Consider the following 60,948-nt stretch of genomic DNA (forward strand, 5'->3'; position numbering starts at 1 on the left):
CTTCGGCCTCCCAAAGTGCTGGGATTACAGGCATGAGCCACTGCACCCGGTCGTGCTACTGTCTTAACTGCTCTTTATCTTCTCTCCATCTCTTGGCTCATCTTCTTACATCTGTGCCTCCCACCACAAATGTGGATTTTCACCTGTCTCTACTTTCGACCTTTTCCTCTCTTGTTCCACAATTTCACAGGTTGATCTGAACCATCTCATGATTTCAGCCATCTTATAAACCAACATGGTCAAAATTCTACTCCAGCCCAAAGTTCTGTCCTGAGTATCAGGCCCAAATTTCCATGTTCCACATGAGACATTTTCACTTAAATATCCCCTAGGCTGCTTACATTCAGCATATCTAGAATAAAAGTATTATCTTCATCCCCAGATTTGCTGTTCTGTATTATTTCCTTCCTAGTGTCGTGTCACCACCATCCATTTGTTCAACAAATATTTATGGGGCTCTTACTATGCGCCAGGCACTGTTCTAGGTGCTGGAGCTGCATCAACATACAAAACAAGTCCCCTGCCCTGATGGAGCTGGCATTCTAGTGGAACCACCCAAGTAACACAAGCCAGAGGCCTTGGAATCTGCCCCGCTCTCCCTCTCCACTCCAAGGCCCCAGTGAAGGTTATTTCTCTCTCTCTACCTCACGTCTTTCAATAGGCCCATGACTGTTTCCTGACTCCCATCTCTTCCTACTTCGATCCATCCTCCACCAGAGTGGTCTTTTCCGATTGCCAAGTGGCTTCTCATTGCCCATAGGATAAATTCGTAGTTAAGGCTTCTGCAGCCTGGCTTCCTTTTCCTCCTTGTGTACGCACTAGTCACTTAGCAACCTGTGTACTCGTCCCCAAACACATCAAGTCCTTCCCTACCTGTCTGTCTCCTTCAAACAGGGACAATGTCCCCACCATCATTTTCTTTCTTAGCACAGAAATGAATAATCACAGCAATAGTTACTGTGTATTAAGTGCTCACTGAATCGTCAGAGACTGTTAAGCCCCTTCAACATATATTATTTAAACCCATAACACAAGTCTGCGAGGTAGGTTCTACAATTATGAACTCCGTTTTACAGAAGAAGAATTGAAGCTCAAAGATTAACTGTCTCAAGTTACGCAGCTAAAAGGTATTCCAAAGCTCCTGCTCTCTGCACAAAGCTGAACTCCATGCAACCCAGTACTTTGTACATATTAGATTCACACTTAATTCTTATTAAATTATTTAATTTTCTTATACCTGCATCTTTTGTTGGAAGCTGCTAATTAACATCGTAAGAAGTGGATACATAAATAAATTCCAGTCAAAATAAGTTTAATTACTAGGGATGTCTTAACACTCTCTCTTCAGATCCCAGAATGACAGTTCTTTTATGGATGTAGTTTTTTCTTTACTTATCTCCTTCCCTTGTTTCCCTTGTTTTCTTAACTTTAGAGCATGCTTGTGTAGGTTGTAAAGGTCAGAAGCCAGAGAGAATGGAGATAGAGATGCAGAGGGCATCCCAGAGACAGGACACGAAGAAGGCCCCATCCTATGCCCCAGGAATGATAAACTCCTGCCTCATGGCCCACACTAATTTTCTCTCTTTGTCTTGCCTTCTCTCCTCATTCTAGTCTGTCTGGGTGACAATAACTCTGGGGAAAAATGACAAGGACAAAATATGAGTTTCTCCCCACCCATTTTCGGAAGCCCAGGTCCCACTGATGACACCCAGAAAGACCCTCTGGGAAAGTAGTCAGATAAGATACATCAGCTCCAGGACATAGATTTTCTTCAGTAATACCAAACCCCAATATTTTGTTCTGTTTCCACTCAGCCTAACCCAAGCATGATGGAGTTGCTTATGGCCCTTTAGGCAAGTCACAAGGCAGAAACTTACTGTTTGTCATTTCCCCAACAGAGGCTGGGTGGCAGCACTTGACAGACATACTTGGAGGATAAAGACCATTTGGGGGATTCAAAACTAATAAAATTAAAAACTAAAAAAAAGACATACTTGGAGGGGAGGGTCTGCCAGTGCATGACCAAGAGGATATGGCCTGAGACAGCTGGGACAGGGGAGAGGCATGCCCAGGCCAATGTTGGGCACTGTGGGTAGTGGTTTCCCATGCCAAGGTAAGGATAGGGATGAAGTGACCAATCTGTTTCTCCTCCTGGATCTGAGTTATCGTCACAAACTAAGATAGACCTCAAGAGAGGGGTCTCCCACCTTGTCCCCTGGGACTTAGGGTATGTGAACATTTCTCATTACTGAAAGACCTCCCTGCTCCTGCAGGCTGGAGATGAGGCTGTCACCAGTGTGGAGGCACCAGCCCTCAGGGAGTGTCCCTGCTGCTGGTCAGGAAGGAGGGGGAGGCTGTCCTGGCCTTGCAAACCAGAGGTCAAGGGTCAGTCAGGAGGTGGTGGCAATTGTGTGAGCTTTGATCTGTGGCACACATGAGCCACTCCAGAAACCCCACCTCATTTATAGAAACCAAAGTTTCTATAAATCACCTTACCCGTGGCTCTGAGGCACAGGCCTCCTCTTCATAGAGTCAGCCCCTAACATTGATGGAATAAACCTGTCATCCTCCCTCCACTGCTCTCAGTCTCCACTGACTCAGAACCTCATTCTTATCCTTGCCAGGCTACTTCCCCTGCTTGAGGAAGAAAGATGGAGGGCTTCTGGTTTTAAGGGAGAGTGTAAAACAAAGAAGGGTGGTGGGGAGGGGAACGCTGAGGAGGCCTTCTCCTCCAGGTGAGCCCTGAGAGGGTGTCCAGGCACGGCCATGCCTCCTTCCTCCCCTGCATGCCATCCTCTTTGAGCAGGTAGCCCAGCGCTCCCATGATTATAGAGAGGCCCTGGCAGGGGCCAGAGGGTTCAGTCTAGTCTCATTGGCCACCAGAACAGTGAGTCTCCACCCAAACTCTGCCACATGGACATCTTCCTCATTGCAGCTTCTTGGAGGAGAAGTGAGAGGAGGTGCAGGAGAGGTGGTGAGCAGCACTGAAAGACTCAGGAGAGGAGAGGATGGGACTGGGATAGAAATGTGTCTTCAGCACTGCTCAGAGAGGCAGGCAGGGCTAGGCAACAATTGAACGTGGAAAGAAGTCCATAGCTTTCCAGGTTATCTCATTTCATCCTTATTTTGTTGCCCCCCTTTAATAGATTACAGAATGAAGCCTTTAAGAAGTTGAGCTTTGATATTTGACAGATCATTGTAAGTCTTTAGGCCCCAGTGTCTTCACCTGCCATGAAATATCACCTTCTGGCTCATGTGCCACAAGGAGTATTCCATAAGGCTGAGGCTTTTGCTCAGGCCCCATGGTGTCACCATTTCTACCATGCTTGTTTGCATTAGCCTGGAAACCATATCTCATGAGGCCACTCCTGCCAGTGACAGACAGGGTGCGCCACAGCTTTCCCAGCAGCTCTTCTTAAGGTCGGCATGTTGAGGCCATTAAGGTAGCTTTCATGTCTTTCATGTTCAGTGTCAATTTACCAGTGTACAAGACCTCTCCCAGGTCTGGGGAAGGAAATTCAAACTCTTTGGCTTTAAGGAAGGGAACAAACAGAGAAAGCAAGAGGGAAAACCAGCTGATTGTGGCAATAAGAAATGTCCAAGACAGCTAATGTCTTATTTTGAAAAAATAACTCAAGCCTGTGTGGATAAAATAAATATTTAGGCTAGTAAGACTTTAATCCTGTAAGACCTGTTTGGGGTTGGGGTGGACCAAAATTAAGACAGTATTAACAGAATAGTAAAACTTTCACCTATGTTTTCTGATCATTCTTCAGCTTCCAAAGAGTTAAACATATATGCAAGTATGTGGTTTCAGCTACTCCTCAGTTTTATTAAATAACTAATTGATGGAGACCCTTACTTATGCTGACATTCATGGAAGCTCTGCCTTGAAGACAGGGTTGCCTTAGGCCCTGGGAGAATCAATATTGCATTTTTTTTTCTTCAATCTTTTATGGACATCATCATGTGATTTTTAATATAGATCTTTTTACGATTAATTTGAGGATAGCAGAATGACTTTTATGAGGACAAACCTGGTTACTCTGTATGTAATTCATTGGGGCTTTTAAGATGTAGAAATTTGATTGCCTGCCTAGTGTGGGGGCTTCTTTTTATTGCCCATTCAAGTTTGTTTATGAAATTCTCTGGCATCAGATAATATTGCTGTATGATAAGAACAGGGAGTGTTTTTGTGACCTTGTGGTGATGATGGTGGTTGTGGTTTGAGGGTCTCCTCTCTCAAATTCTCACTTTGAGAGAGGAGTGAGAACATTCAGTTACTCCCCATGAAGACAGTGTAATTTGATGATACATACAAGTTTTAACAGCTCCGTAATCACAGTGGACTGAAATGAAGGGTGCTGGTGTCTTCCTCTTTCTGGAAGCCCAAAAATCCCATGCCCATTGCACCATGAGGCAGACCAGACTCCTCCCCTGACTGTGGAGGTGAAGGTGCCAAAAGTCAAGTGCACTGTTCAAATGGGCAAGCCCAAGATCCATCGGATAATTGTATAATGAAAGTTGTAGGCAGCATTTCCAGGGTTCACCAGGCAACACCTGCCGAGCCAAGGAAGATAACCATGGAAAAGGCACATTCCTGGGCTCTGCCCTCTCTCTCCAATAAAATGTATAGTCCCACTAATCTAGCACTCTTCCTGTTTCTCAAACTCTATGTTCAATACTGTGCATGCATTACCTCAAGTAATCCTTACACAGATCCCTATGGAAGGGGAAATTGAGGTTTGTGGCAGTTAGGTAGCTTGCCTAAGCACAGTGCCTGTGCTTCTAACTATTAACACTTCACTAATCTGCTTTCCTACTGCCAAATAACAACCTGGCTATCTGTCTTCTTCAAACTAACTGTGTCTACAATCAAAGGCACCATCTTTCCTCCCAATTTGGCAATTTCTTGTTACTTCCCTATTGTTCATGGTCATACTCATTTCCTGCATCATCATCTCAATTCAAGTCCTTATGTGACTTTGCTTTTCATTTGCCTTCTGCCATGATTGTGAGGCTTCTCCAGGCATGTGGAAACTGTAAGTCAGTTAAACCCCTTTCCTTTATAAATTACCCAGTCTCAATAAGCAAAAAGAATAAATCTGGAGGCATCACACTACCTGATTTCAAACTGTACTATAAAACCATAATCACCAAAACAGCATGGTACTGGTACAAACATAGGCACATAGAACAATGGAACAGAATAGAAAACCTAGAAATAAATCCAATTACTTACAGCCAACTGATCTTTGACAAAGTAAACAAAAACATGAAGTGGGAAAAGGACACCATTTTCAACAAATGGAGCTGGGATAATTGGCTAGCCACATGTAGAAGAATGAAACTGGATCCTCATCCCTCACCTTATATAAAAATCAACTCGAGATGGCTTAAGGACTTTAAGACCTGAAATTATAAAAATTCTAGAAGCTAACACTGGAAAACCCCTTCTAGACATTAGCTGAGGCAAGGATTTCATGACCAAGAACCCGAAAGCAAATGCAATAAAAACAAAGATAAATAGCTGGGACTTAATTAAACTAAAGAGCTTTTGCACAGCAAAAGGAACAGTCAGCAGAGTAAACAGACAACCCTCAGACTGGGAGAAAATCTTCACAATCTATATATCTGACAAAGGACTAATATCCAGAATCTACGAGGAACTCAAATAAATCAGCAAGAAAAAAACAAATAATCCCATCAAAAAGTGGGCTAAGAACATGAATACAGAATTCTCAAAAGAAGATATGCAAATGGCCAATAAACATGAAAAAATGCTCAACATCACTAATGACAAGGGAAATGCAAATCAAAACCACAATTCAATCCCACCTTACTCCTGCAAAAATGGCTGTAATCAAAAAATGAAAAAATAGTAGATGCTGGCACTGATGTGGTGAACAGGAAACACTTCTACACTGCTGGTGGGAATGTAAACTAGTACAATCACTATGGAAAACAGTGTGGAGATGCCTTAAAGAACTAAAAGTAGAACTACCATTTGATCTAGCAATCCCACTACTAGGTATCTACCTGGAAGAAAAGAAGTCATTATACAAAAAAGGTACTTGCACACACATGTTTATAGCAGCACAACTTGCAACTGCAAGAACGTGGAGCCAAACCAAATGCCCATCAGTCAACAAGTGGATAAAGAAACTGTGAGATAGATAGATATATATATATATATATGTGTGTGTGTGTGTGTGTGTGTGTGTGTGTGTATGCACATATATATACCATCATATATATTCTGTCACATATATATTTCATCATATATATATGTATATATATGATGGAATATTACTCAACCATAAAAAGAAATGAATGAATGGCATTCACAGTGACTATTCTAAGTGAAGTAACTCAGGAATGGAAAACCAAACATCATATGTTCTCACTTGTAAGTGGGAGCTAAGCTATGAGGATCCAAAGACATAAGAATAACACAATGGACTTTGGGGATTTGGGGAAAGGGTAGGAAGGGGGTGAGGGATAAAACAGTATAAATAGGGTGCAATGAATTCTGCTTGGGTGATGGGTGCACCAAAATCTCACAAATCACCACTAACTTTTTCATGTAACCAAACGCCACCTGTTCCCCAATAACCTATGGAAATAAAATAAAATAAATAAATAAATAAATAACCCAGTCTCAGGTATGTCTTTATTAGCAATGTGAAAACAGACTAATACACTATATAAGCCTATTCTAAATCTTGTCAGAACATACCCTTGGGTCTTATCAATCACTTATGGATTTGATATTACATCTCTTCTTTAACATTACATTCCATTCAGCCCAGCAAATGCTCATTCAGCCTCTACTATGTGCCAGGACTTCGATGAATATGGTCGGATATCAAGACTGGGACTCAGAGTCTAGCAAAGGAGAGAAGTGTGGGCAAATAGTAGCAATACTGTCTAATGGTGTTATAATAGAGGAATTGATAAAGACTTTTGTAACATGCATAGGCAAGCATGAGTTCTCCTGCAGTGGTTTCTCCTAGAGGGGGCTGGATGTGAAGAATGGGTCAGAGGAGGCCAGGCGCAGAATGCATGGAACAGCATTCCAACAGAGGAACAGCATAAGTGAAGACATGTGGTATTACAATACATGAGAGTCCCAAGTGGTCAAATATAATTCACACACAAGTGAGCAGCTGATAAGAAGCCCAGGAAAGTATGATGAGATGTTAGGTAAAGGATTTGCATGCTAAAAAATTTGTGTTTTTCTTTCTGTGAACACTGAGAGCCATCAGAGGTTTTTAAGGAATGAGGTGGCAGAATGAGATCTGACATGTTCAGAGGAGATATACTTGGAAATAAAGATATTTGCAATGACTATTTCTATTCAGCTTCTTTTCAAAAAATCTCCTTGGGAGACCAGAAGGCACTGATAAGCACTGTCAGCAGGTCTGCATGGGATAGGCCCAGGCAGATTACAGGACTTCTGGTCATTTCTGATAGTTTCTTAATCTTACAGGAAATCACAACAGCCTTTGTCTTTGTCATTCACCACACTTTCTATTCCCTGCTTTGGTGCCTGATTCTGTGCCTCCCTTTAATCTTTTGAAAGATTTATGGCAACAGCACTTTTGCATGTGATGTGCTCATCTGATGTCAGTTACCGTAGACGGAGGCTGGCAGAGAGATAGTCAGTTACAGTTGAGGACGTGTGACACTATGTGAGGGAAACATTTCTCTGGGGAAATAACTTGGCATTTCAGCTTCATACGAGGGCCCATTGGGGAGAAGAGAGGATGAGATGCCAATTTGCTAATGGGAATCTACAACCTTGAGCCCCCCTCTCCACAGAGAACTCAAACACTCATTGGCGGGGATCGTTTGCATTTACTCACATCTCAGAGGCTCTGGTGGAAATACAATCTGTAAATATTGAAGACAGAGCTGGAGACACAAAAATCGCTTTGCTTTTATTTGCCCCAAACCACATACACTCAAACAGATGAAATATGTATGAAGTGAGAACTATCTGTGGCACGTACAGAGTGTGTCCCATGGACGCATCCAGGGCCTCATTCTGAGGCTCGGATACCTGTCTCACAGAGACAGAGAGCCAGTGGCACCTGCATCTTTGATTTGGGCTTTTATTGTCTTTCATGCAATTTCTCCCCATGCAGTCTTGATAATGCCCTTTAAAAAATGTGTTTTAATCTTGGATCTCTCTGTCCACAGGATGCTCCTCTGACAGGGTCTCTTTTGGACAGAGGACTTGCAAAGTAAGGCTAACACAGTTGGGGAGCATTGGGGATAGGCAAATGTGGTGATGCAGGTTGTTTGCAGCAGTTGGCTACAAAGTGGCTCAAGGCAGGGGTGTCTATCTGGTTTGCACAGGCACCCGATAGCCTAGCAGTGGGGCTGGAGTTTTTCACACCACATGGATTCCTTATGGTGGGCAGCCTCCTATTACTGCTTCTGCCAGTCTGGCATCAGAAGGTGAAGTGGGGAGCTGGTTATAGGATCATGCCTGGTGTATTGGAGGGTTGGGGGGTGTCTATGGCACAGAGACATGGAGGTAAGATTACACATCCAATGAATGTGATGAGTCTTTGGGGTATCGCTCTCCTTCAGAACAGCCTCCTGGCCTCCCACCATCCTCGTTGTCCAACACACAAAAGCCCATCTTCTGTGTTGCTCTTTGCTGGAGGTGTGTGGAGCTCATAAACCTCTCATGATCCCCAAACATTCTCAGGGCAGCTTCAGATGCCATTCTTCAGCATCCTCCACCGGCTCCAGGGAGACAGGCATCCCAGCTCCTCCTCCAGGCTGTGCTCTACACAACCTCCCTTCACCTTGCCTCAGGCCCACCTCAGAGTTTGTACAGTTTCCTACCCAGCAAACCCCAAATTGGTGCATGCCACTCAGAGAGGAGCTGCATGGTTTCAGAAAGTGAGCAGCAGGGATTCTGGGTGTGTGGGAGAATGACAGAATTAAAAAGGAAAGAGAAGATGGCCTGTCCCTCTATGGCTCTGCCTGAGGACAAGGTAGTGGGGAGGGTTAGAAAACTCACCCAGGTGTATCTCCATGTCTGGCAGTGACCCCAGGCTTCTGAGGCCAGACACCTCCCTGCGAAGTTACATAATAGATAAAGAGAACTATGTTGGATGGAAATGGAGGAATCACGGCTAAGATCTGAAGACCTGTTTACCACTCTGATTCTGCCACCTGCCAGCAAACCTGCGATGCCATTGCCCATGCAGCAGAGTCTGGACTTCCAAGCGCAGTATACAGGCCCTGCATGATCCCACCCCTGTTTATCTCTCCAACCTCACCTCCTTTGTGCTCCACTTCCCTCTACTCCGGCCATCCTCTCGCCCCTCCTCACTACCCCACCCCGCTCCCATGCCCCACAAATACACCAACAATATCAGACAATTTAGAATCTTTCAAATATCTCGCACTGCTTCTGGCCCCAGGATGTTTGTATATACTATTTCCTCTGACCTCTATGCTCCTCTATCCATACACTCCACAAAGCACCACAGGGAAGTTTCTGCCTGGGGAAGAGCCTCTTGCCATCTCTGAAGCCCCTGTAATGTTGCCCTTCTCATAGAACAAAGAAGTTCTCTGACTCTCAGAAGCCTGTAGACCCTTCAGCACACAGCACAGTGCAAAAATCCTCTTTCGGTCTCTGTGCATAAAACTTGGCTCAAATTTTATTTGGGGCCAGTATTTATGCCTCTCCAAGCATTACATGCACATAAATGTACATTTGGACATGCTCCCATACTTCAAATGCTTCTTATGAGGATCTGTTGATTTTTTGGTAGGCGTTAGATGGTAGCATGTTTTTGTTTTTTAATCACAAAAGGAACATGAAATGTAATAAAATTGAACAACGTGCAGCATACATTTCTCTTCTCTGTGGCGTCTTTTCAGAAAAAAACTGTGGCCATGGAATTTAACCATCTCTCTTAGTCTGTTGGGCTGCTTTTTAAAAAGGCCTTAGACTCTGCAGCTTAAAAATCAGACATTTATTTCTCACAGTTCTAGAGGCTGGGAAGTTCAAGATCAGGGTGCTGGCTAATTGGGTTTCTACCGAGGGCCTGCTTTCAGGTTCATGGATGGTGCCTCCTCATGCATCCTCACATGGTGGGGAGAAAGAGAACGAGCTCTCTGGTGTATCTTATAAAGACACTAACCCTATCGCATCACAGCTCCACCTTTATGACTTTATTTATCTGTAATTACTTCCTTACTCCAAATATAGCCACATTGGGGGTTAGGGCATCAACACATGAATTTGGGGAAGACATAATTTGGTCTATAGCACACCTGTGTTTTTTATTCTTTTGAAGCCCCTGCCTTACAGTAACCTGATCCCATACTATTCAATTCCCAAATAAAAAGGGCATGCATGCCTGGTGCCTTGAAGGTAATTCTGACACTCAGTTATATTTTTAGGGAGTTCTTAAAACAATTACATCCAGAAAACTTGAAAAATATAAAATATACCAAAAAAGAAAATCAAAAGTCACCAACAAATCCCTTAATCAGGAGACAACATTTTGATATGCATCCTTCCAGCTAATGTACATAACTATCTAGTTGTCTATCCATATTTTTAATAAATATTGTATCATCCTTTACAATGTGTGGCTAGAGATGGCCTATATACTAATTACAATTCAGCTCTGGTTCTCTGTGGATGGATTGTGAACCAAATAACATACCCAAGGATCTGATAAACCAAAACTGTCTTTAACATTAGACTCTCAAAGAACTATACAGATTCACTTTTTTCTTTCTTCTTCTTTTTTTTCTTTTTTTTTTTTTTAGACGGGTCTCACTCTGTTGCCCAAGCTGGAGTGCGGTGGTATGATCTCTGCTCACTGCAGCCTTGACATTCTGGGCTCAAGCAATCCTCCCACCTCAGCCTCCTGAGTACCTGGAACAACAGACACATGTCACCACTCCCAGCTAATTGTTGTATTATTTGCAGAGGCAGGGTTTCATCATGTTGCCAGGCTGGTCTGAAACTCCTGGGCTCAAGAGATCCTCTTGCCTCAGCTTCCCAACATGTTGGGATTAGAGGCATGAGCCACAGTGCCTGGCCGAGACTCACTTTTTATCATGACATCTGTCACCAGGGACTCTATGTGGATAAACAATCACACCCCTGCCCTCCCACACACACACTTAAAACATGCTCCCCAGTCACTGCTTTGGAATAAAGACCAAACATTTACCATGGTCTGGAAGGCTCTGAGTGGGCACATGCTGGCCCTGTCTACCTTACAGCCCATCACACGCCACTCTGCACCCCATCTTTCAGTCTTTAAGACGACAGCATGAAGGGTCCTTCCTTAGAGAAGTCTTCCCTGAATACCTAACTAGCCCAAATTCCCGTTGTATGCACTCCTAACCTCCCTTTCTTAGCATTTATCTAGGTTGTGATTTCACATTTTTGCTTGTCTTCCCAGCTGAGCTATAAACTCAAATATAGTAGGCACTCAATATTTGATAAAGGAACAACTGAAGAAAACAATGCATACTTGATTTTTTACCTTAGTGTTTTCTGATGAGGTAAAGCAAAACTGAAGCCCTTCGTTTATTTCCTCTCTGAGGTCACACAGCCAATTAGACATGTAAGGGGTTTGAGATCAGGACCTCAGGCACCTCCAGCTGTTTATTTGTTGCAGAATGAAGCTTCCTCCCATAAACCAATGACTGGGGATGAACAAAGGAGCTGGTTTCCCAAACTGAACTTTTTAAGCAAGGTCAGGAAATTGGGGGTTATTTTCCCAGGGAAATGTGGAAACTGCAAAATTATTGTGAACAGGGTAAAAAGTTATGGCTTATGTTTGAAGGAAATTGCTTTTCACTATAGAAAATTACTGCATGTTCTCTATCTCTGAACACAATTTCTTCTATGATTATGAAATCATATTCTTTTCTATGTATTTTTTCCCTTTGCTTCTGTCTGCAGTATACATCAAATAAAAGACTTTTAAAAAAAGGGGGGGGGAAAGAAGGAGAGAAATAAAAAGAAGATACAATGACCAGGCAAGTAATTTATGAGAGTTACCCATCTGTTTCTTTCACAAATGCAATAGGCTTCTTTAATATAACATTTATTAATATCGATACTGGTCATATTGAACAAAAAGAACTTTAAGAGGGGAGAAAAATCAAGCAGCCAGTGATAAACATGTGCTAGGAAGCAACTGCTGGCATGATCAGTATTTGGCTTGTTGAGAGTGGGAGCAAAAAAAGAGGTACAGACACTAATGACAGGCGTAGTGGCGGGGGCACTGGTCAGAGGTGCTGTTGCAGAAATCTTGCTGCACATGCTTGAGTATACAAGAAACATACCTTTTTAATTATCTCTCAGAACTTTCAACAGTAAACCTCACTTCTTTGTGAGGTAAGCACCCCCTATGTGCCATGTTTGTGCCACTGTCCTAAATCTCCAGGGTGTCAGGACATCTAGGGGTTGGGGTTGTGGTGCACAGAAAAAGCATCACAGGTTGGGCCTCAGTGATCTATTGATATGGCTGCTCAGATCCTGCACAGCCTGTGGTCTTTCAAACTGGGTGCCACATCATCAAGGCCTTTCTTTCTTGGGTCTCACTGCCATCTTTCCAAAATACCAGGAAGCCAGTCAGTCCAGGAAGGAGGAGTCCCCTGCTATGAGTTGAATTGTGACCTCCAAAAAAGATACGTGGAAGTCCTAACCCCCAGTACCACAGATGCAGTGGCTCACACCTGTGATCCCAGCACTTCAGGAGAGGTGGAAAGATAGCTTGAAGCCAAGAGTTCAAGATCAACCTGGTCAACAGAACCAGATCCCATCTCTACCAAAAAAAAAAAAAAAAAAAAAAAAAAAACCAGCCAGGTGCAGTAGTGTGTGCCTGTAGTCCCAGCTACCCAAGAGGCTAAGGCAGAAGGATCACTTGAGTCCAAGAGTTCGTGACCAGCCTGGGCAACATGAGATCCTATCGTGCGCGCACATATGCACACGTGGGTGTGAGAGAGACAGCAAGAGAGAAACAGAGAACGGAAAGAGGGAGGGAGGGAAGGAGAGAAGGGAGGGAAGGAGAGAGGGAAGGGAAGGAAGGAAAGAAGAAAGGAGGAGCTAGGGCCTGCCACAGTGACTCATGCCTGTAATCCCAGCACTTTGGGAGGTCGAGGCAGGTGGATTGCCTGAGCTCAGGAGTTCTAGACCACCCTGGGCAACATGGTGAAACCCCATCTCTATTAAAATACAAAAGCTTAGCTGGGTGTGGTGGTTCACACCTGTAGTCCCAGCTACTCGGGAGGCTGAGGCATGAAAAATCACTTGAGCCCCAGTGGTGGAGGTTGCAGTGAGCTGAGATCACACCTCTGCACTCCAGCTTGGGCTACAGAGTGAGACCCTGTCTCAAAAAAAAAAAAAAAAGAAAGAAAAGAAAAGAAAGAAAAAAAAGAAAAGAAGGAAGAGCCAGGAAGCCTTTACAGAGGTAATCAAGCCAAAATAAGTCATTAGGGTAGGTCCTTATGCAATATGATGGGTGTCCTTATATAAATAGGAAACTGGATACAGAGACACAAATGTAAAAGGGAATATGATATGAAGATACACTGGAAGAAGACAGCCATGTAATTGAAGTGATGCATCATCAAATCGCTTGGAGGAAACAGGAATCTATCATGGGGATAGTGAGCTGTCTCATGGACTCCAAGAACAGGAATGTGCTTAGGCTTCAGAAGGTCTTAGATCAAGGCTCATACTAGTTTGCTAGGGCTGCCATCGCAAAATACCACAGACCAGTAAATAACACAAACTTATTTTCTCACAGTTCCGGAGGCAAGGCTCAAAGTCCCATATAAAGGTGTTGGCAGCGCTGGTTTCTCCTGAGGCCTCTCTCCTTCGTTTGTAAGTGGCCATCTTCTCTATGTCTTCATATGGTCTCTGTGTGTGTGTCCCAATCTCCTCTTCTTATATGACACCAGTCAGTTGCATGAGGGTCCACCCTGATGACCTTGTTTAACTTCGATTAACACTTTGGAGACACTATCTCCAAATATAGTCACATTCTGAAGTCCTGGGCGTTAGGACTTAAACATATAACTTTTATAGGTGTGGTGGGAGGCAGGGGCAAGGCATAATTCAGACCGTTCTGAACCTCCATCTCTAAACCCTTCTTCTCCACTCAATCCATCTGTCGGAAGTCTTGCAGACATGGCAGCCAACAGCCCAAACTTTTTCATCTTATGGCTTCAGCCACTAGAAACACTCTCCCAGCTTTCTCATCCCAAGCCCAGAAATTCCTGGGGAAGACACCCACTGGCCCAGGTGAGATCACAGCTGTAGAGCACTATTTCCAAACTCTGAGTTTCTAGGGAAACATGATGGAAGGGATCCCCTGCCCACCCCCAATTTTGTGCAAATTACATGTAGGCAAACTCCAATTCCTCATTTTCTAATTGTCTCACCAAATCCAGCTTTTTATGCCAATCTCAATTCTTCCTTTTAGCAAAATTGATTAAGAAAACATTCATTTCTTGTGTAGGCTGTCTTGCAGAATGCTTGTTCCCTCAGGCTAGGTTATTTTAATTTTGACTAAGCTGAGAAGATGGAATCTGGGAGGGAGGAAGATATGCCTCCAGGTGCCCACTCCAAATAATTGTTCTCCACTTGTAAAACTAGTAGAAAGTATATTCTCTTCCCTACCACAGATACATGCTGCCCAGCCAACTCCCAACTCACATCTTAGAGCCCATGGGACTTTCCAGTTAGGTTCTGTGAGGTGTCCCTTGTCACACGTGCCAGTCCGCACACTGTTTCTGTTCTGCTCTGAGACAGGGTGACTGCTCTGAAGAAGACAAGCTTTTCTGGACCCAGAGCATATAGAGAACTGACCGTCCTTGGGTTGTTACTATAGACTGAATTTTGTCTCTCTAAAATTGAAACCCCAACCCCCAAGGCAATGGTATTTGGAAATGAGGCCTTTGGAAATGACTAGGTTTAAATAAGTAATGAGGGTGGGGTCCTCATGATGGGATTAGTGTCCTTAGGAGGAGAGATACCGGAGCTTTCTCTCTCTCTTGCTCTTTCTCTCTCTGCCACGTGAGGACACAGAAGGCGGTCATCTATACGCCAGAAAGTGAGCCCTCTTCAGAAACCAGCCATGCCAGCACCCTGATCTCAGATTTCAGCCTCCAGAACAGTGAGAAAATACATTTCTATTGTTTGAGCCATTCAGTCTGTGGTGTTTTGTTATGGGAGCCAGGGCAGGCTAATACAGTTGTTTTTTCCAATTCCTTCTTTTTAGTTTGAAGGATTAAAGAGTTCTTTGGGGATAGAAGAAAATAAATGTAATATTAAATTGATTTCAAGTTTGTGTGTGAGAATTTTTTGTTTTAACTGGTTTGGTTCTAGATTGTAAAAAAAGAAGAAGAAATGAAAAAGAACTCAGGTCTAGAGGAAAGGTAACACCCTTCCACAGGGCTCAATATAATTTTTGTTTTCTTTTTTTTTTTGAGACAGAGTCTAGCTTTGTCATCCAGGCTGGAGTGCAATGGCGTGATCTTGGCTCACCGCAACCTCCGTCTCCCAGTGATCAAGTGATTTTCCCACCTCAGCCTCCCGAGTAGCTGGGACTTCAGGCACCTGCCATCATGCCTGGCTAACTTTTGTATTTTAGTTGAAATGGGGTTTCACCACGTTGACCAGGCTGATCTCAAACTCCTGACCTCAGGTGATCCACCCACCTTGGCCTCCCAAAGTGCTGGGATTACAGGCATGAACCACCATGCTCGGCCTTTTGTTTTCTTTGAAGCTGGGGTCAACCCTTGAATGAGTCATCCGTGGTCAGAGCATTATAGTTGAAAGGCAGAAAAGCACAGTATTGGGCTCTGGATCTGGACTACTTGGGTTCAAATCCTAGCCTGGTGAGAAACTGTCACTCTGTGCCTCAGTTTCCTCATCTATATAGGAGATAACATTAGCGATACTTTAGAAAGGGACAGTTCCTGTAGGCACTCCATGAATGACACAGGGAACATGGTAAGTCTTGAGAGAAGGAAGGGGTGCTCAATTTGTCATCCTTGGTCATTCCCTATAAAGGCTGAGAGCACCTAAAAGCTATTTCGGGAAGGCTTCTGGCATTCAGAAGGGAGTCCCAATGATCAGAACATAAAGCCCCACAGGGCAGTTATCCAAGGAAACAGGAAAATTGTATATACACATCCTATTAGTTTACACATGCTTCGACTATTGCTACCCAAAGTGTGGTCTAAGGACCAGCAGCATCAGCATCTCTGGAAAGCTTGTTAGAAGTGCAGAATCTCAGACTTACTGGAATCAGAACCTGCCTTTGACAAATCCTCAAGTCATTCGTTTGCATGTTAAAGCATGAGAAGCACTGGTTTCAATGTTACCCACTATGTTGATAACAACCATTTGCACCACCACTCCTAGAGGAAAGTGGAAGGAGTTTCTCTAGTCTTTGCAGCAGATGAGGTTCCTCACACCTGCAGTCACTGGCCACTGTGTGTCTGTGGAAAGAAAACCAAAGGACACCAGGGGAGCTGCTTCAGAAACATCTCTTTCCTGTAGGCTTTTGTTATGTTCTCAGCAAATCCAATAGCAAGATATTGGGTTCTGAATACTGCAGTAAGTATAAAATCATGACATACGTGAAATGTGAAAATCGAATATGCAGTGAAACTTGATCATTTGCATGTAATTCAACCCGTTAGACCACGTAGGGTGCACTATGTCTTCCCTAAGCTTGATGCCCTCTCCCTTAGCCTCTATACACAAATCACAACCCATTTACACCTCCATTCTTTCACGTATTGTACTGTTCTCTAATCCTTTTTTACTTACTCTTTGCCCTCAAGAGAGTGAAATCATTGACAACTGGGCTTGTGACTTTTATTTCATTATCTCTCACACCTAACACAATGCCAGAGACACTGAGATGTATGGAGTAAGCAGTCACCTAAATTTTCGTTGAAATGAAAACTGTCAACATAGAGTATAAAAAGACTAGACCACACCTTGTAAAAGATGTCATAGGAACCCTAGAATTTGTATTTTTATGCAGAAAATTAATCCAGATGTTGTCTATGTTTAATTAGTCGATTTATTAGGAATCTAAGGATATTGAAAGAAAATGCATCATGGGGGGGCGGAAATAAGAATATACAACGTGGCAGGGTCAACCAAAGAAGAATTTCTGGATGGAAAGTTTGGGGAAGGGAATGCAATGGAGAACAGAAGGGATGGGTGTGGTCTCTCTCTAGCCTTAGTAAGTGTCATGAGGCAGAGTGGCGTATACCCATGCTGGGATCATCCAAATTATCCCAGAGTCTACAGCTTCTTGCCCACGTAGGCAGGGAGCAAAAGTCGACCACGGAAGCACTTCAGCAATTCACAGCCTTCCTATGATGCATGTCCTGAGCTTACAGGTTCTGGATGAGTGTTGAGGATTTCCTGTAATCATTGGGATTGTCTCTACTGCTGCAAGGACTGTGCTTAGAATGACACTGCCTGCAACCTTGGAAATGTCTCCTTCATCTGTGAGTAATAGCCAAACCCAAAAGGGTCATTCAAGCCAAGTACACACTTATATTTTTCTATAGAAAAGAAAACAAAAGATAGACACATGAGTCAGACAGATGGGGATCCCTGATCCAAAGCTATGCTGGAGGATGTGGCCCCAGTGTCTGACCAAGTGGGTCAGCTAATGGACTCTACTTCCTTGAATTCAACCAATGCACCAGCCATGGGTAGTGATGGGGCACTCTCAACCAATGCACCAGCCATGGGTAGTGATGGGTAGTGATGGGTCCTTTACATGGACAGGACTTGCTTTGCCACACTTTCCTGTGGCTGTGCATGCATAGTAGAGTGTACCTTCTCAGCAGGCAGGTGGAGCCCAAGAGAGAAGAGCCTGTTGCCAAACTCACCACTCACATGGGGCAGAGAGGAGTTAGGTCTGCTATTCGAGGAAAACAGTATCCTCGAGTCAGTGTTGTTTCCACTTCCATGAGGTGGTGCCCCAGTAACCACCTACCACTGCTCCTTTAGGGACCCTCCTGGATCTACAGGTGAAAGTGCAGATTTACCCACCACAAGGTTCACAAGTAGATCTAACCTGCACGTGAATCAAAATCCCAAATAGACCATTAATCTAAGGCTGAAAATTCACTCTCTCTTGTGTTTTCCATACCAAAATATGTCATCCAATACGGCTCATCAGAGGTTCTGAAATTAGATTTACTGACAACATGAACATATTCCAATAATAAAAATGATTCTTTATTATTAAATTCTTGAGGAAAAATTTAAGTCCAAAGACTAAATCCTCTTGTAAATGAAAGTCGAAAGGAAACAAATTTTTAAAACAAATGAAGTTGCCTAAAACAAATGAAGTTTTCCAAGTCCAAAATTCTTAAGTCGAAATTAGAGAGTTCTTGATTCAAAAAACAAAAACACGGGTGAGGGGCAGGGAGAGGATTCAGGTTCTCTCTGCAGCGATCCCACCTTCCTCTCATTGGGATGGATACAGTTTCTTCAAGCCTTGAAGTCTCACATAAATGCTCTCTTTTTAGAGAATCCAAAGATGTAATATGACATATAGTTATTATAGCACTGGCTTCCTACCCACAAAATTTGGAAAACAAAAGCACTCTCAGGGATTCCTGGAAAAAAATTAGGTTCCTAGAATTAGTGTGTCATGTTGGCAAAGACGATAGCAGAGACTTGGGGGGTATCTGAGAGGAAAAAAAAATTGCAGAGTTAGTCTTCCCAGGATCTGCACTAAAGGCCCAGAGCTGGAATTTAAGCTCAGCTGAGATATGCTTCCATGCAGGGTATAATGGTGACACAGCTCATTCACCATGTCTAGGGAGGAAGCATCTCCACTCTGAGCGAGGCCTTGTTGGAAATGTGCAGTGGTGGTGATAGCCTTAGGCACTGGGTCTTATTTGAGAAATTTCTTTTCCTTCCAGCATGTCTTGAATTTTCATTTCCCTTTGAGTGCTGTGTTTCTGACATCTCAGACATGAATGGAGTGTAGGCTCTTAGGGACACTGAGCCCTAGATTCTTTCTGAACAGTGAGTAGGGAGTTAGTACTGGACCACAATGGTGCTTCACTTGTCTCTCACTACAGAATTGCTGAGGCCAGAAAATCTGCTTCCCAGGAGATCCCATTCACCTTTGTGTTTGCCAGAGTTGAGACTTGGACTAGGGGATTCCTGCCCCTAATAACTCAGGGATGTATCAACTCTGTGGACCTAGGATTTAACCAGATGACCTCTGAGATCTCCTCAAGAACCAATGATTCTATGGCTGCCAAGGTAACAGGTCCCTTCTGTTTTGCTCTCCAGGCTTGAGCTATTTCCAAGTCTCAACTTTTGCCAGGTAATTCCTGAAGCTCCAAAGGCCCCTATCCAACCAGCTTCCATTCAGAAAACTTCACACCTTCCACCTCTAACTCCTGTTGCTGGCCATCCCATGGTAACTCAGCCTCACTCACTTTACACTGACTCCTTACTGCCTTTCCTCGCCTTTCACAGACGTCTCTGGCCTCTGGAGCCTGGTCTCCTTTTAAATTGAAATCCTGGCAATCTCAGATCCTACTGCTCCACTTCAGGAGCCCCTATTGCTTCCCCATCCCTTCCTCGGGTCACATAAACATCACAGAGCATCTCCAGGCCTCAGGACAGAAAAGGGATTAACCAAAATCCACATATTACACATGCCACTCATAGAAAGACATTTCTTTTTAATCCATAAGCCTGCCTAACACTGCTTTGTCCCCTCTCTGATGGCTTGCCCTGGGGATAAAACTGCCAGCTTTTCCAGTGAGGGCAGTTAAACTTTAAAGATCCTCTCATCTGTGGTGGCGTTGTGACCTGGAGGAAGCTATTATTATTTAACATGAATCAGGGGCCTTCAGCTCCCTCATGCTTCCCACTGATCTCACTCTCACTAGTTACAGGCTTTGTACATCCCCTGCTGGCATTTCTGTGTGATATCGCTGCCATACAGATGCTGATAAATGCTATATAAAAGTCTATTAAATTAATCTAATGGCTGCCATGCTGGTCCCCTAATGACACAGCAGATAGGAGGGTCTTTAAATGTAAGTGCTTCTAGGAAGGCTCAAAATTGTTTCCTCCACTGGACAGTGGTTTAAATAAGCAATGTATAGCTCTTAAGGGGATTTGCTCAAAACTTCAATTTTCTCTGCCCAAACTAGAGGCTCCATGTAGGAAACCACTTTACCAGGTTCCTGAAGACAAGCTTGAAAAATATTCAGATTTATTAGTTAAATTTTCCCTTTTATGGTTTTTCATCCCCCCTCGCTGTGTCCTTCTCACCTCTGTCATTTTCTCCTTCTAGTCTGCCTTTTTATTAATCTACTTTCTGACTCTATAGATTTGCCTATTCTGGACATTTCATATATGTGGACTCATACAATATATGGTCTTTTGTGCCTGGCTTCTTCCACTTCATATATTTTCAAGGTCAAGCCATGTTGTAGCATATATCAATACTTTATTCCTTTTCATTTCTGTATAATATCTCACTGTATAATTATACCATATTTTATCTATCCACTTTTCAGTTGATGGACATTCAGATTGTTACCATTTTTGGCTATTATGAATAATGTAGCTATGAACATTTCTGTACAACTGCTTGTGTAGACATCTGTTTGTGTACAACTGCTTGTTTAGACATCTGTTTTCATTTCTCTGGAGTGTATACCTAGGAGCAGAATTGCTGAGTCATATGGTAACTCAATGTTGAACATTTTGAGGCACTGCCAGATGACTTTCCAAAGTGGCTGCATCATTATACACTCTCACCAGCAGTGTTTGAGGGTTCTAATTTCTCCCTGTCCTCACCAACACTTGTCATAATCTGTCCTTTCGGTTCTACCCATCCAGTGGTTATGAAGTGATAGCTCATTGTGGTTTTGAATTGTATTTCCCTGATGGTTAATGATGTTGAGCATCTTTCCTCGTGCTCATTAGCCATTTGCATAGTTTCTTTGAAGAAATGTTTACTCAGATTCTTTGACCATTTTGCAATTGTCTTTTTTTTTTCTTTGATGCAGGGTTTCACTCTGTCACCCAGGCTGGAGTGTAGTGGCACGGTCTCGGCTCACTGCAACCTCTCCCTCCCGGATTCAAGCAATTGTCCTGCCTCAGCCCCTGGAGTTGCTGGGACTACAGGTGTGTGCCACCACGCCTGGCTAATTTTTGTGTTCTTAGTAGAGACAGGGTTTCACCATGTTGGTCAGGCAGGTCTCAAACTCCTGATCTCAGGTGAGCCACCTGCCTCAGCCTCCCAAAGTGCTGGGATTACAGGCATAAGCCACCGTGCCCGGTCTGCAGTTATCTTTTTAGCTAACCTCTTGAGTCCATCCATCTCTTTTCATCTTCCTAGTCAAAGATGCCATCATGTTTTTGCTGGACCACTGCATAAGCAACCCAAATGACCTTCCTGTGCCTACTCCTGCTCCCTTCCAACCTACTCTTCATATAGCAGTCAGAATGTTATCTTTAAACTACAAATCTGATCTCATCACTTGTTATTTAACACCTTTTGGTCAGTTCCCATGGCTCTTGAAATAGAGCCCCAAATCCTTCATGTGGCTCACAAGGCCCAGGGTAACTTTTCCATCCTATTTTGAACCTCTCAACTCCCTACTCTGTGCTCACAAACAATGACCTCCTTTTAGACTCTCAAATGCTCCAAATTCCTTCTGAGCTTCCATACATGTACATTCAATAGGTTCTAACTGAGACCTCACATGTTCCAGGCACTACTAGGATAGACACTGAACATGTTGCAGTAACCAAGTCCAATACACCCCCTGACCTCTTGGAGTGGGTAGTCTGGATGGGGAGAGAGAGAATCAACAAGTAATTAAATAAATGGCGACATAATGCCAGGTACAAAAGGTACCAGGAAGGAAGAGTACGGTGCATTGCTCCCACTGCTGAAAATGCTCTTCTTTCCCACCCTGTCCTGCATAACTCTTCAGCTAATGCATCACATCTTCAGAAAATGCCACCATGATTTCTAGCTTAGGTCAGTTTCCTATATAATGCACTTTGTAACTTTTCTTCACAGCATATATCAGAAACATAAATCAATTATTATACTTTTTATAATCATTTAACATCCTTCTGCCCCACTGCATCATAAGTCTTTTTCCCTACTGTGTCCACAGTACTTAGCACAGTCTCTGGAATGAATATTAAAGATTTTGAACAGATATGGGTTGAACGAATAAATGAATGCAATAACAGAATAAGTGAATGACAGCTAGAACCCTAAGTGCCCAACAACCCTCCAACAGGACATCTGTTGTCTTAGACCCCCCCACTTCTTTCACTGCCACTGCTCAAGTTCTGGAAAGTGCCTTCTTTAACTTAGTCACTGTAATTCAGATTGTTCCTTTTTATTGTCTCATTGCTAATATGTGCCCAAGGAAGAACAGTTCATCTGCCCTTTCGGAGATGATTCATTAGTAACATCACACTCAGACATCCATTGGAGTGTAGGATCAAGGACAGCACTGCAAGACTGAGACAGACAGTATGTATAGCATTAATTGCAGTTGGAGATCCCAGTATGTTCCAGGGACAGTCATGAACATGCCCTGGGCTTCTATCAGCCTGGCTGGTCAACGGGTCATTAGCCTCTTAATCTCTTATTTCCCCTTTATTCTAGGTCCAACCCAGAACCCACTGTCGGCAACTATGTAAATAAAAAAGCTGAGATCCTTCCTGCCTAGGTTTCCAGGCATAATTCTTAGCCAAGACAAACTGGAACCTAAGTACTTATGACCTTCTCTAGGTTCTCCCATCCTCATGCCCTGAATCCTTCCTGTAACAGCTCTTCCCAGGCCTTCACCATCCTAACCCATTTAAGGCCACCATGTAATGCCCCTAGCTGGAGCCTCCTCATCCACTTATCCCGGACTAACCCCCAGTTCCTCTTGTTCCCATTTCTGTTTCTTCATGGCTTCTCTCACTCCACATTTTTGGGATCTCAGAGTCATCAATCTTACGTTAAATTTTTTTGATAAACCTTACTGGGCTACTTTTGATGAATATTTTGGTGAGTTTTAGCATACAAGAAAAATGAGATCAGGCAAAAATAGATACCCGAGATATGAATATATTTTTTCATTGGGCACTGACTGCATACCTGTTCTTCCTACAACCTGTCATTGTCGTCCCAACTTTTGCTGGTTCCTAGAGTTAGTTTTGGTTTTTCTTTGCTGATTCCTAAAGAGGCTGTATTTAGTCTCTGCTCCCCAGTGCCAAGCTCAGTGCCTGCAGGTGGTAGATACTTAGTGCAGGTTTAAGGGAGGATAGACAGAGGAAGGGAAAGATGAAGGGGAGAGGAAGGGGGAAGGGACAGTCTTAAGCTTATATATAAGAATTGTACTTCTTTAGTACACTGTCTTGAAACAGTGTAGCTAGTATAGCTATCCAATGTGGTGGCCACTAGCCACATGTGGCTATTAATATTAAAATTAATTGAAATAAAAATTCCATTTATCATCAGTCATATTTCAAATGCTCAATAGCCACAAGTGGCAAGGGCTACTCTGTTAGACAAAGCAGATGTAGAACATTTCCATCATTGCAGCAGGTTCTATTGGGCAGACCCTAGAAACTTCCTAAATGCCCATAAAAGTTTTGTTTTGGGGTAATAGGGAGGTGCTTGGTGGTCGTTTTGTTAAGCATGTGGTGAGAAAATGAAGACCCCAGATCTTAGACCCTGAATATAATATAGGCAATTCTCTTTATTTCTTTGAGAGGATAAGATTTTTGAAAAGAAAAACAAACAGAGAAATAGCTGGCTTATCTAAATTTAAGAAGGTAAAATAAACTTATGATTTCATGGACCTACGGCACAAACTTGAAAAAAAGGTAAGCAAAAAAGAAAAAAAAAAAAACCCTTATGATTAATTACTCCTATTACTCTTAATTTTAACCTATGTTTGAAATACCATCACCCTGCAGCAGAGACCATATCTGTTAGGCAAATTAGCAAGCCCTGTAACAGCAAGGGAGCATCAGGCATAAAACCTCATTGATCTTAATCCACTAACACAGACTTTGTGAAATTGCAATTTTTTTTAATGTACCAATTTAGTTAATTATATAGGAACTCTAAAGGGAATTCTGTTTTTAGGCAATCTTTAAAAAGCACTTAATGTGCACATATTATATATTTTTTACACTTATTAAAGTGTATTCCAGCAGAACTTCTGCTTAAATAATTTTTATTAGCTTAGTTTTTGTTGTATTTACTCAAAAGAAATAAAGTAAAAACAAAATTCTTTAGTGCAGAATTTTTATTAATTAAGTCAGGGCCTCTCTCGCTACCTCCTGATCCCTCTCTCCTGCAAGCTACATTGTGAAATAGTGAGATTTTTGGCTGGGCATGGTGCTCACACCTGTAAACCCAGCACTTTGGGAGGCTAAGGCAGGAGAATCGCTTGAGTCCAGGAGTTCAAGGCAGCAGTGAGCTGTGATCACACCACTGCACTCCAGCCTGGGTGACAGACCCTGTCAGAGAGAAAGAGAAAAGGAGAGAGAGAGAGGAGAAGGGAGAAGGAGGAGGAGGAGGAAGAAGAAGAAGAGGAAGAAGAAGAAGAAGAAAGAAGAAGAGGAAGAAGAAGAAGAAGAAGAAGAAGAAGAAGAAGAAGAAGAAGAAGAAGAAGAAGAAGAAGAAGAAGAAGAGGAGGAGGAGGAGGAGGAGGAGGAGGAGGAGGAGGAGGAGGAGGAGGAGGAGGAAGAGGAAGAGGAAGAGGAAGAGGAAGAAGAAGAAGAAGAAGAGAGAAAGGAGAAAGGAGAAAGGAGAAGGGAGAAGGGAGAAGGGAGGGAGGGGAGGGAAGAGAAGAGAAGAGAGAAGAAAAGAGAAGAGAAGAGAAGAGGAGAGGAGAAGAGAGCAGAAGAGATAGATTTTATTGTTTTCCCAGACATTGAAAAAATCTGCTCATTCAATTGGAAAGCAGTGCGCCATTTTCTTTTAGTCAGTATCTTCAACAATAGTGAAGTAAGAAGAGCCTCCGCTGAAATTTTAGGAAGAGAGGAGCAGCGGAAACCACACACCAAATAGACAGAAACACATTCCCTGCAGAATAGCAAGAGGATCTGTGAGGAGGAAACCAAGAGAACAGTCTTAACAACATATTCCAAACTTCCTGCAGTTGTTTATATCTTCAGACAGATGAGAAGTTTCTATATATAGCTGTGCTTTAGCAAAATACTTTTCAGCTCCTGCTCTATCCAAAGAATGATAGGTAAAGCACAATGGACTTTTTGCAAATGAAGAAAATGGGTTTTTGTTTTTTTTTTCTTCAGTTTGATAAATCAGGTATGCAAGTCATTTAAGTGTTAGTTTATTCTCCAAACTATGCCTTCCTCTTCCATGGGGTGAAATCAAACATTGAATAATTAAAGAAAATATGAAATCATAAATAATTCCATACAGACCCAAGGCTGTGGACATCAGAGACTTGGCTCCAGCCCATTGCTTTGATTCTAAAGGTCCAGAGACATCCTGTTGACCTCTCTAATAGGAAGAATCTAAAGTGCAGGGTAACCACTGACCCTCATTGAGATAAGACATACCTAACCCTAAGTCTTAAACCTGAGAAGACATGACTACCTAGAATATATCTGTGGCCCCAAGGTCCTCAGAAGTCTTGGCAATGCTTCCTTTCCCTATTGTCATTAAAATACCATTTATATCTCCATGAACTTAGCCATTAGCTCCTTCCTGCCTTTTCTGAAATTACATAAGCAATGTGATACATATACTGAACTCCAGTCCAGAACTCTCATATGAACTCCAGGCTGCCCTGCCCTCAACCTTGTTCCACCAATGGTCTTCCCCATCTCAGTCAGTGAAAACTCAATCCTTTCCCTCACTCGGGCCAAAAACTTTGAAGTCATCCTTGATTCCTCTCACATCCCTCATGCATAAACTCAACAAATCCTGAATCTGATCACTTCTTACATCTTAACTGCTATCACCCTAGTCCACTTGTTCTCAATCCCATTTGACAATTTTGCATCTCAGTGGACATTTGGCAATATCTGGAGGCATTTTGGATTGTCACATGGAGAGGGTTCTACTGGCATCTGGTAGAGGTTCTACTGGCATCTAGCGGATAGAGGTCAAGGATGCTGCCAAACATTGTGCAATGCACAGGACAGCACCCCGCAAACAAGGAATTAGCCAACATAAACTATTAATAGTGGTGGAGAACCTGCTCTGGTCCAAGTCACTTTCTCTTCCCTGGATTATGTCTGTAGCCTTCTAACAGTTCTCTTTGCTTCCGTTCTTGCTTCCTTCTCCATAATTATTCCCTGCATAGCAATAAGAGTTATCCTGTTAAATAAGTCAGGTTTGGGGGAGTGGTAGGAATCTCCATAAATGAAGGAGTGTTGAGGTGCCTAGGGGTTCAGTACTAAGTACTACCAGGCTTCTTAGAGTCTCTCTCATGCAATCCCACCCAATCATGCACCTAGAGCTCTAGTCCCCAAACCCAATCCTAGACTCAGGTCCCTTGGCTATTGGAGCCAAACATCATAGCCCCCCCAATCCCAACCATCTGCTCAGAGGAGAAGAAAGAGTCAGATGGTCAGAGAGACTGAAGGGATTGAAGAAGTGGCTCTCCTTTAATACTGCTTCATCTTGAATCACTGGGGACCAGGTGAAGCTGGAATGTCCTGAGAATAGAACACTAGAAAGGCCGGGGCACCAAGTCTTCCCCTTCACCCACTACCCCTAGTGCAGACTTGCTAGAGACACTCCAGACAATGTGTTTGCTGCCAGCAAGGCTCTTTAGCTGTCTCTATGAATAATGTAAAATGGAACATTTCCATTTCCATATCTATCTCTCTACAATGTGCACGCCCTGTTAGGATTATTAAATTTCTTTGAGTTCCTTCAAAATAAAAATGAAAGTCATAGTGTGCATTTGGGGAGTCACTGGAAAATTAGGGAGACCCCTGTAAATGCTGCCACCCTCAGGCAAGTTATAAGAAACACCCAGTAATTACTTATAATAACAAATGCTTGATAAATCTCCCAACTGTTGCATTTTAAAATAGCTTGGAAGAAAAGTAAAAGGGTCCTTTATAAGCTGCTAATGAGTTATTGGCATCTTTCTTAGAGATATTCCCTGGGCAAGTTAACACCCAAATTAAATAGTGAGCTGAGGTAGACGCATAGTAGCCACTCCATCAATATTTTAATTATAAATAATGAGAACAGATGAACTTTCCCATCAACAGGACTTTGAACAAACAAATGAAGAAATCTGCATTCATGGCCCTTCTCTCGGCCTCAGCAAGACCTGGACTTAACATGGTTTGGAGGCTCTGGGCTGCTTTCTCCTTTTCTCCATTTTCCCTCCATGAGCAAGAAATGGAAAAAGAGAAAAAGACACTACCTTCTTCCCCACTCCTGGCCTTTGAGGTGACAATGGGTGTGGCACTCCTGCCCACAATGGTAGAATGATCCTTTTCAGGATTTGCTACCGGAAGGAGCTGACCAACTGCCCACAGCAGCCCAGGGCTCCAGCTAGAGGGAAGGTCCTGAGCCTTCCTTCAGGGAGGCAGTCTGTGCCTCTCCTTAGGTCTTGGAGTGACTGATCCGTAGGGCCCACTTTTTTTCCCAATTCTCATTTTGCTGTATGCTTTCTCCTTCCCTTGTCCCAAATGTTATTTGCCAATGCTTGAAGTACATACTTTATATTGTTCATTTTTTTCTCAACGTGTAGGTATAACGAGGGGCTGAGTTACTGTTATTGTTACTAATAATAAAAAAATAGCTAACTCTTTTAAACTTTCACTAAGTGCTAAGCCCTGTTCTAAAGACTCATTGAATCCTTTTACCAATGCTATGAAGTTGGAATGACGTGGTGAGTTTTGAGGAAGTCCAACAATTAACCTCCCTGTTCCCACTGGAGTTGAGAACTAATTGAGAGATAGACATGAGTATCTGAAAAATGAGATCAAAATATCCTTTATTACAACGTAGCCAATAAGGAGAACATGGCTTAAGGCTTAGGCTTTCTAATGCTACAGCCCAGTATTGGACTCCTCACCAAAGCCCCAGCAACAGGGAGTTATCACAGAATTGCTTCCAGGTGCCTGGCCCCATAAAACTTAGAGCAGAGCTGAATGTGTCCTTCCTGTGAGCAGCCAGGTTAGGAGTAGGCAGGGGGATGAATGAATAGCGGGCAGAAAGAGGACAGAATTACCTGCTTCATGGAAACTCGAGGCCTGAGTAAAAAACATCCCAACGCTATTGCTATTTCCAGGGCCATATAGCTGATATACTACATGCAATGCACTTTTCCTGGCCAAACGCCATCATTCCTGAGCCACAAGGGGAATCCGCACTTTCAGTTGCATGGGAGATGAATTAGGATGGTGCCTCCCTACTCTCACCCATCTGGTTGTCAGAAGCCCTGGGACTTCTGGGCCTGCTCTTGGTCTATGCAAGTCCATAAACATTAAGTACCTCTTGTCATTCTGGAACTGTGTTGCTCGATATTTCAGTCATACTTTTATGAAAGAATGAATCTCATGGAACTCATCATTTCTGTTCCTTCAGTTTTTCTCATTTATTTCAGCACCCTCTGTGCCAAATCTTGTTACCACCGGACTCTGTCTTTGTCGAAGAGCACACCGGGAATACCAGGACTTGCGTGAAATGGAAATGAGAGGAAAGCAACTGAGGCAGCAGCAGAAAGCAAACCTTTCCAGCAGCCCAGATTCAAGGCCAAGGGGTGAAATGAACTCAATTCTGATGTAGTGTAGGACTCAGGTCTGAGCCAAGGGTGCGGGGCACGGAGAGGGCTTCTGGCAAAAATGTGAGTGCTTCATATTTAGCATTGTAAGTCAAGGAAGGATCAGAAAGCTGGGTCCAGCCCTAGGGAAAACAGGCTGAAAGAAGATGAGAGGGTCAAGGCGCCAGCTGACCAGTGGTCTGAGACATCTGGGAGTCCCAGAGGAATTTGGAATAGAACCTGGGACATGAGGATGGACTGAAAGCTAAACAAGTGGACAAGCCAAGCACTCCGCTAGGGTAGGGAGGGAGGCAGGCTGCAGTGAATTAATGGGAAAGGGGTGCCCCTCCCTGGCCCTCTGAGTGTCCCGCTCTCCTGCATAAATAGGGATGAAGCCAGCTCCTGACCCTGCAGTCTTGGATATCATTGACTTAGAAGATTCCGGGCTCAGGAAGTGATCCCAGTAAGCAGAAGTGAGGGAGTAGAGGAAGTGATTTGGGAAGAGAAAAGTCCATGAAGGGCTTATTAATGAGTGAGCTGCTGCTGTGAGCCAGTGGGCTCCACCCCCCAAGGGCTCCCTGGGGGAGCTTCTGCAGCCTTCACAGAGTCACCTATTGACTCCGAAGATTCTTCTTCTTCTTTTTTTTTTTTTTTTGTTTGTTAGTTTTTTTGAGACAGAGTCTAGCTCTGTCGACCAGGCTAGAGTGCAGTGGTGCAATCTTGGCTCACTGTATCCTCTGCCTCTGGGTTCAAGCAATTCTCTTGCTTCAGCCTCCCGAGTAGCTGGGATTATAGGCACATACCACCATGCCCAAATAATTTTTGAATTTTTAGTAGAGATAGAGTTTCACCATGTTGGCTAGGCTGGTCTTGAACTCCTGACCTAAAGTGATCCACTTGCCTTGGCCTCCCAAAGTGCTGGTATTACAGGTATGAGCCACTGCGCCTGACCAGCTTCGAAGATTCTTGGTTCAGGACAGAGGTGGACACAAAACACACGTGCAACAAGCTCTTGGTGATGGGAGTGGGAATGCGAGTGGGTGGGTGTGGTCAGTTATTTTCTAATGGTATTGTGACAATTTTTTGTCCAAAGCAGAACTCTTTGGAGAATGGAGGTGTCATTAATAATTACTAAAACTAGTAACTAAAGATAATGACCTTTCTTGCGTCTTCCAAAAATAAATTGTCAAGACTGCCTCAAAGAGACTGACTCCAGGAGCAGATATTTTTCAATGAAAAACAATGATTTTGTGCTTCCTTCCCCTCCCAATCCCAGAGGCTGGGGTAGCAGAGCCCCTTGCTGCCCACCCCCACCACATTTCGAGTTGCCTGTGTCCACCCGCATCTACCCGCATTCACCTGCGTCAGAGGTGGACAGCTAGCTTCAGCCTGCTGACAGCTTCCCATCTCTGGCCTGTCGCACTCTCTGCTTCTCTGCCTGAGGGCTCCTCACATCCCAGAGCTTGCTCTGATGTCAGGAACGACCCAGAAGTGTGGCAAATTAAGTCCCCAGGGAGGCAACCTTGTTTTTTTGTTTTTATTTATTTATTTATTTAATTTTATTTTTGCAACCTTTAACCAATGGGAATGGAGCTGGTGAATTTGCCCAGTCTCCCTGTGTTCTGGTGGGTGACTGTGGAGGCTGCACAACCTTCCCCAGGAACACCTTGACAGGACTGAGCCCACTGGCCCACAGCAGTAACTCACGCAATAACATGCACTTCGTGGACTTTTCTCTCTTCCCAATAGCACTTCCTCTACTTCTGCTTCTTGGGATCACATCCTGAACAAGCAACCTGCCCCCAAGTCTTGTCCTAGGATCTGCTTTGAGGAGAATCCAAGCTAAGACACTGGATAGCAATGGAAACCCCATTCAACCTTACACTGATTGAGGTCCTGCTTGTGCTGGACTCTGGGGATGCAAAGTCCCTGCTTTCTAGAGAAAAAGGGGGCAGCCAAAGCAAATACACGTGCCAGGACCCAGTCACCAGAGCTGGGTCTCCCAGATGGCCTACAGATGGTCCTGCTCTCGTTTTCTTATCAAAGGGTAGTTATGGTTACAGATGACACTCTTGCTGCTAAGACCCAGCTGCTGCGGGCATCCTTCAGTCCACTTCCTCGGGGAATGCTGGGCAGGTCGTCCATCCACAGGGTGTTCATCACACTCCCACCATGCACAAACAACACTGCTGGCCTACAGAGAAAGACAAAACCCAGTCCTGCCTGCAGAGCTCCAGCAGTTAAATACACAAAACAGGTGAAGCCAGTTTGAGCCCAGGCCTCAAGCATGTCTGATGCATGTATGTGCATGAGCGGATTTGCACAGCAGCAGGGGTCTGCTTGGAGGAGATTAAGGATTGGAGAAGACAGCAAGGGGCCCATTTCCCAACCCAGACTCACAAACTATCAAAATCAATGAAAGACTAAGTCTTTTAACAAAATAGGACTTGCAATTGTATGTACCCTAACCACAGCAGTGATGTCCCATCACCTTTGCCATATTCTATTGGTTAAAAGCAAATTCCAGACCAGGTGTGGTGGCTCAGGCCTGCAATCCCAGCACTTTGGGAGGCCGAGGCAGGTGGATCACTTGATCTCAGGAGTTCGAGACCAGTCTGGGCAATGTGGCAAAACTCTATCTCTACATAAAAAAAAAAAATAGCCAGGTGTGGTTGTGTGCATCTGTAGTCCTAGCTACTAGCGGGGCTGAGGTGAGAGGATCGCTTGAACCTGGGAGGTCAAGGCTGCAGTGAGCTGAGATCGCGCCACTGCACTTCAACCTGGATGACAAAGTGAGACCCTGCCTCAGAAAAAAAAAAAAAAAAAAAAAAAAAAGCCAATTCTACATCCCCCACATCCTGCCCACACTCAAAGAGAGGGATTACATCAGAAGGTAGCACCAAGAATCATTGGGGTCATTCTACAATCCACATGCCATGAGGGGTAGGGAGGTAGTGCCTGGGATTTTTACTTATAAATGGTGCCATTTATCAAAAGAGTGAATTAGGCTAGGTGCAGGGGCTCACACCTATAATCCTAGCACTTTGGGAGGCTGAGTCAGGAGGACTGCTTGAGGCCAGAAGGTCTAGACTACAATGAGCTATGAGTATGCCATTTCACTCCAGCCTGGGTGACAGGCCAAGACCCTGTCTCTGAATAAATTGACAAATTAATTAATTTATTTAATTTTTAAAAAAGAGGGTCCAATTTGAGGGGCAAAGAGTGCGGTGGTGAATCTTAGAGTCAATGGAGATCAAAATAGGATCTGCAGAGAATTTGGAATTTATCTCAGTTTAACTGTGGAAAAAGAGACTAGGCTGTGGAAAATGAGACTTGGGTTTCTGGGACAGAGGACAAGAGGAGGCCTCAGGGACTCTGAAGATAGTTCTACTGATTCTGTTCATTTGTTAGAAAAACCAAGTGATAAAATAGACCTGTGATCAAATCTCTGTAGCAAGGATGAAGGGGAGGAAAACACAGTTGTATTTTCAAGAGCAGGAACTGTGTATTTTAATGGATGCATTTCCACGTTTATTGAAAGGAAGAAGCAGACCAATTGTCTCAAGTTCTGAATTTATTCCCTGAAGAAAAGATTTCAGCTTCTTCTGAGAGAAAATGGATAATCACAGGAGGCTTCAGAGGGCATACAAGTGAGGGCTTTGGGTTCAGAGACAAGGCAGCTGGAGCGCTGAGCAGGGTGAGGGGCGAGAGACGCACTGAGATAGGAGAACAGGGAGCCACTGTCCAGTCCCAGCCATGCGGTGTCTTAGCTCTGTGACACCCAGCCTATGACCTGGCCTCCTCCAGCCTCCATCTCTAGGCCTATTCCATGGAAATGTCATGGAATGCTTATTTTTCTGAGCTGTCCTGAGGACCAAACAAGAGCATTCATCCCACAGAATTTTAGAAGTACCTGCAAAGAGAAATATGACTAAGTCCCATCTTCCTTCAGCTCACAGGCCTGTTGATTTGTGTGAACCAGTTTTATCAACCAGAGTGTGGCCAAAACACATGAGATGTTCCCAAAAGACTACCTGTTGCATAGCACTGATACCATTTCCTACCTTGATACCCAAAGCAGGAGTGGGTGGAAAGTTAACTGAGGTGACCACAGGAGTTCTCTTTACTAGGACAGAGTCTGAAGTGTTCTAACATGACTGTTTTTTTTTTTTTTTTTTTCCAGTACTACCCATTCATTTCACAGATATGTCCTGATATAATTTTTTAAATCGATCTTGCCAGGTGCGGTGGCTCACGCCTGTAATCCAAGCACTTTAGGAGACCAAGACGGGCAGATCACCTGGAGTTGGGAGTGCAAGACCAGCCTGACCATGGAGAAACCTAGTCTCTACTAAAAATACAAAATTAGCCGGGCACGGTGGCACATGCCTGTAATCTGGCTACTCGGGAGGCTGAGGCAGGAGAATCGCTTGAACCCAGGAGGCGGAGGTTGTGGTGAGCCGAGATCACGCCATTGCACTCCAGACTGGGCAACAAGAGTGAAACTCTGTCTCAAAAAAAAAAAAAATGATCTCAATATCATGGAATTAGAGACAGCAGAGAACCACCTATCACTGATATGTCCTCAAATCGTACCCACAATCTCCTTGCATCTCAGTTTTTTCATCTGTAAAATGAAAATAATAATAATAATACAATAATTATCCACCTCAAATGGAGGCTCAAAGGAGAGAATGGCTATACCGTTGTTTCCTAAACTGAAATAAGAATACAAGCAGGAGCGAAGTGTGCTCTCTACTGTGTGTGTTTCAACTCAGTCCGAGGATCCTGAAGATCCTAGCACCATGCAGCTGTAGTTGACATTTGCAGAGAACTTCATGATTGTTAAAAGTTATTCTTTCCCCCAAATACTATGGCACCCTGCTCCTTCTGGCCTTAATAATGGAAATGGAATTGGAAGCATGACTGCTGAGGTAATTGAAGTTAGAGTTTATCAATGTGAGAGCTGGAATTAGGAAGCCTAAGGCCTGGCACCCCGGTGCAGATGCTTCGCCTGTGACCGTACAACTTTCCATGCAACCACAGACACCATCAAAGGAGCACATGATCCGCATCAGCTTTCAGTTTCTGCACTGACCCTAAAGATGACCGAGGGTCACAAGGACCTCCTGAGCTGCAACATCTTGTTTCTGAGTTTCAGACAAACTTCAACTGAGTTCTAAAGCAACCTGGATCCAATTATGGAATTATTAGATGGATACAAATGTATGAAACAATTAAAAATACAATATGGGCATGATATTGCTTATCCTTGGTTTTGTTGGATGACATCCATCTTTTTTAATGGTAGGGGAAAAAAGTATGTACTCACTATTTACTCAAAACCCACCACCCGCAGGCTCAGAGGAAGCTCTGGGCATCTGTCAGCAGTTGCTTTTCTCTAGTGGCCATTGGCTTGCCCCAAGCCAGCCGGACATACCCTCATCTGATTCCATTCAGACCAAGAGTGTTAAGAAGTCTACTGCCCCCACCCCCACCCCCAATATCTTTGGTCCTCTTCTTCCTTTTAGTGATAGACCTCCAGTTACTAAGTTTTCACAGAGCCTACGGCCACTCAGTTAAAGATAACATTTTGCAAATGCCCCTGGAGCCAGGCGCAGTCACATGACTAAGTTTGTACCAAAAGATTAGAAATAGAAGCAGTTAATGCAACTTCTTTTTTTTTTTTTTTTTTTTTTGAGACGGAGTTTTGCTCTTGTTGCCCAGGCTGGAGTGCAATGGCATAATCTCGGCTCACCGCAACCTCTGCCTCCCGGGTTCAAGCGATTCTCCTGCCTCAGCCTCCCGAGTAGCTGGGATTACAGGCATGCACCATCACACCAGGTTGCTTTTTTGTGTTTTTAGTAGAGACGGGGTTTCTCCATGTTGGTTAGGCTGGTCTTGAACTCCCAACCTCAGATGATCCGCCTGCCTCAGCCTCCCAAAGTGCTGGGATTACACGCATGAACCACCATGCCCAGCTGATGCAACTTCTTTAAAAGGAAAGGATAAGCTTTGGCCTTCCTCTCTCTCCCCTCAGACTACAATGTGGATATACTGGTGTTGCTCTCCTTTGGATAGTGTGGACAGAAGTGTCAACCTAGGGAATAGTGGAGCAACAAGAAAGAAGGAACCTGGGCCTCTGGATATCCTTCTAGATCAGAGCCACAAATTCCGCCCAGCCAGCTTTTCCCAGATTATTATGTAAGAAGACATAAGCTCCTATTACTAAGCTACTGTGTTTGGGAGTATTTTTGTTACAGCAGCTGAGCCTAGACTTTGACTAACACACCTGTGCATTGGTGAAGAAATGGGCTGAATTATAGTGTGACTCCTATACAAGAAAAATATTAATTGATGCACTCTTATGGATGTTAAAACTGTAACCAGGACATTGAACATCAAAGAACATAATAAATGAGAGTGAACTCAAAGATCATAGGCTTTATTTTCATAGTCCTCACAATTTCTAGGCAAGTATTAATCTTGTAGACCACTAAGTACATGAAAACTACCTTTCATAATGGCAGGTGTGGAGGAAGGCTGAGGAAGAAGAAAAATGTTGAACCTCCATAGAGCATTTACTATGTACTAAAGACTCTACTCCACATGTTATATCCTGTCAATAGTGAAGGTAGATATTATCCCCTCATTCCCACTGCCCCATCCACATCTTAAATGAGAACATGGGCTCAGAAAGGCTTGATTTGCCCAAAGTCAGCAAGTTTGAGAGCCAGAATTTGAACCCAAATCTACTGGTGTCAAACTTCTTCTTAAGAATAAAGAATCAATAAGAATAAAAGTGGGTTGCCATCTCATGACAATTATGACCCTTCAAATAATAAGCACTTTACACTCATTTTAAAGCTCTAATAATACCAGAGAAGTACAATTTTGAGCAGGTGAAAGGACCTGTATTTTTTTCTGCAAAGTGTTGGTGAATGCTACCTTCTTGTCTCTGTCACCTCTGCTTCAGGATGGGGACCAGGGCTAGAGCTTTGTGTTCTTAGCACCCCATCCATATGCCATTCTGTGTGGTCACACATCTCATCCAACTTCCTAGGACTCTCCATTCCCACTGTGGTCAGTCTAGCACTTCAGTGAGACAGAGGACTGACTTGGAGAAACCAAATCTAGAACCAGACCCTCTCACTGAGACAAGTAACAGGAGGCCAAACTGCCCGCAGGTGTTGGGATCCTAGATAAAGCCCTGACTCTCCTCAAGCCGGCGTTCAGTGGGGAGAGAGAGACAATAAACAAAACCATATACACAGCGAAGAAATTACGCGGGTATGGGGACAGAGACTGGGCTAGAAGGTAGGTACTTTACATCGGAAGGTTAGGGAGTGCCTCTCTGAGGACACCAAGGATGTTTCACCTGAGCGAAATGCGGAAGTAATTTGTGCAAAGTCAACAAGTTCAAAGTTACCTGAGGTAAAGGTGTGTGGTTTGGGAGACATCAGGAAGACCGCCTTAGCACCAGGGCTGAAGGAAGAGCTCCTGGATTCCCTGTTCCAGTCTCTCCTCTTCATGGTCCTGTAGTTCCCGCAGGGTTTGAACTGGGAGCACTCTCTAGCCCAGACCAGGATTCCACAACAGGTCTCCATTCCCAGGTGGCAGCTGGGAGAGACGAGGCTACAGAGCTGGTTACCAAGACAGGGAATGAGGTTGGGACACCAACACCAGACCTGAGGGCAGGGTGGGGAGTGGGGCTCAGGAACCAACAGGTAAGCCAATTAGTAGAACTGGGACATCAGTGCCAACAAGCAGCAGAGCAAACAAACTGCAGTGTCTGGATGTGGAATTTCCAAGGAAATGTATGACTATTTCAGCACAGTTCACACCTCCCTCACTCCCACACAAAATGTGCATTCCCTCTGTCTTTGCCTCTTGCTTCTCTCCCTTTTGTTTACTCTATTCTAGGCACACTTGCCACCTGGCCTGACTCACGTCTGCCTCCAATGCTTGAACTTGCTATTCCCTCTTTCTGGAATTCCCTTCCCTCAGATGCCCTCAGGGCTCATGCTCTTACCTACTTCAGTCTTTGCACAAATGTCACCCTCTCAGTCAGGCCCATGCTGGCCACCCTCTTCCAAATTGCAAACACAAGATGGAGGAAGAAGCTCCCTGGCTAAAGGAGAGGAACCCTGTGAGGGAACCTGGCTCAGCCAAGGACAGAAACAATATGTCACTTAGGTGAAAGTCAGGCAGCTGTGGAACCCATCCTGGCACCCAGCATTCCCTTCTAATTGCCTGGGGAGAGTTGAGGAACCAAACTAGAACTCCACCATTGATATACCACTAACACTGGGGTCCGGGCACATGAGTTTTGGTTTTACTGTGTTTGTGTGTTTTTTAGGGGAATATAGACAATACATTACCAAAAAGGTTCAAAATTTAAAACATACCAAGGGACACTCAGTGAAAACCCCTCCTGTTCCTCTTGCCTTTTAACTACCTGCTCCCTCCACCAAAAGCCATAAATCTTATCAGTGTCTGGTGTATCTTTCCAGAAATACTTTATAGATAAACAACCAAAGATGTTTCTATTCCCCCCCGCCCTTTATCCAAATGGTGGCATCCTATACATACCCTCTTTGCTTTTTTCACTTAAATGTCTTAAGATATCTCCCTCTCAGCTTCTTCACTCCTGTCACAGCAGCTTAGTAATCTCTTTAGGTATGCTATCATGTTTTATTTAAGCAGTTCCCTTTTGATGAACATGTGGGCTATTTCTAATCCTTTGTTGTCAAAAACAGTACTGCAGAGAATAACCTTAAACACAGATCATTTCACCATGGATAATTCCGTTGGGATTGCTGTACCCAGGGTGTGAGCATTTTTAAGTTTTGATCAACAGCACCAATCTGTCCTTCCTAAGGAAAACCCCCTATATGAGCAGGCAACCGAAATATGACTATTTCAGCACAAAACCCACACTTCAGTGCTCAGGACTTGGCCCATAGTTGGAGCTTAATAAATGTTTGTTAGGTGAGTATATGGGAGGATGAGAGGATGACTAGATGGGAGGTTGGGTAGATGGATATACAACTAATGATGAAATTCAAGACAGTGCAAGTACTGCCTCCTTCCAGAAGGTCTCTCTGAAAACCAGCCTACACTTATTCCTCTCTTTTTTGTTTCCAGGGCCACAGAGTTTAAGACTTAATTGTTCTTCTTCATATGTATCCCTTTTGTGTCCTTAAATTAAGGGTAAATTCCTGGAGGGTCAGGACGACAGAGACTGGCAGGAAACAGCAGAGCAGATGGAATCCCAGCTCTACCATGTACTAGCTGTAGGACTCTGGGCAAGTTGCTAAATCGACCTGGCACCAGCTGCCTTGCATGTCAAGTGGGGGTGATTACACTTGTACTTACCTACCCCATAGGTGGTGCTGAGAGAATTACACATGCTAATGAGAGTAATGAGCTTAGAACGTGCCGGCCAACAGCAAGCCCTCGACAAATGTTTGCTGCTGATCATGATCGTGTTTCTGTTGTATCTCTTCCATTGCTTACAGTAGTGGTGGGCACACAAAGAGATATTCTGCCAGTATTTCACTGCTGATTCCATACACTTTCATAAACAATCAGTTTTAGTTGAACCATGCCATTCTTCCAGCATGCACATTGCTTTTGAATGCTGTTGAATATCTCTGACCTTATCTGCTTAGCTTGAGTCAACACAAGTATACATTAACTTATTCCATGAAAATTTAATATTATCAACCAGGAGCCAAGATTGGAGCCATGAACAAGACAGCAAAATCTTTGCCTTCATGGGGGCTTCATTTTAGTGAAGGAGACACAGCCAAAGGAGCTAAGTGAAAGAGGCAGCCACTCTGGGGAATTCACTGCATGAAATGACTTTGTTTTGAAAGTTTCAGAGGCAGAATTATCCAGATTGTCTGTCGGCATATCCCAAATGTACCTGGCTGTTTGCTTTGCTCTCGAGTTCATTCATTTTAGCTATGAAGCTTTTACCCAAGTGCTCGGAATTTCCTTTCTTGAACATCCCTTTAATCAGATCCATTCCCCTCCTCACCTCCTTGATCATTCTTCTCCAGCATAGTTGCTAATGATGTGTGCATGTGCCAGACTTGCACAAATGTTGGGCTGCCAACCACTCTGCGCCTGTTAATTTCATTCTCAGCGCAAGCCGGGATCCTTGAGTTACAACAGATGCTGCTTCCCTGGGGCTTCAGTGCCCATCGATCAGCTTTGTTGATGAGGAAGGAAAGTTTCCTCCTTGACTGCCATTTGAATATAATTTATTGTGTTCTGAAAGAAAAGTGGAAAGACGAAAATGTATGGATGGGCAATAATACAAATGAATTGTGATGGATGACACTCAGATTTCAGTTTCAAAGGAATATGCTTTTAAGTCGATAAATGATTGCAGTGGTGAGACGAAGTCTCCACAGCTGTGCCAAATGGGCCCTTCTAAATGGTCAGCGTGCCTGTTGGAGTCCACGAGGGAGTGAGATGGACAATTATAATAAAGAAAATAATAAAATAAGCACATGGTGTTTAAGAGCAATGACACCATAAACAGACTGTGGATTTTAATCCAAGCTCCAATCTTGAGCAAGTTACTTAATGGTTCTGTGCCTCATTTCCTCAAGTGTAAAATGGGAATTCTAATACCCGCTTCTAGTGGGATTTCTGGGAGGATTAAATGAGTTAAAATACAGGAAGTCATTAGAACAGTGTCTGGCATGTAGTAAGCACTAGATTGATATTTGCTCTTTTTGTTGTGATTAATGGTGAATGTTGCACTCTACCAGGTCCTGAGCTAAGCCTGTTTGTCCACGACTTCACTTCACTATCACCACCACTCTCCCTGTGACCATCATTGTGCTTACCCTTTACAGGGGGAAATGGGTGGAGAGCTATGCACTTGTCTTCCAAATACAGAAGAATTTCTGACTTTGCTCTTATCCTCACTTAGGTTTTTGTTGTTGTTTTGTTTTGTTTCGTTTTGTTTTTGGAGATGAAGTTTCACTCTTGTCGCTCAGGCTGGAGTGCAATGCTGTGATCATGGCTCACTGCAACTCCCACCTCCTGAGTTCAAGCGATTCTCCTGCCTCAGCCTCCCAAGTAGCTGGGATTACAGGCGCACACCACCACACTAGCTAATTTTTGTATTGTTTTAGTAGAGACAGGGTTTCACCATGTTTCCCACGCTGGTCTCAAACTTCTGACCTCAGGTGATCTGCCCTCCTCAGCATCCCAAAGTTCTGGGATTACAGGTGAGAGCCACCATGCCCAGTCTCTCACTTAGGTTTTATATGAGTGTCCTCTGTTTATGTATTTGCAGTTCCAATTAGGTATAGGAAAAAATTTTAAACACTGGAAATAAATATTCCGAGCTGTTCATAGTGATTGTTTCGGGGTGATAGGATTATGAGGGACTAGATTTCTTCCATCTTTCTGTATTTTGATAATTTCTAAAACTAGTTGTGTGTGTATATGTATACATGTTTATTTACAATAAAATGTATAAAATGAATGTTTAAATATGAAAGAAGGGCAGATTTAGTTCACCTCTTTCTTTTCCTAAAATAACTCAATCAACTTCCTCATCAGAGCACATTAATTAAGAAATCAGGAACTCAGTGTCACATACAGGACCAAGACTAGCTGATACTGGACCTGGTCGTTGAATAATTGTTGCTATTTCTGGGGACTTTCTTGTTCTATGAGATACCTAAGCCCATACAACAACATAATTTTATATGATGAATTATGTAGTTACATACATGCTGTGCTAAGAAATGCTGCATCTGAGATAAAGGTATGAATTTTAAATATCATAAATAATTTAAAATTAGAATGAAAATAAATAACAACAAAAGCAACAGCATATTTCCTATGTAAAGAGGAATTGCTTACATTTCAGGTGGTTTGTGAGTTCCTTTTGAATTGAGTACTTCTATTATCTGAGTCCTGGCCTGAATCTGAGGTTAATTAGATGTTACCTTACAGCTGTAGAGACCGTTTCTCCTTTAACAATACCACTCAACTTTTCATTTATCTTTCCTGGTTTCCTGCTCACCTGAAAATCTGTTGAGAATACATTACAGGTTTGATAGATTGGATTAAAAGGGGAAAAAAATAAAATAAAGGTAGTCCTACTTCACACTAATCTTATTTAAGAAAGCAGCATGAGAGCTCTAAGGTCGACTGTCTGAGCTCAAGAATTCAAGGGCAGGGGCAGTTAGAAGTCCTCCTCATTCAATCTACAGCCTCAAAAAATCTTAGGCCTCTCATGGAATATAAGTAGTGGTAATGGGAGTAAGGCATGTTCTCTCTCTCTATGGCCCCCCCACCTCAATTTTGCAACAGTAGGAACCCAAGAGGAAAAAAAAAAATTGTCCAAAATGTGTTAGAACCTTTTATTAATATGTATTTCCAAAATACTGCTGTACAGTAAATCACCCAACTACTTAGTCACTTAACAAAAAACAACAACTGTTGACAAGGATGCAGAGAAAAGAGAACACTTTACACTGTTGGTGAGAATGTAAATCAGTACAGCCTCTATGGAAAACAGTATGGAGGTTCCCAAAGAACTAAAAATAGAAATGCCATAAAATCCAGCAATTCCACTACTTAAAATCTACTCCCCAAAAATTATTATATTTAAAAAAGACACCTGAACGCACACGTTTATAGCAACACTATCTACAACAGCAAAGTCATGGAATCAACCTAAGTGTCCATTCAGTGGATGATTGGATAAAGAAAATGTAGTATGTCTACAGAATGGAATACTACTCAGCCATAAAAAAAATGAGATTGTTTGTTTTATTTTGTTTGCAGCAACATGGATGAAACTGGAGGCCATGATCTTAAGAGAAACAACTCAGACACAGAAAGACAAATACTGTATGTTCTCTTTTGTAAGTGGAGCTAAATAATGTGCACACATGAACTTAGAATGTGGAATGATAGACAATGGAGACTCAGAAGGGTGGGAAGGTGGGAGGGGATGGGTGATGAGAAATTAATGGGTATAATGTACATTGTTTGATAGATACCCTAAAAGCCCTGACTTTACCACTACGCAATATATCCATATAACCAAAATTAGAATTGTACCCCATAAATTTGTACAAATAAAATAAATAAAAACAAATAAATAAATGCACATAACCTATTTAACCACTTTTGACTGTTTCTAGTATTTTGCTATCATAAAAGTGCACCAAAGTCATTGTACTTTGTCATGTCACATATGTAATGTATACATATTTGTAAAATCTAGATGTGGCATTGCTGGGTCAAAGGGCATATGCATTAAATGTGTTTCATTAACAAAAAATGGAAAATGAATAAATAGTTTTTAAAAACAATGTAGGCTGAGTGCAGTGGTTCACACCTGTAATAGCCACACTTTGAGAGGCCGAGGTAGGCAGATCACTTGAGCCCAGAAGTTCAAGACCAGCCTGGGCAACATGGCAAAACCTTGCCTCTACAAAAAATATAAAATTTAGCGGGGCATGTAGTACCCTGTAGTAGTACACACCTGTAGTCCCAGCTACTTGGGAGGCTGAGGCAGGAGGATGGTTTGAGCCTGGGAGGCAGAGGTTTCAGTGAGCTGAGATTGTACTATTGCACTCCAGCATGGGTGACAGAGTGAGACTCTGTCTTAAACAACAGCAACAACAACAACAACAAAAAACACCTACTTGCTTAAATAGCAATTAGGTATGATTTCTCAGCTAGACAGTTCTGCTTACCTGTACTGGGCTTAGCTAAATTTGACTGGGCCCCCCCGGGGCATGTGTGGTCAGCAGGTTTGGGGTCTGGGCCTCAGTTGGGTTGACTTTTTCCTAATCCACATGATTCTCCCACAGGCTAACACACTCTAGTGGACATGGCAGCTAGATAGTGTTCCACCAAGGAGAGAGGATGTGGGCACAATCTCTTAAATTCTAAACTCAGAACTGATCCTCCATGACTTCTACTGCATTCCACTGGCCAAAGCATAACACAGGCCAGCCCAGATTCCAGATGGGGAATAGTTGCAAACTCATGCTGCAAAGGGTATGGATACAAGAAGCAGGGAAAATTGGGGCCACGTTTGTGATCAACCTACCACAAACTGGAAACATAATGGTACAGGAAATAAGCAACAATTATGAAATAAGTTTCATTGTTGTAATTATCCTGAAACAGTGTAGATCATAGGATTTTCACCAAGATGAAAACCAAAAAGTACTCAAAATTTTAATTAAGGACCTTCTGAGAAGACACGAGAGACACCCATCAGATCCTGTCCCTGACCCACCCCCTAAGAGGCATTTCTCGCTCTGAAAGAAGAGTCCTTTGATCCCTGATGATTCTATGGAAGATTATTCCAAGTCTGGGGCCCCTTCAGAATGAAATCACTGCAGGCCTGTGAAGGGTTTATTAGGTACCCAAGGTGATCAATTATTTCTGCAGTCCTGAAGGAGCACAGAGCAGTGAGATCATTGAAGTTGTTTCAGATGTCTTAACAAGGTCTCCTGATCTCAGGCTTTGTTTGACACAGTCAAGTTTTGACAAAAGGTAGAAACGTAAAATTATGCTGTAGCCTGAAAAAATTCTCTTTTAAATGAAACCCTAAATTTATATTCAAAATTGTACGCATACTACAATTGAAACCATGTAAAGCTATGTACATAAAAAGACAAAAGTAGACCAGGAACACACAAAAGGGAAAATAATTATATTCAGATGATGCAGTGGTCGTGTTTTTCTCATTTTTCAAAATGTTCTTTAATGCTGGGGTTATACTGTCTTACCATAAAAGGGCGGGGGGGCTGTAAATAAATTGAAAGCAAAGGTTAAGCATTTATCTTCAATAGTATACACATTGCAGAACAGCAAAAGCTCAGTGTTGTCTTTATTTTACAATCTTAAGTCTGACAATGAAATATTCAAATGCCAAGAAATACAAAAGCAGTTCAGAATTATACTTTAGGAAGAGTTATGTGACTCCACTATCATTACTTAATTCATACAAAGTGCCTTAAATAAGTGGTTTTATCTTTATCTTGTGATTTTTTTATTTGGTAGATTTCTATGAATTTGTCTAATGATGACAGGCCAGCAGGGCCCGTGTGCTGAAGTATATCTAACAATGCAATCACAGTAATTTGAAAAAATAACAAAAGAATAATCACGGCTATATATTCTCTGGCTGGTTTTGAATGCAAATGCAAAAATGTGGGTAAATGTTCAAAATTAATGTGTCTAAAGCCAGAAAGAAAAACCTGGGTCAGTAGGAAACATTTTAACTTAGAGTGTCAAATAATAAAGTTAACTCAATGTAAAAGCAAAGGAAACATGTTTTGTGTTTTGTTTTCCAAGGCTGAACACAAAGCTTTTAACATTAGTCAGAAGTTTGATTAAAGGATGCAGCACTATCTGAATCAGAAAAGCAGTTTTTGCTCTTCAGTAGTTTGCTATGGAGTAGTTTGTAAGGAATGAGTTGATCATTCCAGACTATTCTTAGATCCCTCCCCTGCCTCCTACTTCCCTACAGAAACCAGAAATAACCACAATAGGAACATTTTCTATCCATGCCATACTGGTTCCTTTCAAGTTATTTTTATATACATTTTCTCATTTAAGATTCTTCCAGACCAGTGGACTAAATAGCACAGACATTATCATCCCCATTTACAAATAAGAAAGCAAGACCACCCCCCAAAATAAGTAACTTTGAGATTACAAATATGTTATGTACCCTGATCTGATCACTCTACATTATATGTATTGAAGCATCACTGTGTACTCCATGAATATGTACAACTGTTTGCCCATTTAAAAATAAAAATTTTAAATTTTGAAAAGTTAAAAAAAATGTAAGTAGTTCAAAGACATACAACCGGTAAGTGGCAGATTAGGTTCACCCTTATGAGTAGCAGAAAAGGAGGTCTCTTAAAGATGCTGCCTATCCTTAAGAAAAGATGTATGATATTAGAGAGAAATTTAAAATATAAAAGCAAAAAAAAAATGCCCATAATTCCACTTATCAGAGAGAGCCACTTTTAACACCTTGACATAGCTCCTTCCAGCTATAATGGTCTAGCTTTGTATTTCACTGAACAAACTGAATCAGTAAAAAAACAACTTTCACATTCTCCCCCACCGGTCTACCAACCCCACATCTGTGTCTATATACCCTGCTTTCCCTCCTGGTACAAGAGATGAACTGGCCGTGTTCCTACTGTTTATTCTGCACTTGATTTTATTTTCTTTTACCTACTCAGAGATTCATTCTGCAATTAGCTACTAATCAGTGGTTCCCCCATGCCAAACAATTTCTATCCGTAAGCAAATATACTGTAATCTCTCCCATCCAGAACAAAGAAACAAACAATGAACAACTCTTTGTGGCCCCCACATCCTTCTCTCCTTCTCTCACGGCAGCCCTGTTTCTCTGCTCTCCTTTTTAGCACACAGTCTTCAAAGTTGTCTAGACTCCCTGGCTCCTGTTGTGCCTTGAACACACTCCACGCAGGCTTGCATTCCTGCCCCTCCACTAAAACTGCTTTTGTCCAGGCCAGTGACCTCCCCATGTCCAAATCCAGTAGTCAGTCCTCAGTGCTCTTCTTAATCCTGCAGGAGCACTTGACATCTATCCCACTGTCTTTGAAACACATTCTTCTTTTGGTTCCCAGCACACCATCCTCTCTTGGTTTTACTCCTGTCTCCACAACCACTTCTCACTTTTGCAGGTTCTTCCTCTCCCCAACCCTAAGATTGGCCCAGTGCTCAACCTTTTCACTTCTTTTTCTCTATACCAACTTGCTTAGTGATCTCATCAGTCCCATGCCTTAAATTACCACCTGTATGTTGATAATCCCCACATTTTATCTCCAGCCCTGATATAAATTTCTCCCCGGAACTCCAGAATTACATATCTCCACTTGGACATCTAATAGGCTTTCCTGGTAGGCTCCAATATGGCCTTACTGTTTGTTTATAAGTGGTATCAGTTTTGATTCATTGAGAATCCCTTCTGATTAACCAGCCTGTTAGACACCAGTTGACACTTTCATTTTGACGAAGGCATCTCAACTTTAAAATGGCCACACTGAAATCTTGATTCCAGCCCCCTAGTGCTCCATCTTCTCACAGTCTTTCCCATTTCTGTAAACACTCTTGGACTTACAGTTCCCTCTGCCTGGAAATCTGTTCCCCCAGATACCTGCTTGACTTGCTCCTTCACTTCGTTCAAGTTTCTATTCAAACAGCAGCTGCGAAATCCTCCCTCAGCACCTACTTAAAAAAGGGGCTCCCCATTCCCCTCACTGTGCTTCATCTTTGGCCTTTTCTGTTTTGCTGTGTTGCTCTTTTCATTAAAGCACATGTAAGATGATAAAATCTGGAAGGAGGTTATATATGATATGGCAGATTTGCTCATTCGGTTGTCTGTTTACACTCTTCTCCCACTGAAAATTAAGCCTCAGGCAGACAGGGACGTATTTTAGATTTTGGTTTGGTGTTTGATACTCAGGGCCTAGAAACATGTTTTATGCACAATAGGCTTTTTGTCTTCTCGGAGGAGACAGAAATTGAACAAATGACTGGGCAAATGTATCCTATTATATGTTATATAATTGAATGATTTCAGCTAAGAAGAAAAAAGAAGCAGGGAAGGGACTAGAGAATGAGAGAGACATGGGGGTCTATGTACATGCACACATACAACACATGATTTAGAAAAATAGTACCAAAAAGGCCATTTGGTAACCTGCTTCTTTTAAAACAGTATATATAGATATTTTGGCCAGGTGTGGTGGCTCACACCTATAATGCCAGCACTTTGGGAGCCTGAGGCAGGTGGATCACTTGAGGTCAGGAGTTGGAGACCAGCCTGGACAACATGGTAAAACCCTGTCTCTACAAAAAATACAAAAATTGGCTGGACATGGTGGTGCATGCCTGTGATCCCAACTACTCAGGAGTACCACTTGAACCTGGGATATGGAGGTTGCAGTGAGCCGAGATCATGCCACTGTACTCCAGCCTGGGCAACAAGTGAGACATTTTCTCAAACAAACAAAAAACCAGTATTTTTAATGATAACATAAGGTTCTATTGTATAGATTATTGTTTATTTAACTAATCCAGCATTGTCAATTATTTAAATGGGTTCCTTTTTTCACCTCTATAAATAATTAGTTAGGTTTATTTTTTTGAATTTATGTTAATTTTATTTTATTAATTTTTTTATTTTTCCATAAGTTATTGGGGTACAGGTCATATTTGGTTACATGAGTAAGTTCTTTTGTGGTGATTTGTGAGATTTTGGTGCAACCATCACCCGAGCAGTATACACTGCACCATATTTACATTCTTGTATCCGTCGCTCCCCTCCCACTGTTCCCCCCAAGTCACCAAAGTCCATTGTATCATTCTTATGCCTTTGCATCCTCACAGCTTAGCTCCCACATATCAATGAGAACATACAATATTTGGTTTTCCACTCTTGAGTTACTTCACTTAGAATAATAGTCTCCAATCTTACCCAGGTCACTGCAAATGCTGTTAATTCATTCATTTTTATAGCTGCACAGTATTCCTTTGTGTATATATACCACAGTTTACCCACTTGTTGATTGATGGGCATTTGGTTTGGGTCTACATTTTTGCTATTGTGAATTGTGCTACTATATACATGTGTATGCAAGTATCTTTTTCATATAATGACTACTTTTCCTCTGGGTAGACACCCAGTAGTGGGATTGCTAGATCAAATGGTAATTCTACTTTTAGTTCTTTAAGGAATCTCCACACAATTTTCCACAGTGGTTGTAGTAGTTTACATGCCCATCAGCAGTGTAGAAGTCTTCCATGTTCACTACATCCACGCCAACATCGACTGTTTGTTGTTGTTTTTTTTCTTTATTATGGCCATTCTTTCAGGAGTAAGGTGGTATTGCATTGTGATTTTGATTTGCATTTCACTAATCATTAGTGATGTTGAGCATTTTTTCATATGTTTGTTGGTCATTTGTATATTTTGTTTTGAGAATTGTCTATGCATGTCCTTAGCCCATTTTTTGATGGGATTGTTAGCTTTTATCTTGCTGATTTGTTTGAGTTGGTTGTAGATTCTGGATATTAGTCCTTTGCCAGGTGTATAGATTGAGAAGATTTTCTCCCACTCTGTGGGTTGTCTGTTTACTCTGCTGACTGTTCCTTTTGCCATACAAAAGCTCTTTAGTTTAATTAGGTACCAGCTATTTATCTTTCTTTTTATTGCATTTGCTTTTGGGTTCTTAGTCATGAAATCCTTGCCTAAGCCAATGTCTAGAAGGAATTTTCCAGTGTTATCTTCTAGAATTTTTAAGTTTCAAGTCTTCACTTTAAGTCCTTAATCCATCTTGAGTTGATTTTTATATAAGGTGAGAGATGAGGATCCAGTTTTATTCTTTTACATGTGGCTAGCCAATTATCCCAGCACCATTTGCTGAAAAGAATGTCCTTTCCCCAGTTTATGTTTTTGTTTGCTTTGTCAAAGATCAGCTGGCTGTAAGTATTTGGGTTTATTTTTGGGTTCTCTATTCTGTTCCATTGTTCTATGTGCCTATTTTTGTACCAGTACCATGCTGTTTTGGTGACTATGGCCTTATAGTAAAGTTTGAAATCAGGTAGTGTGATGCACCAGATTTGTTCTTTTTGCTTAGTCTTGCTTTGGCTATGCAGGCTCTTTTTTGGTTCCATATGAGCTTTAGAATTGTTTTTTCTAATTCTGTGAAGAATGATTGGAGGTATCCTGATGGGGATTGTGTTGAATTTGTAGATTGCTTTTGGTACTATGGTCATTTTCACAATATTGATTCTGCTCATCCATGAGCATGGGATGTGTTTCCATTTGTTTGTGCCATCTATGATTTCTTTCCCATTGTTTTGTAGTTTTCCTTATAGAGGTCTTTTACCTCCTTCATTAGATATATTCCTAAGTATTTCATTTTTTTTCAGTTATTGTAAAAGAGGTTGAGTTCTTGATTTGATTCTCTGCTTGGTAGCTGTTGGTGTATAGAAGAGCTACTGATTCGCATACATTAATCTTGTATCTGGAAAATTTGCTGAATTCTTTTTTTTTTTTAAGATGATGTATTTGCTTTATTATCACAACACATTTCATCATTTAACATATTCCAGAGTTTCCTTAAACCAACTGTATTCTGGAAATGCCTTCTAAAATGTTAAAATAAAAATGCTTTCCATACCACCTTTTAAAATCATTAAAATTATTTGAAAGGCTCTGCTGTTTTAAACACCTTTTAAGTAAGTAAGCCTATGGTCACTTGTCTCAGAGGCATTCTTAGGCAAGGCAAGAATAAAACTGGAAAAATGCCATGTCAATTCCAAAGAAAATCCTAGTAAAAAATAATGTTTTCTGCTGGATGAATTAAAGAGTGTAAATTTGCTGAAAGATGTATGCAAAGTATTTAGGTATCACCTTTAAGTGGACTCAAAGAAAGAGTACCAGTTTGCACAATAGAAGAAGGGGAGTTTTGCTCTAGGATGGGCATTCATTATCTCCATGATTTATACTGTGTCACTTAACTTCTGTGTGTCTTTCTTTTTATTATTATTATTATACTTTAAGTTCTAGGGTACATGTGCACAATGTGCAGGTTTATTACATATGTATACGTGTGTCATGTTGGTGTGCTGCGCCCATTAACATTAGGTATATCTCCTAATTAGGTCATTTACATTAGGTCATTTACATTAGGTCATTTACATTAGGTATATCTCCTAATGCTGTCCCTTTCCCTACCCCCACCCCACAATAGGACCTGGTGTGTGATGTTCCCCTTCCTGTGTTCAAGTGATCTCATTGTTCAGTTTCCACCTATGAGTGAGAACATGCGGTATTTGGTTTTCTGCTCTTGCGATAGTTTGCTGAGAATGATGGTTTCCAGCTGCATCCATGTCTCTACAAAGGACACAAACTCATCCTTTTTCATAGCTGCATAGTATTCCATGGTGTATATGTGCCACATTTTCTTAATCCAGTCTGTCACTGATGGACATTTGGGTTGATTCCAAGTCTTTGCTATTGTGAATAGTGCCGCAATAAACATACGTGTGCCTGTGTCTTTATAGCAACACGACTTATAATCCTTTGGGTATATACCAAGTAATGGGATGGCTGGGTCAAATGGTATTTCTAGTTCTAGATCCTTGAGGAATCGCCACACTGTTTTCCACAGTGGTTGAACTAGTTTACAGTTCCACCAACAGTGTAAAAGTGTTCCTATTTCTCCACATCCTCTCCAGCACCTGTTGTTTCCTGACTTTTTAAAGATTCCTATTCTAACTGGTGTGAGATGGCATCTCATTGTGGTTTTGATTTGCAATTCTCTGATGGCGAGTGATGATGAGCATTTTTTCATGTGTCTGTTGGCTGTATGAATGTCTTCTTTTGAGAAGTGTCTGTTCATATCCTTTGCCCACTTTTTGATGGGATTGCTTGTTTTTTTCTTGTAAATTTGATTGAGTTCTTAGTAGGCTCTGGATATTAGCCCTTTGTTAGATGAGTAGATTGCAAAAATTTTCTCCCATTCTGTAGGTTGCATGTTCACTCTGATGGTAGTTTCTTTTGCTGTGCAGAAGCTCTTTAGTTTAATTAGATCCCATTTGTCAATTTTGACTTTTGTTGCTGTTGCTTTCGGCGTTTTAGATATGAAGTCCTTTCCTATGCCTATGTCCTGAATGGTATTACCTTGGTTTTCTTCTAGGGTTTTTATGGTTTTAGGTCTAACATTTAAGTCTTTAATCCATCTTGAATTAATTTTCATATAAGGAGTAAGGAAAGGATCCAGTTTCAGCTTTCTACTTATGGCTAGCCAATTTTCCCAGCACCATTTATTAAATAGGGAATCCTTTCCCCATTTCTTGTTTTTCTCAGGTTTGTCAAAGATCAGATGGCTGTAGATGTGTGGTATTATTTCTGAGGGCTCTATTCTGTTCCATTGGTCTATATATCTGTTTTGGTACCAGCACCATGCTGTTTTGGTTACTGTAGCCTTGTAGTATAGTTTGAAGTCAGGTAGCATGATGCCTCCAGCTTTGTTCTTTTGGCTTAGGATTGTCTTGGCAATGTGGGGTCTTTTTTGGTTCCATATGAACTTTAAAGCAGTTTTTTCCAATTCTGTAAAGAAAGTCATTGGTAGCTTAATGGGGATGGCATTGAATCTATAAATTACCTTGGGCAGTATGGCCATTTTCACAATATTGATTCTTCCTATCCATGAGCATGGTATGTTCTTGCATTTCTTTGTGTCCTCCTTTATTTCACTGAACAGTGGTTTGTAGTTCTCCTTGAAGAGGTCCTTTACATCCCTTGTAAGTTGGATTCCTTATTCTCTTTGAAGCTATTGTGAATGGAAGTTCATTCATGATTTGGCTCTCTGTTTGTCTGTTATTGGTGTATAAGAATGCTTGTGATTTTTGCACATTGATTTTGTATCCTGAGACTTTGCTGAAGTTGCTTATCAGCTTAAGGAGATTTTGGGCTGAGACCATGGGGCTTTCTAAATATACAATCATGTCATCTGCAAACAGGGACAATTTGACTTCTTTTCCTAACTGAGTACCCTTGATTTCTTTCTCTTGCCTGATTGCCTTAGCCAGAACTTCAACACTCTGTTGAATAGGAGTGGTGAGAGAGGGCATCCCTGTCTTGTGCCAGTTTTCAAAGGGAATGCTTCCAGGTTTTGCCCATTCAGTATGATATTGGCTGTGGGTTTGTCATAAATAGCTCTTATTATTTTGAGATACATTCCATCAATACCGAATTTATTGAGTGTTTTTAGCATGAAGGGCTGTTGAATTTGTCAAAGGCCTTTTCTGCATCTATTGAGATAATCATGTGGTTTTTGTCTTTGGTTCTGTTTATATGCTGGATTATGTTTATTGATTTGCATATGTAGAACCAGCCTTGCATCCCAGGGATGAAGCCCACTTGATCATGGTGGATAAGCTTTTTGATGTTCTGCTGGATTTGATTTGCCAGTATTTTATTGAGGATTTTTGCATTGATGTTCATCAGGGATAGTGGTCTAAAATTCTCTTTTTTTGTTGTATCTCTGCCAGGCTTTGGTATCAGGATCATGTTGTCCTCGTAAAATGAGTTAGGGAGGATTCCCTCTTTTTCTATTGATTGGAATAGTTTCAGAAGGAATGGTACCAACCCCTCCTTGTACCTCTGGTAGAATTCAGCTGTGAATTTGTCTGGTCCTGGACTTTTTTTGGTTGGTAGGCTATTAATTATTGCCTCAATTTCAGTTCCTGCTATTGGTCTATTCAGGGATTCAACTTCTTCCTGGTTTAGTCTTGGGAGAGTGTAAGTGTCCAGGAAATTATCCATTTCTTCTAGGTTTTCTAGTTTATTTGCATAGAGATGTTTATAGCATTCTCTGATGGTAGTTTGTATTTCTGTGGGGTCTGTGGTGATATCCCCTTTATCATTTTTTTATTGTGTCTATTTGATTTATCTCTCTTTTCTTCTTTATTAGTCTTATTATCGGTCTATCAATTTTGTTGATCTTTTCAAAAAACCAGCTCCTGGATTCATTGATTTTTTTGGAGGGTTTTGTGTGTCTCTATCTCCTTCAGTTCTGCTCTGATCTTTGTTATTTCTTGCCTTCTGCTGGCTTTTGAATGTGTTTGCTCTTGCTTCTCTAGTTCTTTTAATTGTGATGTTAGGGTGTCAATTTTAGATCTTTCCTGCTTTCTCTTGTGAGCATGTAGTGCTATAAATTTCCCTCTACACACTGCTTTAAATGTGTCCCAGAGATTTTGGTATGTTGTATCTTTGTTCTCATTGGTTTCAAAGAACACCTTTATTTCTGCCTTCATTTCGTTATGTACCCAGTAGCCATTCAGGAGCAGGTTGTTCAGTTTCCATGTAGTTGAGCGGTTTTGATTGAGTTTCTTAGTCCTGAGTTCTAGTTTGATTGCACTGTGGTCTGAGAGACAGTTTGTAATAATTTCTGTTCTTTTACATTTGCTGAGGAGTGCTTTACTTTCAACTATGTGGTCAATTTTGGACTAAGTGCGATGTGGTGCTGAGAAGAATGTATATTCTGTTGCTTTTGGGTGGAGAGTTCTGTAGATGTCTATTAGGTCCTCTTGGTACAGAGTTTAGTTCAATTCCTGGATATCCACCTTTGTTAACTTTCTGTCTTGTTGATCTGTCTAATCTTGACAGTGGGGTGTTAAAGTCTCCCATTATTATTGTATGGGAGTCTCTTTGTAAGTCTCTAAGGACATGCTTTATTAATCTGGGTGCTCCTGTATTGGGTGCATATATATTTAGGATAGTTAGGTCTTCCTGATGAATTGATCCCTTTACCATTATGTAATGGCCTTCTTTGTCTCTTTTTATCTTTGATGGTTTAAAGTCTGTTTAACAGAGACTAGGATTGCAACCCCTGCTTTTTTTTTTGTTTTCCATTTGCTTGGTAGATCTTCCTCCATCCCTTTATTTTGAATCTATGTGTGTCTCTGCATGTGAGATGGGTCTCTTGAATACAGCAAACTGATGGGTCTTGACTCTTTATCCAATTTGCCGGTCTGTGTCTTTTAATTGGACCATTTAGTCCATTTACATTTAAGGTTAATATTGTTATATGTGAACTTGATCCTGTCATTGTGATATTAATTGGTTATTTTGCTCCTTAGTTGATGCAGTTTCTTCCTAGCATTGATGGACTTTACATTTTGGCATGTTTTTGCAGTGTCTGGTATCTGTTGTTCCTTTCCATGTTTAGTGCTTCCTTCAGGATCTCTTGTAGGGCAGGCCGGGTGGTGACAAAATCTCTAAGCATTTGCTTATCTGTAAAGGATTTTATTTCTCCTTCACTTATGAAACTTAGTTTGGCTGGATATGAAATTCTGGTTTGAAAATTCTTTTCTTTAAGAATGTTAATATTGGCCCCCAATCTCTTCTGGCTTCGACAGTTTCTGCTGAGAGATCTGCTGTTAGTCTGATGGACTCCCCTTTGTGGGTAACCCAACCTTTCTCTCTGGCTGCCCTTAACATTTTTTCCTTCATTTCAACTTTGGTGAATCTGACAATTACGTGTCTTGGAGTTGCTCTTCTTGAGGAGTATCTTTGTGGTGTTCTCTGTATTTCCTGAATTTGAATATTGGCCTGCCTTACTAGGTTTGGGAAGTTCTCCTGGATGATATCCTGCAGTGTTTTCCAACTTGGTTCCATTTTCTCCCTCACTTTCAGGCACACCAGTCAGACATAGATTTGGTCTTTTCACACAATCCCATATTTCTTGGAGGTTTTGTCCATTTCTTTTTACTCTTTTTTCTCTACACTTCTCTTCTCACTTCATTTCATTCATTTGATCTTCAGTCACTGATACTCTTTCTTCCAGTTGATTGAGTCAGTTACTGAAGCTTGTGCATTTGTCACATTGTTCTCATGTTATGGTTTTCATCTCTGTCAGTTCTTTAAAGGACTTCTCTACATTGGTTATTCTAGTTATCCATTTGTCAAATCTTTTTTCAAGGTTTTTAGTTTCTTTGCACTGGTTACATAGTTCGTCCTTTAGCTCTGAGAAGCTTGATTGACTAAAGCCTTCTTCTCTCAACTCGTCAAAGTCATTCTCCATCCAGCTTTGTTCCGTTGCTGGCAATGAGCTGCGTTCTTTTGGAGGGGAAGATGCACCCTGATTTTTTGAATTTCCAGCTTTTCTGCCCTGCTTTTTCCCCATCTTTGTGGTTTTATCTGCCTTTGGTCGTGGATGATGATGGTGACGTACTGATGGGATTTTGGTGTGGGTGTCCTTTCTATTTGTTAGTTTTCCTTCTAACAGTCAGGACCCTCAGCTGTAGGTCTTTTGGAGTTTGCTTGAGGTCCACTCCAGACCCTGTTTACCTGGGTATCAGCAGTGGAGACTGCAGAAGATAGAATATTGCAGAACAGTGAGTGTTGCTGTCTGATTCTTGCTCTGGAAGCTTCATCTAAGGGGGTGTACCAAACCGTGTGAGGTGTGAGGTGTTGGTCTGCACCTAGTGGGGGATGTCTCCCAGTTAGGCTACTCAGGGGTCAGGGACCCACTTGAGCAGACAGTCTGTCTGTTCTCAGATCTCAACCTCCGTGCTGGGAGATCCACTGCTCTCTTCAAAGCTGTCAGACAGGAACATTTACCTCTGCCGAGGTTTCTGCTGCTTTTTGTTTAGCTATGCCCTGTCCCCAGAGGCGGACTCTACAAAGGCAGGCAGGCCTCCTTGAGCTGTGGTGGGCTGCACCCAATTCGAGCTTCCCAGTGGCTTCGTTTACCTACTTAAGCCTTAGCAATGGCAGGCGTCCCTCCCCCAGCCTCGCTGCCACCTTGCAGTTAGGTCTCAGACTGTGTGCTAGCAATGAGGGAGGTTCTGTGGGCATGAGACCCTCTGGGCCAGGTGTGAGATATAATCTTCTGGTGTGCTGTTTGCTAAGACCCTTGGTAAAGTGCAGTATTAGCATGGGAGTTACCCGATTTTCCAGGTGTTGTGTGTCTCAATTTCCTTTGGCTAGGAAATGAATTCCCTTCCCCCTTGTGCTTCCCAGGTGAGGCAATGCCTCACCCCGCTTCAGCTTTTGCTGCTCAGGCTGCACCCATGGACCAGCACCAACTGTCTGATACTCCCCAGTGAGATGAGCCCGGTACCTCAGTTGAAAATGCAGAAATCACCTGTCTTCTGTGTCACTCACGCTGGGAGCTGGAGGCTGGAGCTGTTCCTATTCGGCCATCTTGGGCACACCGCTCTTACTGAATTCTTTTATCAGTTCTAAGAGCTTTCTGGAGGAGTCCTTAGGGTTTTCAAGATAGATGATCATACCATCAGCAAACAGTGACAGTTTGACTTCCTCTTTACTGATTTGGGTGACCTTTGTTTGTTTCTCTTGTCTAATTGCTCTGACTAGGACTTCCAGTACTATGGTGAAGAGGAGTGGTGAGAGTGGGCATCCTTGTCTTGTTCCAGTTCTCAAAGGGAATGCTTTCAACTTTTCCTCATTCAGTATTATTTTGGATGTGGGTTTGTCATAGATGGTTTTTATTACATTAAGGCATATCCCTTTATGCTGATTTTACTGAGAGTTTTAATCATAAAGCAATGCTGGATTTTGTCAAATGCTTTTTCTGCATCTGCATTTTCATGATCTATTGAGGATTATGTGATTTTTGTTTTTAATTCTGTTTATGTGGTGTATCGCATTTATTGACTTGCATATATTAAATGATCCCTGCATCCCTGGTATGAAACCCACTTGACCATAGTGGATTATCTTTTTGATATGTTGTTGGATTCAGTTAGCTAGTATTTTGTTAAGAATTTTAGCATCTATGTTAACCAAGGATTTCAGTCTCTAGCTTTCTTTCTTGGACACGTCCTTTTGTGGTTTTGGTATTAGGGTGATGTTGGCTTTATGGAATGAATCAAGGAGGGTTCCTTCTTTCTCTATTTTGTGGAATAGTGTCAAAAGGATTAGTACCAATTCTTCTTTGAATGTCTGGTAGGATTCTGCTGTGAATCCTTCTGGTCCTAGACATTTTTTTTGTTGGTGGTGGTAATTTCTTAATTACCATTCCAATCTTGCTGCTTGTTATTGGTCTGTTCAGAATATCCAGTGCTTCCTGATTTAGACTAGGAGGGTTGTATTTTTACAAGAATTTATCTATCTCTTCTAGATTTTCTAGTTTATATATGTAAAGGTATTCATTGTAGCCTTGAATTATGTTTTGTATTTCAGTGGCTTCACTTGTAATAGCTCCTGTTTAATTTCTTAGTGTCATCATTTTGATTTTATCTCTTCTTTTCTTGGTTAATCTTGCTAATGGTCTATCTACTTAATTTATCTTTTCAAAGAATCAGCCTTTTGTCTCATTTATCATTTGTATGTTTTTGTTTGTTTCAATTTCATTTAGTTCTGCTCTGACCTTGGTTATTTCCTTTCTTCTGCTGGGTTTGGGTTTGGTTTGTTTTTGTTTCTCTAATTCCTTGAGGTGTGACCTTAGATTGTCAGTTTGTGCTCTTTTGGACTTTTTGATGTAGGCAATTATGGCTTTGAACTTTCCTCTTAGCACTGTGTTTGCTGCATCCCAGAGATTTTGATAGGTTGTGCTATTATTATCATTCAGTTCAAAGAATTTTTAAATTTCTACCTCGATTTTGTTTTTGACCCAATGCTCATTCAGGAGCAAGTTATTTAATTTCCATGTATTTGCATGATTTTGAAGGTTCCTTTTGGAGTTGATTTCCCGTTTTATTCCACTGTGGTCTGAGAGAATGCTTGATATGATTTCAATTCTCTTAAATTTATTGAAGCTCATTTTATGGCCTATCATATGGTCTATCTTGGAGAAAATTCCATGCACTTTTGAATGTGTACTCTGCGATTGTTGGATAAAATGTTCTGTACATATTTGTTAGGTCCATTTTTTCCAAGAAACAATCCAATGTTTCTTTGTTAACTTTCTGTCTTGATGACCTGTCTAGTGCTATCAGTGGAGTATTGAAGTCCTCCACTATTATGTTGCTCTCTGTCTCATTTCTTAGGTATATTAGTATTGTTTTATTAATTTGGGATCTCCAGGGTTAGGTGCATGTATGTTTAGGATTGTGACATTTTCTTGTTGGACAAGGCCTTTTATCATTATATAATGTCCTTCTTTGTCTCTTTTTGCCATTGTTGCTTTAAAGTTTGTTATGTGTGTACTTTGGGTTTTTTTGTTTTTTGCTTTTGCTTTATAACTTGTATTTTTGTTTTATAGGTCCTGTGTGATTTATGCTTTAAAGAGGTTCTGTTTTGACTTGTTTCCAGGATTTGTTTCAAGATTTAGGGCTCCTTTTAGCAGTTCTTGTAGTGGTGGTAATGGCAAATTCTCTCAAATTTGGTAATGGCAAATTATCTCAGCATTTGTTTGTCTGAAAACAACTATATCTTTCCTTCATATATGATGCTTAGTTTCACTGGAGACAAGATTCTTAACTGATAATTGTTTTGTTTGAGGAGGCTGAAGATAGGCCCCAAATCCCTTCTAGCTTGTAGGGTTTCTGCTGAGAATTCTGCTGTTAATTTGATAGGTGTTCCTTTATAGGTTACCTGGTGCTTCTGTCTCACAGCTCTTAAGATTCTTTCCTTCATCTTAACTTTGGATAACCTTATGACAATGTGCCTAGGTGAAGATATTTTTAAAGTGAATTTCCCAGGTGTTCTTTGTGCTTCTTTTATTTAGTTGTCTAGGTCTCTCACAAGGCCAGGGAAGTTTTCCTCAATGAGTCCCCCAAATATGTTTTCTAGGCTTTTAAAATTCTCTTCTTTTTCAGGAACATTGATTATTCTTAGGTTTGATTGTTTAACATAATCCCAGACTTCTTGGAGCCTTTGTTCATATTTTGTTATTCTTTTTTCTTTGTCTTTGTTGGATTGGGTTAATTCAAAGACTTTGTCTTCGAGCTCTGAATTTCTTTCTTCCACTTGTTCAGTTCTATTGCAGAGACTTTCCACAGCATTTCGCATTTCTAAAAGTGTGTCCAAAGTTTCCTGAACTTCTGATTGTTTTGTCTTTAAGCTATCTATTTCCTTGAATATATCTCCCTTTGCTTCTTCTATCATTCTTGGATTTCCTGGCATTGTGCTTTGTCTTTCTCTGGTACCTCCCTGATTACCCTAATAACTAACCTCCTGAATTCTTTTTCAGGTAAATCAGAGATTTCTTCTTGGTTTGGAGCCATTGCTGGTGAACTACTGTGATTATTTGGAGGTGTTGTAGAGCCTTGTTTTGTCATATTACCAGGGTTGGTTTTCTGATTCCTTCTCATTTGGGTAGGCTGTGTCAGAGGGAAGGTCTAGGGCTGAAGGCTGTTGTTCAGATTCTTTTGTCTCACAGGGTGTTCCTTTGATGTACTACTCTCCCCCTTTTCCTATGGATGTGGCTTCCTGTGAACTGAACTTCAGTGACTGTTGTGTCTCTTCTGAATCTAGCCACCCAGTAAGTCTACCTGGCTCTGGGCTGCTACCAGGGGTTATCTGCACAGAATCCAGTGATGTGAACCATCTGTGGGTCTCTCAGCCGTGGATACCAGAACCTGTTCCAGTGCAGGTGGTGGAGGGTGCAATGAACTCTGTGAGGGTCCTTAGCTTTGGTGGTTTAATGCTCTATTTTTGTGCTGGTTGACCTCCTGCCAGGAGGTGGTGCTTTCCAGAAATCATCAACTGCAGTAGTGTGGAGAGGAACCGGCGGTGAGCTGGGCCCTAGATTCCCAAGATTATATGTCCTTTGTCTTACACTACCAGAGTAGATAGGGAAGAACCATCAGTTTGGGGCAGGGCTAGGTGTGTCTGAGCTCAGACTCTCCTTGAGTGGGTCTTACTGCACCTGCTGTCAGGGATGAAGGTGAGATTCCCAGGTCACTGGAGTTGTGTACCTAGGAGGATTATGGCTGCCTCTGCTGAGTCATGCAGGTTGTCAAGGAAGTGAGGTAAAGCCAACAGTCACAGGCCTCACCCAGCTCCCATGCAAACTGAACGGCCAGTCTCACTTCCACCGTGACCCCCCGCCAACATCCCTGAGTATGTTTCCAGGCAGAGGGCAAGAAGGGCTTGAAAACTTGCCCGAGGCTGTCTCCCAGCTGTGGGAAAAAAAAGGGGGGCTTTAGTTCTTCCCCTGCCTGTGAAGTCTGTACTCCAGATTTGTGCCCTCCCCTGAGTTCTGTCCAGGAGGCTTCCTGCCCCATTCCAATTGTTACAAAGTTCAGCTAGACAATTCTTTCTCTCTGTGGAGTTTTACCTCCTGCCCCTCTGGCCACCCTGCCGATGGATCCCTGTGGTGCCAGGCAGGAATGGACTGCTTGGGGACCCAGCGAGCTCCCAAGGCCTTTCTGCTGCTTCCTCTACCCCCGTATTTTGCTCGGCTCTCTAACTTGACCCAGCTCCAGGTAAAGTCGGAAACTTCTCCATCAAATGAACCTTCAGCTTCTCCGGTGGGGGTGTGCATTCAGGAGAGGAGGGTCTTCCTTTCCCACTTCTGCAGTTGGGGCACTCACCGTATTTGGGGTGTCTCCCTGGTCCTGCAGGGGCAGTCCACTTCCATCAGAGGGTCTGTGGGTCCTCTCGGGATTGCTGGTTTGTTCTTGCAGTTGATCTGGAGCTAAAATTCACAATGCAAGCCTCCACATGCTGCTCTCTCTGGAGGTGCAGTCTAGTCCTGCCTGCCATCCACCATGATCCTCTAGTTCCAATTTCTATTTAGGTTTATTTTAGAGTCCAGACCTGGTATTCAATATGTAGCCACGGCCCCACAAGGTTACCAAGCACCTGAAATGTGGCCAGTCCAAATTAAGATGTGTTATAAATGTAAGATGCACACCAGATTTCCAAGACTTGATGCCAAAAAAGGAATATAAACTATCTCATTAATAATTCATTATGTCTATTATATGATAAAGTGATATTTTTGATATGTTGGGTTAAATAACATGTTATTAATTACATATAATACAAAATTTGTTTCACCTGTTTCTTTTTACTTTTTAAATGTGCCTATTTAAAAAAATTTAAATTATATAGGTACTTTTATTATATTTCTATTGGACAAGTGAGGGTCTAGACTCTTAAGGGAGGACACAGAATTTCCGTTAATTATTTGCTAGTTTGAGCTAACAAGCCATTCTTTCAGAAATCAACCCAATTCAAAGCTCTAGTTCTTTCCAGTTACCTGGGGGAAATAAGATTTTTATACTGGTATATACTAAAAGTAGTTTTTGTGTTTCATGTGCCTATTCTGATGCTGTTTGATCTCTTGGCACCTCCAATCTACAGTCCTGTGGTCCTCTCCAGACAAGCTGGGTGCTCCTTGTATTGATCATTCAGGAAGAGGTAGGTGGGTGGACAGGAGGATGAAATTTGGAATATGGGCCTTGTGGGTAGATTGGGAGACTTGGATGTTTCTCACTCCCAAAGATACTCTCCTATCAGAGGCTTAACCATGCCCCTTGCCCATGACCAGGGTCAGAGACAGAGGCATCTCCTTATGGAGTCACAGCTGAATATGAATAACCTGCAGTCACAGGCCAGCCTGTCTAGTTCTTATTACTCTCTATGTTTATATT

The 60,948-nt window shown here is 42.1% G+C and overlaps 2 long non-coding RNA genes across 2 annotated transcripts; one reads left to right on the forward strand and one right to left on the reverse strand.

The window, feature by feature from the left end:
- Positions 1-10,294: 10,294 nt before the first annotated feature.
- On the reverse strand, positions 10,295-39,087 carry LOC135970942 (uncharacterized). Its single transcript, XR_010586881.1, has 2 exons — positions 36,242-39,087; positions 10,295-10,918 (listed from the first exon to the last, which is right to left on the reverse strand). It is a non-coding gene; the product is annotated as an uncharacterized lncRNA (long non-coding RNA).
- Positions 13,803-15,351, forward strand: LOC135970799 (uncharacterized). The gene is made up of 2 exons (XR_010586647.1): positions 13,803-13,888; positions 15,088-15,351. It is a non-coding gene; the product is annotated as an uncharacterized lncRNA (long non-coding RNA).
- Positions 39,088-60,948: the final 21,861 nt, after the last annotated feature.

Source organism: Macaca fascicularis, chromosome 5, assembly GCF_037993035.2.
Source record: "Macaca fascicularis isolate 582-1 chromosome 5, T2T-MFA8v1.1".
NCBI classification, from domain to species: Eukaryota; Metazoa; Chordata; class Mammalia; order Primates; family Cercopithecidae; genus Macaca; species Macaca fascicularis.